General features: G+C 38.2%; 4 protein-coding genes across 4 annotated transcripts; 1 reads left to right on the forward strand and 3 right to left on the reverse strand.

Annotated features, from left to right (window-relative positions):
* The first annotated feature begins 13,355 nt into the window (after nucleotides 1–13,355).
* Nucleotides 13,356–18,513, forward strand: LOC104212113 (UPF0481 protein At3g47200-like). The gene is made up of 4 exons (XM_009761299.2): nucleotides 13,356–13,418; nucleotides 13,894–14,018; nucleotides 16,760–18,191; nucleotides 18,380–18,513. Exons 2-4 carry the CDS (start codon nucleotides 13,932–13,934, stop codon nucleotides 18,511–18,513), a joined length of 1,653 nt encoding a protein of 550 aa, XP_009759601.2. The 5' UTR covers nucleotides 13,356–13,418; nucleotides 13,894–13,931.
* Nucleotides 18,514–18,588: 75 nt separating this feature from the next.
* On the reverse strand, nucleotides 18,589–22,433 carry LOC104212114 (uncharacterized protein At4g14342). The gene is made up of 4 exons (XM_009761301.2): nucleotides 22,306–22,433; nucleotides 21,986–22,071; nucleotides 21,683–21,806; nucleotides 18,589–18,872 (listed from the first exon to the last, which is right to left on the reverse strand). Exons 1-4 carry the CDS (start codon nucleotides 22,309–22,311, stop codon nucleotides 18,825–18,827), a joined length of 264 nt encoding a protein of 87 aa, XP_009759603.1. The 5' UTR covers nucleotides 22,312–22,433; the 3' UTR covers nucleotides 18,589–18,824.
* Nucleotides 22,434–23,265: 832 nt separating this feature from the next.
* Nucleotides 23,266–28,109, reverse strand: LOC104212115 (uncharacterized). The gene is made up of 3 exons (XM_009761302.2): nucleotides 27,119–28,109; nucleotides 26,065–26,168; nucleotides 23,266–25,061 (listed from the first exon to the last, which is right to left on the reverse strand). Exons 1-3 carry the CDS (start codon nucleotides 27,965–27,967, stop codon nucleotides 24,452–24,454), a joined length of 1,563 nt encoding a protein of 520 aa, XP_009759604.1. The 5' UTR covers nucleotides 27,968–28,109; the 3' UTR covers nucleotides 23,266–24,451.
* Nucleotides 28,110–40,005: 11,896 nt separating this feature from the next.
* On the reverse strand, nucleotides 40,006–43,370 carry LOC104212116 (uncharacterized). The gene is made up of 2 exons (XM_070172621.1): nucleotides 43,187–43,370; nucleotides 40,006–40,523 (listed from the first exon to the last, which is right to left on the reverse strand). The coding sequence occupies exons 1-2, from the start codon at nucleotides 43,368–43,370 to the stop codon at nucleotides 40,006–40,008; spliced, it is 702 nt and encodes a 233-aa protein (XP_070028722.1).
* Between the last annotated feature and the right edge of the window lie 28,719 nt (nucleotides 43,371–72,089).

Raw genomic sequence — 72,089 nt, forward strand, 5'->3', positions numbered from 1 at the left:
CGGTGAGGTAAAGAGCTCTGTTGTGCTCAGTACCTTCCACAGGTAATTCATCATCAGCAAATGTAATTCTGTTTGTCTCAAAGATTCTGTTGGATATTTTTCCCAAATGATTTACAGAGATCTTTTCAGGAACATGAGCCTCATTCAGGATTTTCATTAAAGCCAGACGGTGCTCCTCTGAATGGATCAGTAATGACAATAATGAAATTTGAGCGGGGGTCTTCTTTAATTGATCCACAACAGAATAATCATGGAGTTTCATTTTTCTTAAAAAATCTTCCGCCTCTTCTTCCGTCACAGCTCTCTTTGTTGGCGTTGGATTGTTTTTAGTTTTTCTTAACTCTTCGGGAGTAAAACATCTTCCCGAACGTGTCAAGCCTTGCACCTCACACACTTCTTCCTTGATTTCTTTGCCCTTGTACATTACAGTCACCCGTTCATAGTTCCATGGGATGGCTTTGTTGTTGATGACCGGCAGCTGGATTACAGGTGCAATAATAACCCGATCTGTACGGGCTCCTTCCACGAATACAATGGGTTTGTTAGCAACCCCTGGTACTATCACTTTCGGCCTTTCTTGTTTTGCAGCAACTTTGCTCGATGATCCCTCATCGACTATCATAGATGGTTTATCACCATTTTTGTTATGCTTAGACACCAGCTTCTCCTCTATTAACTGCTTATCTGGCTTGGTTTCATGAGACTTGATCATCATGACAGTTTGTGACGGCTTCTTTGTCTCCCCATCAGCTTGTATGATTTCTATCATATTAGCCTCTTGATGGGCTGGCATTGGATTTCTATTGATATTTGGGGCTTCGGGGGTTTGAACCTCGATTTTATTAGTATCAATCAGCTCTTGTATTGCATTTTTCAAATGCCAGCATTTCTCCGTATCATGGCCTGGTGCACCGGAGCAATATTCACAGCTAATGGTGTAATCCAGATTCTTTGGAGGAGGATTGGGTAGTTTGGATTGTATTGGTCTCAGCATGTCTAGCTGTCTCAGCCTGTGGAACAGACTAGTGTAAGACTCTCCCAATGGAGTGTAAGTTTTCTTTTTCTGTTCCCTTTCTCCCCTGAATGCTGGCCTAGGCCTGAAACCTGGTCCGGGATAGGCTCGTGGGTAAGTATTTGGTGTGACAGGAGCACGCCAATTGGTGTGAACAGGTGGCTGATTGTATGCTTGAGCATGGTTAATGGAAAAATGAGGCTCTGAAGGGTGATAGTAGTGTTGGGATGAATCATGGTGGTAAGCTGATTGGCGAGGTCGTTGTTGATTATAGTAAAGCGGTGAACCTCTGGGTCCCGGCCAAATTCCTGAATCAACTACTGTTGCTTCCTCCCTCTTCTTTCTTCCGATTCCTCCTACCCCGCCTTGAATAGCTTGAGTAGTTGCCTTAATTGCTGAATAGCTCATGATTTTATTTGTCTTGAGGCCTTCTTCCACCATACCTCCCATCTTCACTACTTCGTTGAATGATTTCCCAACCGCTGAAACCAAATGGGCATAGTAAGTCGGTTCCAAGGCTTGGAGGAAGTAGTCTACCATTTCGCTCTCCTTCATAGGAGGATCCACTCTTGCTGCCTGTTCTCTCCACCGAAAACCATACTCTCTGAAACTTTCATTGTGTTTCTTCTCAAATTTTGTCAAAGATAATCGATCTGGGATGATTTCCAGATTGTATTGGAAATGGTATGCGAATGCCTGTGCCAGGTCATCCCAGGTGTACCATCTCCCATGGTCCTGGCGTGTATACCACTCCAAAGCTGATCCGCTTAAACTTTGACTGAAGTAAGCCATCAATAATTCATCCTTTCCCCCAGCTCCTCGCATCTTGCTACAGAAACCCCTTAAGTGGGCTACTGGGTCGCCGTGCCCGCTGTATAGGTCAAATTTGGGCATCTTGAAACCAACTGGCAATTGTACATTGGGGAATAAGCATAAATCTTTGTATGCTACACTGACTTGCCCGCCTAATCCTCGCATGTCTCTGAACGATTGTTCTAGACTCTTGACCTTCCTGAACATCTCTTCTTGTTCAACATTTTTAATTGGCTTGTCAATTTCGGTTGGGAGATCAAAACGAGGAGTAGTTGAATGAATTTCGGAAGCTTTGAGGGTGGGCTCCGGGAGGCAATATTGGTTGTCCTGGGCCTGGAATGTAGGCTCACTAGGAGATTTGTGGAATGTGGCAAGGGGAGGTGCTACGAAAACAGGAGTCATAGGTGGAGGAAAATATGGAACGGGTTTCGGAGGTGGAGACTGCGGTGTCTGAGAGGTGGTGCCTCGATAGTGCTGGTAAATGGGGAAGTTTGGGGATAATTCAGTGGTAATATTATCTTGAGTTTGGGTCATTGATGGAGCGGGGTTATTTGGGTAAGATGGGGGTAACTGTCCTGTAGACCAGGCTTGGTACATCTCAGCCATTTGCTGCTTGAGCTTAAACATCTCTTCTTTCATTTTCCCGACATCCATCTCCTCTATCTCCATACCTGTGTCAACATCTGGGATAGACATACTTTCGGGTATTGGTCCTTTTGATCTTGTGTGATAGTGATAATATGCCAGTATACTCTTTAGAGAAACTAACTGCTTGAATTCTGGAAATGAACAAACTTGTTAGTTTTGAGAGTTTAACACATATATAATCACACGTTGAGATGCAATGCTCCTAGACAAATAATCCCTTTCTATTATGCATTTGCTCGGCTGCTTGTGTCGTCCCAGCTTTCTTGAAATTTTTATTGTCATTCACTTTTATTTATTATATATATCTTTTATCGTGGTGGTCGAATCTTAGAGATTGCCTACGTATCATGCCTTACATGAATCAGACCTTGCGTAGTTCGGACTAAAGGCAATCACTTTTATTCATTACACAAAGATGGAATTACATTTGAAAACTTTAAGAAAATGGCTTGAAACACACACACTTAAATCAAAATAAAAGATACAATTCTTAACATCTCACAACATGCCCCACTTTCCACTTTTGTTGTCAAATATTGGATTATCTGCTCAATGTGGGGCTTGACCTGGATGGCCTCCCAGCGTACGATACATCCTTTCCAACTCCATTGCTAGATGACGAGCAAAAGTGGGCGCATGCTCTGTAAACCTTTCATAATCCATTCCTTGGCAGTTTACATAACTTTGAGATGTGAAGACTGCCAGGTCGTGGATTTGTGCCCTGAAACCTTGGAGACGTTGGTCTTGGTCTTGCAATTGCTGCTGACGAGTGGTGGCTATATCTCTGACATGGTTTTCACGATCTAGAGCTGATTCTAACAGAGCTCGGAGTCTGGCCTGCTCTAATCTTGCTTGTGATCTTTCCCTGTCGAGGTCTGCTTGTTGATGTTCTCTGTTGCATCTTCTTGCCTCTTCTAGTTGTGCACGAAGCTGGTCTTCTGATCGCATCCAATAGTCTTTTTCCTTCTTGAATTGTGCCTTGTCTTTTTCGGATTGCCTATCTTGGCGTTCCTTGTTAGATCTGGCTTCTTCGTTTAATTGTTGGATCCTTTCTTTTGCTTTGCTCAATGCCCTTTCGTTTTCCGCAAGAATGGAATCATAATCTTGCATTCTTTCAAAGAGATTGGCGATGGTTTTTTGATCCTTCCAGCTCCTCTTTGGCGTTTCAGAAACTCTTTTCATTTTTTGGAATCGAGCATGAAGATTTTCATTCTCACAAGCTAGACTCTTTTTCTCGCCTTCGGCTTCTTGTGCTTGCAAATCTTTCTCCAAACTGAGGCTTCTTAGATTTTCTTTTAGGGCATGGATAGTTGCTTTGTACCCTTTTTCCTTTTCTCCCCAGATCAACCGTTCTTGGATTTTATCATTGAAGTTTTGAACATGGGGTCTTTTTGTTGGCCTTCTTAGCTCAGGCTCTGGTACATCATCCACGCGAGACCGTTTTTCAAACCACCTTGCATATCCAGGATTTATCTCACCCTTTGTAGCGTCTGGGACTTGAGTATCACTTTTCAAGTATCGGCACCCATTCCACATCTGCTGAAGTAGAGCCTCGGGAATAGTGGCTTCTGGGTGTAATTCGATTACTTGCACACTCAAATCTTCATCATCAGGAACTATTTGATATCTCCCTAATTGCCTTAGGACTCTCAGTGGTGCATACGGCTGAATGCTTCTCAATCCCAATAGTAGTAGATAACTATTTGAGGTTGACATGTGTATTACTTCCCTCATCGGGAGCCATCCCAGAGTCCATTCAATTTGATTTGCCGTTAAAGCCTTTAGATGAGATACCCATGCTTCTATCCCTTCTGGAGCCTGATAATTTTTTGTTCTTTCCTCATAGCTCTCGATGCAATTATCATTGTTTGACCCATACTGTATGATCTTGGGCTGTTGTTGGAGATGCTCCATCACCCACATTTGCAACAAAATTTTGCATCCTTCGAAGACCTTTGCTCCTGATTTACATAAAGTCAAAGCCCGATAAATGTCTGATAGAATGATGGGGACAAAGGTGTGATTTTCTTTGGTGGTGAGGATTTGCACAATTTTTGCGGTGCGAATATCAATTGTTCGCTCTTTGTTTGGAAAGACCATGACTCCTAGAAAAGCCACCATGAAAGCAAAGCGACGGTGAATCTGCCAAGTGTCTTTGTTTTGCTTATTGGTAAGGCCTTTCTCATGAATTTCGAACCCATCTGACTTTCCGAACCTTGAATACAAAAAGTTGAAGGAACAACATCCATTGATGACATTGCTTTTCCTGATTTGACTGCTGATGTTCAGAAGACCGAAGAATCGATGTACCGAAGGAGCCTTTGTGAATATCAAGCTTTGATTTCTTAGACTTCCGTCAAAACCAGCATATCCAGCTATCTCCTCTAATGTAGGAGTAAGCTCGAAGTCAGAGAAACGAAAGACATTGTGAGCAGGGTCCCAAAAAGTTACTAACGCTGCAATCAGATCATCACGGGGTTTAACTTTCATAATGTCCGTGAGATTTCCCAAATGCTTGACGACCCATTTTTGACCATCTTCGCCTAAATCATACCACCACATTTGAAGTTGAAATAGAAATTCTTCTGTACTCGTGGACGAGGGGCTTTGTGTGGTGCTCATTTTGTATCTGAAATTTAATTTTAATAAAGTCAAAATTCATTTTGAAAATTTATACTAAAAAATCATTTTCGAAAATTTTTTATTTATTAAATACCTTTATTTCAAGATTTAAAACTATTTTTCTTTTTTTGAATTTTTTTTTTTTTTTAAAAAAAAACAACCCATTTTATTCTTCTCTTCTCACCATGATTTCATTTAAGCTGGTCAACAAGCATGTTCGGGGCAAAATGAATGCACAAGTAGCAAGTAGGATGCATCATGATGGTCTTTTTATTTCGGGTTCACCTGTCCTAGACAGACCCAACCCCTGTGTTGATTCTCCAAGGCCAAATGTACATGATGCAAATATATGTTCCTATTAGGGATCTGGTACATGACTGAGTTATTCTAAGTGAAAAACCTGAGGTTGATTGTTCTAAACCTGGCTTACCCAAACGGACAGTTTGAGCCGAAGTGGGGGCAACGTACCGGGAGCACGAAAGTCTGCCCGGCCTAGTTACTTGTCCCAACTCCGTCTTATTTGGTATGACTTTAACAGAAAGGTGGGTCACGCGCACGTGTACACCATAAATTTAGAAGACTCAGAAAGAAGGGGGTTTCGTAGCAGTTGTATATATTCACAATTCAAATAATATTAAAGCGATAAAAAGCAACATTTAGCATATTAGCATATAAACAGTTGAAAATCATATAGTAAATAAAGCCAATTAACACAGATATTTTAAGCTCGAATTCTTTAAACCCTGAACCAATGGTTCTAGGTTACAGTAACACTTTGGTCCCCAGCAGAGTCGCCAGAGCTGTCACACCTCCTTTTTACCGCGCTCGCGGGGCGCGTGGGGAGTTTTCTCCAATTGAAGGACAGTCGAAACGGGATTTATTTAATTATTTCAGAGTCGCCACCTGGGAATTTTAAGGCGTCCCAAGTCACCAATTTTAATCCCTGAATCGAGGAGAATATGACTCTGTTTATTATTCTGCGAACCAGAAATCCTGAGTAAGGAATTCTGTTAATCCGGAAGAAGGTGTTAGGCATTTCTGAATTCCGTGGTTCTAGCACGGTCGCTTAACTGTTTTTATTATTGGCTTAATTATCTTGATTTTATTAAATACATTTTGTTACGTGATTTTTCTACCGCTTTTACTTATTGTGATTAAGGACCCTTCTTTGAATCGAATTACGCGTACGTATATTCGTGTTATAAATTTAAAAAATGCGGAATTGTGTCACGCGTACGTGTACACCATAACTTTTGATAATATATTTATTAAGCAAACATTTTTTCGAAATTGTGTCGAATCAAGAATATTTGTTTTTCTTAAATAGTGACCCGCACATCTCGGGTTTTTATGAAATTAATTTAACGTCCTCGAAGAAATCCCTTATATTAAATATTCATTCGAAATTGTGCGTACGCATAATTCGAATTGCTTTTTATTGGTATAATCAGATTACGCGAACGTATCTCTAATCACACCAAATATTTTTAATGGTATTATGAATTTTTCCACAAATTGTTTGTTGTATCTACACATTTTATATAAAATACTGAGAAATTCATGTTCAAGGGATGTCTTTAAATTCTTTTAAAAGAATTCACAATTTATTAAATATTGCCCGTTGACTATAATTTCCGAGTATTAATTATGTTCATCCCAAGACTATTCAAATTCAAAGTAAAATAAGAACATGATTAATATTATCCTTCACAAATACAACATATACATATACCAAAGGATGAATGCCATATGAAACTCACAAAAATAATTTATGAAGGGAAGAAGTATTTTTGAACAATTTTTATTTATTTTAATTAATTAATGCAAATTCTACTTTTATTTACCATTGATATAAAGTGTTGTGATTTGTTCTTATACATATCACCTCATTCTGGCACGCTTATTTTTGATCCAGAATTATAATTACTCCGCTTATTTATAACGATAAATGATCAAATTGATGAGAATAGAGTTATTATGCAAATTGATTCAATTCGAATTGTATTACATACGACATAATTGTACGCTTAAACATTCATAATATTCTTAACATCATAATGAGATACATCAATTCATCATCCCTTAATGGTTATATATATACCTGTTATCTTATACATGAAAATAATACCAACACCATTTTTACCTTATTTAACAATAGATATCACTACTGTAGTTTTCTTGGTACTTCTACATCACTTCTTACTTAGCTAACAACAAAAATTAAATAATGACCAACATTCATGCCATATTTCCTACTTTGACAATTTAATTATATCTTCCGCTAATGAAAATTTAGAAATTAACCTTATTACAACATTTCAAGCAACTTTAAGAAATGACATTTAATTTACAGTCGTTACGTCAAAATATACTACTATTAAACCAACGCGAAACAAAGCTGAAATTTAAATTAATGAACTTGAGCGAGTAGAAGACAGAATTACAATTCGAGCTTCATCTTTGTTATACTCAAGGCTCTTCACAACATAAGTTTTAAGAATATGTACCTGGAGACGAGGGAATAAGAAATGAATTTCAGCAGTAATGGCAGCAACAAAAATAGGCAGAAAATGCCAAATAACGCAGCTGATTTTGAGCACAATCAACGAGTCCCGTGAAACCAGACCAATAGTAACAGAGATTTGAGAAAAAATTTCAGATTTAAACCACACAGTATTAATAAACAAACACGGACAGATTCCAGAAAAAATATGTTTCGGGTTTTTCTTTCCTTTTTCTATATCTGTTTCAGATTCACTGTGTTGTGTGTGTGTGCGAATACTCTCTTTTGGTTTCTTTTCTGTTTCTTCTTCTTCTTCAGATTCCAAGAGGAATCTGATTTTTCTGCTTGATTTTCTCTTTTATCTCACTCTAGGTGTATTTTTCTTAAATTCTCTTTCAAAATCTGTTCTAAAAATCTGATTTTTCCTCTTTCAAAATCTGTCTCCCCAAGTCAGTCCCCATTCCCCCTTTTATACAGGTCTGCCCCCTCTTTTTTTAAGTGTTGCCTGGACCCCTTTTATCTTTTAAAAACAGAAAAATTCCATTAAAATCTGCTTTTACTACTTTAAATCCCATTAAGTTAACTTTTTCCTGATTTCCAGCAGCCCATTATCCCTTGTTCCCCATTAGTATCATTAACTAATAGCCATTAACACTCCATTATCAGCACACTATCACATTATTTCAATCCCAATAGTACCCCCTGAAATCCTGATGTTATTACTGAAAAATCAGAACCTACTGCAAAACAGATTCTATAATCTGTATAAACTTAATTATCCTTCTGATTTACAGCTATAACCAATCCTATTAACCTCCTAACACAATTGTATTTGACCAACTTTTGTAAACTTGAATTCAAACTTGACATTACAACAATATTACACTGAGTTCAGCATGATAATTCAAACTGAACTTCAAATTTGAACCAAAATCAAACAAACACAGGAGCATTGTCAATATACTGACAATGCCCTGAAACTCACTGATTTCAGAAATCAACATATACACAGCATTCATTTTGCTTCACTGATTTGCAAACAAACATGATTTAATTGACGAGTATTAATCAGTTGACTATTTACAACATTTGTCCATAATCAGTCTAAAACAATAGAAGCAGACTGTTTCAGTCAGCATTTTCAGAAATGAAAATTCGTAATATAACTAATCGACGAACTTAATCGAGTCGATTACACACATTGTAAACAATCACAACCAACAGAAATAATTCATGTTTGGATTAAGTAGACGGGTAGGAGACAAAGATGACAGAATTAATCAAAATAAAAACATGAAAAATTAACAGGTTATTAAACAAACAAGAATACATGTAGAATACTCATAAGAAACAGAAAAAATACCTTTGAATCCTTCAATTTTATTCCGACTTGGACTCAACTTGGATTCGGACTTTGTTTGAAATCAAACAGACCTTAGTCGAAGTATTTTCCACTGAAAATACTTCGACTAAGGTCGATTAAACCTCAATCTTTTAATCAATTTGGACAAAATCCAGATGTTTGATATTTCTAGGGTTCCTGAAGGTTCGATTTGGGATTTACTCATTTCTGGTTAGATTCGAGGGAAACCAAAGATGTTCTAGGCACGAGGGAGGTCAGGGGGGTAACTGGTGTGAGTTTGAAGTAGGTTGGGATAAGGTCAGGTTGTACTCGAATCTTCAAATGAAGATTCGAGTAGTTCCAGTATGATTCGAACCATGCAACTAACAGATCCTTGGTGAGGGAATTTAGGAGAAGCTGTGGTGTTAATTTGAGAGCCATTGGAAAGGTTTAAGTTTTCAGACCCACCTTCGATTTAATATTCGAAGAGTTGGGGTCTGATTTGAAGGAAACTAAGGTCAGATCGGTGTAGAGGATGTTCAGGGGATTCTAGGGTGTTATTTTGGTGACCGGCGGCGTTGATGCCGCCGGGTTTCAGGCGGTGGGATTCTAGGGCGGCTAGGGTTAGGAGTGGGGGTTTGGGGACGATGATGAACAGTGAGATGAGGGGGGGTGTTTAGTTTGGGGCCGGGGTAGGGGCTTGGGACTTATATAGGGGTGGGGTGGATTGATATTGTCCGTTGGATTTGGCAGGATGGAAGGCTGAGATCTATTCACTTAACCAAACGATGTCGTTTGGTTTAAGTTAGGGGGACGGGTTGAACCGGGTATTAGATCGGGTAAGGGTCTCGGGTTAGGGTGATGAAATCTTGGCCGTTGGATGGACTTAATCCAACGGCCCTTGATGAAGGATGATGAAACGTCGTCGTTTGACGTAGCCGAATTGGATCGGACAGGCTTGTTTGGATTGGGATGTGGGGGGGAGTTAATTCGATTTGGGCCTGGATTTTAATCCAGGTCCGATTTTGTATATATATATATATATATTTTTTCATTTTTTCTAATTTAAATTTCTAATTTTAATTATAAAACAATTTTAACTTCACAAAAATATATTAATTATTCTATAACAATTATTTAACACATAGACAAAACATCAATCACACAGTGGAATATTTAAAATAGAACTATTGCATATTTTTTGTGATTTTGTTTAAATTATCTTTTAAATACATAATTAAATCCTATATGCATGCAACATGTATTTTATTTTAATTTTCAATTTATTATGACAAAGTAAATATTTACGGACATAACACAAATATTTAACTCCACGCAAATTCAAGAATTACACAGTAAAAGAAATTTATTTTATTTTTTGATTTATTTTGGAGTAGTTTTCGTAAGGCAAAAATCACGTGCTCACAAGTATAACATGACCAAGGTCACTTAAGTAATCAAATGTACCTCTGCTGATAAGTAGATTGTGACCGCAAACTGAAAGCATACAAGGCAGTGCTAGTGGATTATCAAACATGACAAGGTCGTGGAAATAACACTTAACTGGGGAAGTTATTTGAAACATTTCGTCGAACACTTGGGTTTCAGGCTTTACTGAATAAGTCTTCAATGAATCTTCGACTTTTACGTCAATTTTCTTGTTGGGTATTTCAGTGAATACCTTGTAGTCATAGCCTTTTGAATTTTCCCCATCATCACTTTCAGTTTCCACCATCTCAATAAGAAATTCAAAATTATCCGCAGGGCTGGACCGTCCTTTATCCAAATCAGAATCAATCTCTGCTCCTGAGAACTCCTCTGATTCGCTCTTATCATCCAAACACACAGCCATATCTATATGCTCGGGAGCTTTAGGGATCGTCTTGGAAGAGGCAGACAACTTGTTCTCTATGTTGTCGAGCAGGTTGAGCATACGAGTGTTATTATCCATCATCGCCATCATCAGTCCCTGGATGGCGTCGAGATGATAATTGATAATAGTAGAAGAGTAGAGAGCCATAGAGGATTGGAGTCCTCTCAATGAAAGCACCAATGTTATGAACTCAACAAAACGATACCTTTATTAAACTTCCAAATAAACTGATTACAATAGAAATGCAAAGGATATAGTCATAGAACTAAGGAAATAGCAATAGAAAGAAAGGAGATGAGGAGACAGAGCCACAGAGAGAAATAGAGGAGGAAGAGAGACCATGAGAGTGGAGTTTTCCAGATAACAATTCCCATAACCCTTTCTTGCTAGCACCTAGTCCTTTTTAACAGCTCATAATTATACTTTGTGGGCTTGGATTCCAAATTAACCTTTTTGAAGGCCTTCTGGCCCTTTGGCTTTTTCTCAGCCCAATAGCTCTTCTCAGCCCAATATTGGATTGGGGTTGATTCATAACACTTTGCTCATACTATGGACATCAAGATAGCTTAAAACTCTCTTTCGGAGCTGGTGGCCGGAATCAACACAACAATTCTATGCAGGCTATGTACCGTATGCGATGTTATTACCTGGGAACTATGGAAGAGAAGGTGTGCTATCAGGTATGGCCAAACTCAACAACAATAACAACAACAACAACAACCCAGTATAATCCCACTTAGTGGGGTCTGGGGAGGGTAGTATGTACGCACACCTTACCCCTACCCTGGGATAGAGAGGCTATTTCCAAATAGACCTCCGACATCCTTTCCTCCAAGAACTTCCCACCTTGCTCTTGGGGAGACTCGAACTCACAGTCTATTGGTTGGAAGTAGAGGTTGCTTACCATCAGAGCAACCCCTCTTATCAGGTATGGCCAAACTCAAACTCCTATATTTAGAGTTATTCCTCTGATTATTTTCAATACTATGAAAGCAGGGAACCATTCAGGGCCAAACCAGATTTTTTTTATGATTTCCAGTGCCTCCCCACACCCTAAGTTGCTCAGACACGGATGCGGATCTAGAGGTCGGATCATTCGAGATATAAATTCTAAGATTCGGGCATAAGGATACGGGTGGGGATCCGGCTAATTCAAAAATATAAAAATATCTCTAAATTATGAGAATTTTGAGGAATACTTATGTATAGCTTGTAAAGTATGGATTTCTTTTTATTCTCAACCTGTAGATAAGTAAAGGATAGATTTCCTAGATAAGATATGTTATTTTCTTCCCTAGTTTTGGTTCTGATTTCGGAAATCAAATTGTATCCCGTCTCGAATTTTTCGTCTGTCATGGTCAAAGTATCCAAAATTATTTGACCATATCCGGTATGGATTCCATACCACATTCATACTAATGTCGTGTCAACATGGATGTGACACATAAACTGCCGTGTCGGAGCAACTTAGCCACAACTGCCAAGGGAGCTAGCTTTCAGACATGACAAAAGAGGGATGGCTAATTTCAGAATTAGAAGGAAGAAAAAAGGAATTGATTCATCGTTTGTTTAACGTCCTTTTTGAGAGCTTACATTGTCAATGAGGAAGCCCCTTAGCCTCCAAATACTCTGGGCAAAAAAATAGAAATAAGCAAATACAGGTGGAAAGCTCCAAACATGTCTACATCCTCAGGCATGTGAGCTCCAAGTACTCCTATGGCTGGCTAGAATGTGAAGAATCCTTTTCTTCTCTCCATATCTGTCAAGAAAATAGGTAAGCAAATTTCTCACTTTTGCCAGTTCAAATTATTTCCAACCAGAGAGCCATAAATATGAACGAGCGAGGGGTATCCAGGATTTAAGATTAATTGGTTTCAATTTTTAAGATTCTCAGCATTGAATTCATTATACTGTTAAAATTTTTAGATTCAGATCTAATATTTGTTAAAATTTAGTAGATTTTTACGTATAAATTTATATTTCGTATCGAAAGTTATAGATTCAGTTCAACCCATAACATAAAAGCTACATCGGTGATGGAATCATGTCACGTGCTTTGCAGTTACTTCACGACCAACGCACCCGCGTTGTTGGAAAAAGAAAAATATTATCAAATATTAGAGTATGTTTTGCACAGCATCACAAAATTTCGCAAACCACACGTTTCAATTCCTTTTCCAATTGCCAGGTATTTTATACTATAAACTTTGTACCTATGCTTTACTCTATGATAATACATTCAAAGTTTAAAATTCTTCCTTAATTTATGAACTATTACTCAAAAGTGACAGTCACTGACTCATACACATGAATATTATAGCTGGCTAGCTAAAGTGGAAGGTTTTTGGTAGTATCAGAATAAAAATAAAAAGAATTAATATGCTCTTCACCATCTTTTCATTGATTAATTTTGATTCTACTCTTATGAGGAATAATAAATTACTAGTAAGACTTTTGATTGTCTTTTCCAAAAAAAAAAGAAACTTTCGATTGTGTTAATATAGTTGTGTCATTCTTCTTATATATATATATGCTACCACCCTCTCAATCTCTCATCTTTCAAAACAAGAGGAACAAAGAAAGGAGAATCATCCAAATTAAAGTGGTAACTCTCTGCATTTCCCATTCTATATGCTTAATACAAGAAACTAATTATATTCTTAATTAATTTGTTACATCAAGTTACAGTATATATGTACGTATGTATGTATATACGTACATATATATATATATATATATATATATATATATATATATGCATATGTATTGTATGTGCATCCGCGGGCATATATATGTTCGTATATGTATGTGTGCACGCAAAATATCATTCTTATTACGATGAAATTTTTGCATAAAAAGAAGTCTTTCAATATGTATATTAACTGCTGAAAAAAAAATAGGTATATTAATTGTTGTGTTTCATTGAAGTGTTGTGCCATTACGATTTTAAATACTCCATTTTATACGGTCTATAATTTTTAGATATGCATGGGTTTTTTTCTTTTTTTGTTAGCTTCCAGACCAACACTAAGAAAATTAATATAATACTGTTTACTAACCATCTCTATCTCTCTTTTTAGTAGAATTATAGTGTCAAGAAAGTTATCCAAAATCAGGGATGGCAAACAATACTGAGATTGTTCCACTAGATCATCAAATTGCACTACCTGATCAAAATTCTCTAAGAGAAGCTACAAAAGATGAGGTATATCTCTTTCTATACATATATTTGTCACTCACAAAACAAATACTTAAAGTGATGACAAAAGATTAGTTTCATGTGGATATATATCTTTAATAACTGTGATTATTTTGTTCTTTATTATGTCGGGATAAATGATAAAGAAGTAAAGAACTTTAAAAAGTAAGAAAAGGTATGACAGGTTTTTGTTCCGGCATCTTTTTCTTTCAGTGTCTCTTTATCCATTAGGAGTAATTATTTATTTTAAAGTTACTTTTTTTTAAACTTTCTACTTCTTTAAGAATTACATTAATTGATGGGACCAAAATAGTTATCATGAGTAGTTTGAAAAAATGTACTCCCTCTGTCCCAAAAAATATACACTTCGGATTTCAATAATCAAAACTTGTTAACTTTGTCCATAAATTCGGACATAAAGTTTTTAAGTTTATTAAATAAAATATATATATTTCAAAACTACATATAACAAGTACTATTAAGTGTCAGTAATTAACAATTAAAAATATTTTAAAAGGTATATGAAAGAGTTATTGTGATTAAAAAATAACTCATTTGACTGTTGCAATCCAAAAAAGTATCATCTTTTTTGGACGGAGGGAGTAATGACTGGTTCTCATAGTACTTGCAATCAACATTTAAATTATTTACATGGTTATTGCATAGTCTTGTTAGAGGTGTACAAACCGAACAGGAAATCGCACAAAACGAAAAGTCAAATCAAACCAATTAAAAACTCCGATTAAATTTGGTATTGAGTAAAAAAATCTGAACCAAACTGACATATAAATATATCATTTTTATATATACTTTTAAGACTTTTCATAAAAAATTTCTTTAAAAAATATCTAGAAATATTTGCGGTTCTCTTATGGAATGTAATATTTAGTTAAATATGAAATGCTTTATTTTTATTAACTTTAAATAATGGGTTATATGATCACTTTCTTATCAAGTGCTAGTGAAATGCGTCAATTTAATTTATGCGTCAATAAATAATGGGTTCTCTTTGTTCTTCCATATTCTTATGTCAAGATCTATTAAATTCTCATATTCTTTTCGAATTTGAAGTGGTGTTTTGATAATTTAAAATTAAATTGAACATATCATGATGTAGGTATCATATTATTTTTTATTTTTAATTATTCAATTCAGAACCTTGAAAGTGTACATCAACACAAACATTATTGTCAGACGTCTAAAAAAATAACTATCATATATTACTAAGAAAATTCTCCCATAAAAATATGTTAATAGATCATATATTTGTCATTTTCTTTATTTTTAATAAACATGTATTTACTTGTAAAATATTCAACAAAGTAAGATTGAAATAATATTTATGTAGCAGAAAAACCCGAAAAATCCAACAAAATCGAACCAATCCAAACCGATATAGTCAGGGGCGGCCCGACGAATTTTGTGTCCTAAAGCCAAATTTTACAAGGGGTCTTAATTTTTTTTTAATTATTACTTTTTTAATTTGAAATCCATTTTTCTAATTTTTTTTAGATGCAAAGTTGTTAATAACTTTTTTATAATCATTTTTTTCTAATAATTCTTTCTCAATTGACATTATGTTTAATCCATTTAACCTCTCTTCAAATATTATTGAGCTTAATTAAGATTTTATCAATTTTAACGGTAACATGAGTTATTAACATTATTCTATAAGCAATATAAGCATTTGGAAAAGAATCAAATCTTTTTATTTGATTGAGTGTATCAATTAAACTGTTATCTTCTAGTTGTACTATTTTCTATAACACTTTTAATTTAGAAAATAAATCTAAACCATCATCAATATCAGATTGATTATTATGCTTCAAGGAACACTCAAGACTAAGGCAATATTTTTTTAAATTTCCATCATTTATTGATCTCAGTTTTTTACGCTAAATAGAAAACAAAAAAAAAAATTTCATATGCTTCGAATTGTTCAAATTTATTTTGAAGTGAAAAAAAATTGTCTTGTCTACTATGTATAAAAAATAATTTAACTCAAAAGGACTCTTCGAGAGATTTTGAGATTTCAATATCAATATTCTCGTCAAATTATTATTTTTCTTTATCACACGTTTCTTACGATGTTCGAATTTGATTTTCATTTCAAATGCAATTTTCTTGGTAGAAATCATACTAGTTGCAAATCTTTTTACCCCTTAAGCTTTTAAAACCACAAGTTTTAAAAGTTTTTTTTTCTTAAACTCTGTTGCGAGGCAAACAAACTCGTCTAAATTGAAATATATAGAGTATATAATATATTAGGTGTAACAAAAAATGGGGCCCCCCACAAATGTGGGGCCTAAAGCAGTTGCTTTACCTACTTTAGGGTAGGGCCGCTCCTGGATATAATTGGTTTGGTTTGGTTTTGATAAAAAACGGATCAATCCGATCCATGTATAACCCTAGTACTCGAAATCAACCTTTTTCTTACAGTGACTTCCCTCGTATACTTCTTTTCTAAGCAGTTTTTACACTCGAACTTGTGGAATTTACCTCGGAAGTTCCTTCTGTTCGTTCTCAAATGAAACTAATCAAAAGAAAAAGAAACAAACAGACGATCAATCAAAACTAAAAGATACCAGTCGCTTCTTTTCTTTAGTCTTTGTTGTTCGTCTTTCTCCGTGTCACTCTTCTTTAGACAAACTTTTTTCCGATTCTTTTGATAAATTGACTAACTATTTTCTCTACTCATGAAAATGTGAAAATGAGAATTATTATGACCTTTTTACAACTAATTACAGATACAAGAAGGAAGGAAAGTGGACCATTTAATCGAGATAAAGGAAACAAGTGGTCAAGATCAACTGGCGTTACAAACTAAAAAATCTGCAAATCAAATCTTTGATGAAAGATTTAAGGATTTGGACAATACATCTATCAAATCCACTACAATATTCAAAGTAAATATGGGGCTACGAAAATCAAATCCAGATGCTTATACACCAATGTTGATCTGCATTGGTCCTTACCATAAAAAGAATCCTGAACTCGACACCATGGAAAAGTACAAACTGTTGTACCTACAACGGTTTCTCCAACGGAAAGAAGGGATTGATGTGGAAAGTTGCATTAGTGAAATTGAGAAACTAAAAGATGAAGCACTAAAGTGTTATGATGATAACCTTGACAGTGATAGTGTTGTCAAATTTTCACAAATGATGTTGCTTGATGGTTGTTTTGTGGTTGAGTTTATTCGAGAGCGTTGTGAAGTTGAGCCAAGAGAAGAATCAAACCAAATTATCAACTTGGAATGGATGATAAATCAAGTATGTCGAGACATGGTGTTACTAGAAAACCAACTGCCTTTCTTTGTTCTCACCATGCTATATGACACGACAAAGCAACCTACAGAACAAAGCTTCTTGAATATGGCGAGAAGGGCATTACTTGATATTTTCCCAAAAGTGACATTTAAACCCACATCAGAAATCGACGATTTTAATGCAGAAGGAATCGACCATTTACTAGATGCAGTACACATGTTTTGTCGCCCATCACATGATCAGAAAACTAGAGAAAGCAAGAATGCTAGCAGCAGGGGAAACGAATGTTGCAAGATAAGTTTCTGCGGGAACATTTTGCAATTAACCAGGTCAAAAGAAATACCCAATGTCCTTGATTTATGGGATTGCTATCATATTCCAAGTGTAACAGAGCTTTATGATGCTGGAGTTAGCTTCAAAAAAATAGGAACAGTGGATGAAGATTATAAGGATAAAACAACCTTATTCGATATCAAGTTCAAAAAGGGGATAATGAAAATCCCCTGTTTCACAATCGAGGATACTATGGAAACCTTCATGCGAAATTTAATAGCTTATGAGCAACACTGTTCTGATGTATATCCTTATTTTTCGAATTATGCTCATATAATGACTCAACTTATTGGCTCACATAGAGATGTTAATCTCCTTCGCCAAAATAAAATCATCCTTAAAGATCAAGGAGATGACAAAGAAGTGGCCAGCATATTCAAAAAACTTTCAAGTGGGGTGAAAGTCTATTACATAGAAGAATGCAGCAAATTGATCCAACATTGTGAAAAGCCATGGAGTCAAATGATGGCAAGTTTGAGGCACAATTATTTTCAGAGTCCTTGGGCTGGAGCTTCAACTGTGGCAGCCGTTATACTTCTCATACTCACAGTTATACAGACAGTTCTAGCTTTCACAGGTGAGGTTAAGTAGTCGTCGTAGTAAATACATACAAAGGTTGACTGAATGTCTCCAGTCTACTGTATTCTCACTATTCCATGGATGCAATTTGTGTGTTGACCATGAGCTTAATATTGTGCCAATGATTGTGAATTAATTGATTATAGGTTAAGAGAAGCATGCATAATGAAAGTTCTCTCTTTTCAGGTAGTGTCTTCATAGAAGAAGCAGATTTTGAATTATCAACCCCCACACCGCTCTCCTTCTCTATAAAAATTACAATCAATTACCATTACCATCTATTCCAGTTTAACCCGTTAATGCATGCCAAATCCTGCTAAACTTATCCATTGATCGATTAGTATATGTGATTTTGATACACGATCAAGAGAAGAAAAATAACTGATGAAGTGGAATTGATACATCAAAGAGATATTGTGGATATATAGAAAGATCAAATGTAAAAGCTTTTTGTTTCCAAGGGTTGAACAGCATCCACAAATGGCCTACCAAACCGACCATTTACACTTCCAAATTGAGATCAATGTAAAGCTTGACAAAACATACAAACGAATGCAAGGAAGATGGTAATCAAGAAAAGCTATGGTATATGGTCGTTACATCTTGCAGCTTGCCTCTATTTATTGCATTCTTAATCATCTTCTCTTTCAGGTGGAAGACCACAAGGCAAAAGCATTTTCTGCACAAGCAAAAGCAACTATGCATTGTCAGTAATAGTATAAGACCAAAATCAAGTATGCATATTCTTAGTCTGTCATATCTACATCAAACTCTATGGAAATGCAATACTTTTGCTCGTCCTATGTTACAAAATGGCAAGAATATTAGCAAGTTGTAATCATTCCGTGGGCGGGTGACAAACAAACTTGAACATTCTGTCTTCTACGTGAAACAGCCAACACTTTCATCAACACTGATTTCACTCAGGAATTGGTTGGCTCTCCAGATTAGCCTAAAATTTACTGCATTGAACAGGTGTTCCTACAAACATTCACAAGTAGGGTCATGTTGAGATGACAACTAACTGATATCTAATATAGCCTTTCCAAAAGGCGTACACATTGGACATAAGTCTCCTTTCTTTATGTTATCTGACTAACCTCTAGCCAATAAAACAATTTTAAGTGGCAACATAGCAATGGATATTGGGCTTAACAAGGTTTAACCACTAAGAATAACAACAGGAGACACAGTTAGTCTAACCGGAGCTCTACATCACAGACTTTAAGACTTCTAAGTTCACAAAAATAGTTACTCCTTCCGATCAATTAGTGTGGAGTACTTTCCTTTTTAGCATGTCCCAAAAAGAATGTCATACTTCCATTTTTAGAAATAGTTTAACTTTAAACTTATAATTTTACCATTAATGAGATGATTTAAAGCCACACAAATTTCTATGGCTAGTTTTGAACCACAAGTCTCGAAAGTCTTTCTTTCTCAAATTCCGTGCTCAATCAAACACCGCTAAATAATATGAGACAGAGGGAGCATTGTTTTGGAACTTTCTATTCGAGGAAGCCACAAAAAGTCCATTGTTTAATGTTTCAGTCAAAAGAACTACATGTTATCCTCCCTTTTCAAAAATGTTTGCTTCCGTATACTTGCCCTCTGTGGTAAGGAAGTCCTATTAAGGTTGGGATGTCCTTGGTATGTTGGAAAGAAGTTATGATTACGTGCAGTCCCTACAGGAAGGTTCAAGAAACACATCTTCCCTTTTAATCTTTTCAGTAGAGCTTGACCTGAAATGATTTGAACCAGCAAGAGCCTCCAATAGGAAAATGTTGGAATCCTCAAAGACTAGTCTCTCCAGAATCCAGATAGAATCATTCTAATACAGGTGCAACTTTATATAAAGGGCCAAATGGAGCTCAACAGTGAACTAGCACCCAAACAGCTCCTCTAGCTCTATGCAATTCAAAATTTAATGGCATACACTCAAAAACTTTAGCACTAAAAAACAGAGGGCATTCTGCAATGGAATAAGATGCCATATGCATCTTCTTCTAGCAGATGAAGTTGAATGCTTTCAAGTTGCAGCGTTTACTCAGCAAAAAGACACTAGCTTTAGGTAGAGCCAATTTACTCAAGTCTAGCAAGCACATCTTCTAGCGAATGAAACTGAATGGCTTCAAGTGGCAGGATTAATCAGCAAAAGGACAAACTAGTTTAATTAGAGCCAATTCACTCGGGTCTAGCAAGCATATAGCAAAGGATAAAGAATACTTCCAAAAGGTGGCAAACCTCATGAGCGACACTAATTCCTCGACATACCCTCAAACTATAGGTACACATTTTGACATACTCTCCCTAATGATTACAAACATCTTGAAATATTTTCTCTACATTATCTAAATCCAGCATATTAGCATAACCCCCCAGATTTACCACCAAAAGCTCCCCCAAAACCCACGTCGATTCCAACTTTATGGGTCTAGCATCTACTTCCAAGTCTCCAATTTTGTGGTAGATCAGATCCTTGATACTTTTTTTTGGAGCTTTAAATAAACATGATAATAGTTCGAATTTGATCCAACAGCACGAAATCCAAGTTTCTAACCCTCCCCCACCCCAATGAAAAGAATAATGAATAGGAAAAACACACACATTACACATGCAAAGACACAAAGATTGACAATTCTCCCTCCCACCTTCTTACAAGCTACTCCCTGGCATCCCAGTTTATGAACTGGGCATGGAGTTAAAAAATAAAACTTCCAAAACTTGTGGTATGAAACAAGTCTATAAATCATCTAATTAAGGGTAAAATGTAAAGTATAAAGTTAAATTGTTTCTAAATATAGAAAAGTATCTTTTTTATTTCACAGACTAAAAAGGAAACACCCGCCCATAAATTAGGACAGACGAAGTAATTTACCAAAAATCTTAGCATTATATATGGAAAGCACTAATCAGATTTATGCCAAAGAATGCATTCATCATATTGAAATTGAGTTTGGAAATAGTACAACTTTTTTTGATAACCGAGATACCCCGAGCGCCAGTGGCACACGGTTCAAAACTCGATGGGTAATGGCTGCTCCTCTACCCTTCTCCACTTAACTACCATGCTCTTTTTGTGGCAGGATTCAAACTCGTGATGTGCAACTATCATGCAGAAGAGCCCTACACTCTTACCATTAGACCAAGAAAGTGCTACAACTTATTCTGTAAATAAATTGCTATCTAACCACACACCTCATTCGAAAAAAAAGGGGGGGGGGGGGCGGGGGGCACCAAGAAGGTGCTACAACTTATTCTGCAACTAAATCGTCTTTTCAACAAAAGATTGCTCTTGCGCAACCTATAATCTTAACAACAAAGCAGCGAGTCCTATTAACTAGTTGGTAAAAGAACATACAACAGTATGCTAAAAGCACTTAATTCACTCATTATGCAAGTCAACAATAAAACTAAGGAAACAATTCATTGTGCAAGCAGGCTAATTAAGAACTGAAGAAAACAAGATAAGAATTTTTAACAAGCACAAACCTGCATAAAATTGTAGCGTTCTCTTCCAATTGATTCATTTTCTGCAATGGCAAAATACGCCAACATTGGGTAGTGTCCAACATAAGAGGCATAGCTGTCACGCTGAATGTTTACTGCCCATTCACTAAACCGAACAAAGAATATCCAAAACATCAGATCCTCCACAGCTATTAGAATGAAAATAATAAACTCTAAACACAGTCAATTAATGTCAAACAAAGATGATAAATAATACACCTAGGGAACCATATTCGACAAAACCAGATATAAATATCTATTTCAAAAAATGCATAGGGAACTTACAATCTAGTCAAGTCGGCATGTCCAGTTCCAACGTATTTAGCTTGTAAATGCTCAAGCTGGGAGTTGATATTGAACCTGTCACTAGCCTGTACTATGAAAAAAGGGATTAATTCGTTAATTAACTGTAAAATCAACGAACTCGCGAACAGAAGAAAATTCCAAAGTCGTATACTGAACAGAAAACTAAACTAGGGTTTTGTAAGACAATTTCGGGGCTTAATCGTGGTACTAATTAATGAAATTTGAAGCAAAAAAGATGATAATCGAAATTGAATATATGGAGTAGGATTTACGCATTCTACTAATTTTATGAAACTTACCTGCATTTTTGTACACCGCGAAGATCAAAAGAGAAGAGGTTAAAAAACAGAGATGTGTAGTGTAGGGGACCGAAAGGGGAAGAGACGCTCTCCGGTATATAACCCTTTTCTTTGTTAGGCTTTTAACACATTTGGCAACTTGGTCGAAAATAATTACATTCCCTAGCCAAATATATTAAATATATTATTTTATACATTATTATACAAAAATATATATTTATCAGCTATTATTTTGGTAGGCGGTAGTACTTTTTTTAATATCAAATCATTTAAAAACTAATTACAGATAATTGTGTATAATAATTCAAATTTAAACGATTTGAAAGATAAAATAACAATATGCTATAACAGGTTAAATAAAATAGTAGTCACCGATGCACTAGTTAATAAACAAGGATATGTTTAAGACTTTGTGGGCAGAGTTATTGGGCATCATACTGGTAGGTAATAACAGGTACTCAATGGAATAGTCCAGGTATGCACAAGCTGATTTAAACAAATAAATAAACAAAGATATGAACGTGACAAATATCGGTCAATCAATTTAGTTTACTTTTATTACACAAATAAATCTAGTATAATCCCACAAGTGGGGAATTATCACATGTTATATCTCGAAATTACCACGTCAGCTGTTAGAGTCAATTTATTTTACTTTTATTAGTAGCAATACTATTACTACTCAAATTTAAAGAATATTTTATGCTACTAGTGGATAAAAGTATGTTTCACGTTGGAACTAACATAGAACAATAAAAGTATGTTAGTTCACGTACTAACATAAAAGTATGTTTCACGTGTAAATTTGAGAAAATGCCTTCAAGAGAGTTGAGAACTTTCAGAATTTACATCTTATAATTACTGGTGTTTTATTTATCAAAGTATTGAAGTTTATATTATTATATTTTGAGCAAGCGTGTAAGGAAAATGACTTAAAACTAATACTCCCAAGTAATAAACTAATGAGTCTTCAAGTACAATATGATTCTTAGAAAGGAAATCATAATACAATAACAACAACAACAACAAACCCAGTTATCCCATACAAGGAAATGATAATACGATCCTATAAAATAAAATGTAATGTATATGATCATGAGCCATATACATAGCCTAACTGTAATTTTTTCTTCTTTTTTTCCCCTTAATCAAGTCACGATTTTATTGCCACGTTGAAATGAGTACAATGAAGAAGGGGGATATAACCAAAAACCTTCTTTACAAGATGTGAGCGAGATAAATCCAGTTAGAGGCATTAGCTCAACTTTCCTTCAAAAAACAAAAAAGTGATGGCTTCTCCTCTTGACTCGAAATGATGGAAGTTGCCATCTATCGGCATTCAATGAGCCTTTGACTCGAAATGATGGAAGTTGCCATCTATCGGCATTCAATGAGCCTCTAATCTGGCGTCGCAGAATATCAAAAGCTGTGGTATATGTACACTTCATCAGTTGAATGTCTCAGAGTAGCCAATTTATCGGCTACCTTGTTTGCCTCTCTGAAACCATGCCTCGTGATGATGCCATGGTTAATCACCACGATCCTTAGCTCCTTAAACTATTTGAGTTTAACAAAAATAATTGGTGGTCTGATCCATTTGACAATGATGATGGATACCTCATAGAGTGTGTGATCGAAAAGCTTGCAATCACCAAAAACCAAATTTCCAAAATGAGGTTTAACCTTGTTGATGATGTTGAATAAGATTAATGAGGTAGATCTTGCAATGGATGGCCTTTCAAGTTCATAGTTTGAACTGCAACTTGATCTCCGTCGTTCTATTTCGCTTCTTACTCAGTTACTCGTTTATTTTCGTTGGGATTTCAATCAACGTGCTTCTGATAATCGTAATGGTAAATTTGTCATTTGCTTCACAGGTTCACAGACATAAATCTTATGTCTCCTCTTGGAACATTTTCCCGAGTCTCCTAAGGAAGTCAAAGTGAGTAAAGTACTCACGGAGTGTATTTTCAAAAGCCTCATTACCTTAAGTGACTTCTTGAACAATAAGCTGATTTCTGGTGTGTCATTCCTGGAGTAAGTATGGTTTTATTGACACCCTCTGGCGCTAACGTTGCAGAAAGTATCCACAAAGAGGCAGTTCATCTGGACCACCTGTAAGCTTTGCAATCTTTAGATTCATTCGTCACAACACTAAACTGAAGAAAGCATCTTCAGCCGGCCCACGTGGGACACCAAAGTGGATAGACTTGAGTGCATCTACAATCACTTCCATTCCTATGTGACAACTGCCTTTGACAAGGATGACATCACCACTATTTAAAAAATTGATAATTTTAGGAGCCATCTGGCGAGCATCAGTGGTGCATACCACTTTTATCTCCCGAGCACAGTCAAAACTCTCAGCTGCACGTATAAACCTTGTTCCAACAAGTGCAATTACATCAAAGTGCGCATCACAGCAACTCTGTAGCATCAACTCATGGAAGTTGATTTCCATTGGACCAAGTTCAAGCATGTCTCCAAGTATAGCAACTCGTTTACCTTTGCAGTCCATGTTTCTTAACAAGTCAATGGCAGCTTGAGTACTAGCTGGATTTGCATTGTAAACATCATTTATTATTGTAATCCCATTTTCAGCTACTTCAAGTTCTGATCTCCTGTGAACAGGTGTAAATCTGGATAAGGATTTTCCTGCTAGAGCAAGAGGAACACCAAGTGCAGTAGCCACAGCAGCAGCTGCACATGCATTTATGGCCAGATGCAGGCCAGGACAGGAGATTACGAATTTAACCCTGAATATTCACCGCCGTGTCAAATAGATAGAACTGTAAATACTAAATAACAATGACACTTTTACAAGAATATAAAGGTAGTTAGTTGCAGTTGAAGGAACATACAGATGAACTCCAAATAACCTAAAATAATGCAGAGAAATTTTAGAAATATACATAGTTTTGCACTTCAATGATGGCCTTGGCTTTTGAAGGGTTTCTCATCATTTATTCACAGAATATCAACTTAAAGTTCATAACTTTTTCCTGAATAAATTACTATCTTCTCTTTGAATTACCAGAATGTAACATGCCGGTATAGTTACATTTAAAAACACTATGCCCCCCCCCCCCCCCCCCACACACACACCAAAGAAATGAAATCCTAGAAAAACTAAAACCAAAAGGAGAAAAGAGAGGCTATCTTGTAAGAAATGAGAGAGAGAGAAGAGAGAGCCTTCAAGTGGATCAATTGTTTCAATAAAAAAGTCAAGTTATATTATGTTTCAGATTAAGATAACCTAAAAGAAGAAAGGCATTTCCTTGATAAGACAATTTCTCACCATATTTCATATTTTCATCAGCCTATGTTCTTTAAATTATGGTAGTACTGAACTTGCACATTAAATTACAGAACACATTTTTTAAAGAAAGTCAAGTTGATTTTGTTCAAGAATAGTGTCAAGAGTGCAGCATTAACAACAGATGTGAAAAATACAAAAGTATCTTCTCTATTAGCTATGAATGGAGGGGATAATGATATCTGTCATGCTTTCCATGTAACTAACAACATCTAAGTTACACCAAAGAAGCCCTTCTGGATAAGGAACACCAAATGTATTCGATCAACATCAATAGCAGAAAACCATATTTTACCACAATTTAGAAAAGAGAAAAATATAAGGGGAAAATGCTTAAAAGTTTAGTACTCTGTCAAACCTAGATCTGTAATAATTCCAGTTTCATGCCAACGCCAAATAGCAAGCTCTACAGAATGCTCAGAGAAAAGTGCTGATGAACTTACATCTCGTTGAACGCCTCTAAAACAACTTGTATACTGCGACCTCCATGTTTGATTTCTGAAGAAACTAAACGAATATCACAACCTAACTTTCGACCAAATACCACCTTCAGCAAGAAAAGAGAAAAAGCAATCAAGAAATATAACAAAAAATAGACTTCAAGCCACAATAATTTCACAATACGTAAAGATTAGAAGCAACAGATCCTTGTTTCTTTGGCTCTTATCTACTAATCTAGAACTGTATCTAGCAAATAACAGGGATGTGATGAGTGAGGTGGATATGTGTGCTTGAGATGACGGAAGAGTTGGACAGATACAATAGGGTCCATTTGCCCTTTATAACATTATTAGAATGGTCTCCTTGAGGTGTCAAGCAGGTAGAAAATGGTGGCATTTCATGTTTACATTTGACAACTACCAAGTCAAATGTCCTAATGTAATTGTGTAAAAACATGCTATTCGAATTCAAGTGCTTTATTACTATTCCGATAAGAGCTGTTAATATGCATTTAGAATTAAAAACACTTATTTAGGGTCCTGTGGGATGCTAAGTTGAAGAACTACAACAGGTCTTCATTTCCAGATGAGCAATATGACAAATAGCACCTTACAACTTGTTTGGATATTTGTTACATATCGTTTCATAATGTATCGTATTGTATTGTATCGTACTATATTATTTCAACATTTGGATAGATTATATTGTCGCTAGCAATATGAAGAATAAACTTACAATATTACATAGAAAAAGAAGAATACGAGGTAGAATTAATACATAAAAAGGTACGATAAATAATAAAAAAGGATTATTAATAATAAGGAAGAACTAGATGAGAGAAAAAAATAAAGTTACGACACGACCACACCAGATCCGTCTTTACATAAAGTGGCACTTTTCCTCGTTATGTAACGATATATTTAACAATACAATACAGTAAAATTTAAGTTATAATCAAAACAAATATCATATTTAAAGTATCAATACGATACATTAAGGAAGAATCAATATAAAGAACAAGATATAAAATAAAAAGATAAAAAGAACTACACTCACCTTCTTAACTCCAGCCGAAACTGGGAGGCTCATGACAAGAGGATCATCACCATTCAATACACACACATCCCCCGGCATTGCTTCTCTTAAAATCTCCCCTTTCGCCATGGAAACCTCCTCCAAGTTGGCGAAATTCTCTAAATGTGCAGCACTCACATTCAGAATCACCCTTACATTTGGCCTACACATCCTAGACAGTTCCAAGATCTCACCTTTCTTGCTCATCCCCATCTCCAAAACGCCAAACCCCACATCCCTCGGCATCCCAATAAGCGATAACGCGACCCCAATCTCATTGTTCCAGTTCCCTGGGCTGTAATAAACATTTCCAACACTCTTCAGAGCCAATGCTATCATAGTCTTTGTAGTGGTCTTTCCCACACTTCCTGTTAACCCAATTAAACAACCAGTAAACCTGTTTCTTGCATAAAAACCCAAACTTTTTAAAGAACTTACAGTATCATCCTCCACTTTTACAAACCCATTGTTCCAGTCCTCACAAACCCAGTTCCCAATCACTCCAACACAGCCTTTAGTGGCTAATTCAGGGGTAATGAAATTGTGGGCATCAAAGTTTTGGCCAACAAGTGGGAGGAACCATTGTCCTGGTTCAAGTGTTCTGGTGTCCGTACAGATTGTTCCAGGTGGACCCCACCTAATGATTCTGCCATTAACAGCCTTGACTATCTCTGAAATCGTCCAAAGAGGAGAATTTGGTGAAGTCGAAAATGAAGCTTGAGGAATCAAGATTCTTGGTCTGTTGTGTAAAGTGAAAATGGTGGTTTTTGAGTTTGATGGATTGGTAAATAAGAATGGAGAAGGATGAAGTAAAATGGTCAGAGAACTCATTGGAGCAATGGAAATGAGCAAGTAGAGAAAAATGTTTTCTTGACAAATTGACTTTCTTTGTCAGAAAAGTATAAGTTTCCAGAATATTGTACCGTGTGTTAGTATTGTTGTACTTTGAACTGATAAAAATTCTAGTGAATGCTTTGCTTTTGGCTTTTGGGACAAAATCAGACTTCGGTCTTTCACATTTGGTCCAACAAACCGATGGCACCAGCTGTGGCGGAGGAAGGATCTTAGAAGGGGTTAAAAAAAAGAAAATTTATAGCTAGTGGGAATTAAACCGATGACATTATAAAAGTTTTGAACCTCCTTGACTTTAAACTTCACTTTTGAGTTGTGTTAAGGAGATTCAAAATTTAATATATAAAGTTAAAAACAAATCTTGCCTTATATATACTGTGTAATTTTTCGGCGAAGGGGGTTCGGGTGAACCCTCTTCCGCCCCCTGAATCCGCCACTGGGCACCAGGAGCAGATCCAGCGTAACCATGCTAGGTTCATTTGAACCCATTACTTTCGATGGAGCATAAATTTATATGTAAAAACTATCTAAAATAAGAACAAATAGCATATATGAACTCTTAGCCTTAACAATATAATAAGTTCGAACCCATGGCACTCTTTGCAACTTTATATCATACAGGAGCTCTCAAATAGTTTCAATGCCTGTTAAACTTGTAATCTCATGAGAAAATGGCTAGCTGTGTAAAAGGAATAAGAAAGTGATCCTAAACTAAGTGTTGCAGCGCTGCTGCATTACAAACTGCTTTCTTGTACTGACAAGTCTCTCCCAATGATCTATTCTGACTTTATAAATAAACAGAAATGAAAGCCACAAAAGAGTACTTATGTGACATTAAAAAAAATTATTCAAGCACACCCGGAGAAGATTGCAAGTTTGCAACTAAGCATGAATAAGCGCAATCCTCTACAGTCGTCTTTGTACTCTCAGGGGTCGTTTGGTTGGAATACGGCTTATGCCGGTATAAGTTATGTTGAGATAAGTTATGCTGAGATTATTGTTTATTCATTGTTTGGTATATTGTATTAAAAATGACAATTGCATAATTTCTAAGAAGAAGGTATAAGTTATACCGGTGCTAATTACCCATCCTCTATAAGTGGTTTGCTAACCAAATAGGGTATTAAGGTAATATTAAATTTTTATATCACCCCTATACCTTCTTATACACATACCAAACGACCCCTTACATTTCTAAACGACGTGTCACCTATTCGCAGATGTGTGTTGCATGATATTTTATGACATGTACGTTGGTGCAGAAATATTCACTGGTCTGACAATGGCAGAAAAAGTGGTCCTGTTACAGGTTGTTCAATGGTTGTCGCTCCATATAAGCCAACTCCAAAGCCAGCACCAATTGTTTGGCCAGGGATTGGAGATTCGGGTACTGAAACTTCTCCTGTTGTGAATGAAAATAGAGATGACGTGGAAGCCACGCAAGCAGAGCACATGGGAATGCCACGCAAGACTTCTAAAATGATCATTCCACCTAAACGACTTGAGGACTATGTCTGGAAAGAGGGAAATGCACGTGACAAGGTGTAAAATTGATTGGGCAGCCGTATAAGGCACCAGGAAATCGGCATTGCGAGGAGTAAATTTAGTTGTTATGAATGATTCTATTTCTCTTCCCAGTTCTTCTGTATTCCTCACCTCCTTCTACTTCCTTTATCATAGTTACTGCTAGTTCCAGTATTCATTGTAATTTCTACTTTAGAGACTTCACCCGGCTTTGTCTTTGTAAACGACTTTCAGTTTAATCAGTTGTGGTACTACTTTCTGCTTCTTTGAGTTGCACCCTTCTGCTCTTTTGAATTTGTAGCATTGGTGCTTTCATCCAGAGGTCTAAAATGGATGACCAAAAACTCAAGTCTCTCGTAGAAGAATCAGTTCAGGGAGTGAAGGATTCAATCCTTACTGATATTTGTTCATTGTTACTGGAAGTGGTGGGAAATCAACATCGAGACCCAACAATGGAAGTCACTCGCCATCGCCATGGGAGAGACCCACACGATGACCAACCTCCGGCAGCATCGATTCTTCGCCATAGAGGTCCGGTGGAGATAGGGCAGTTTTGTGGTGAAAATCCGGAGGCCTGGATTTTTCAAGCAGATCGCTACTTCGATTTTTACCACATAGCAGAGGATCAAAGGGTCTCAATTGCCTCCTTCTACTTGGACGGAGCAGCTCTCGAATGGTATCGTTGGCTTTTTCAGAATAAACAACTGGTGGATTAGGATCATTTTGCAGCAAAGGTGCAGATTCGTTTCCATCAGAAAGGGTTAGAACCAGCTGAGGGACGCTTGGCAAAACTCAGACAGTCCATCACCGTATCAGATTTTCAGAGTCAGTTTGAGAATATTGCCAACATAATAGACGACATGACGGATGGTCGTATGGTACGTCTCTTTATTTCTGGTCTCACAAAAGATATTAAGAAAGAATGGAATTTTTACTTTCCTATACCACATAGGAAACCTTATTACCCTCAATGTTTAAGGTTTGATTTAATTACAAACCCGTATACCAAATTACCAATCATATACCATACTTAATTAAGGATCTAATTAATGGACAGTTTTTACTCCTTAATTAAAGGTATCCATATATCCCACGTTTCTGTCTCCCCTTAATTCCTAAGATCTAACCAGCAATCGTTTTCCCCCTCCCATTTCTTTCTCTTCTCCACTCCTTCTTCTTCTCAAAAAATATAGAGATGAGACCCATTGATTTTTGAATTTTAACAACACTCAATCCAAACAAATAATGATTTTTGAAAACTCAAATTTGAATTCAAAGCTTTCAAGCTTTTTAATGGCTATCAATGGTGAAAACTATCTGGAAGAACAGATGAAGATGAAGAACAGAAATCTCCTTTCCAACAGCTACTAAGGCAAAATTGAGGCAGGGGGAATCTCAAAATTGTGAACAATCTTTCGGTTCAGTGTCACGCCTTGTTTGATGAAAAATGTTGTAGCTTGTGCTACACATATACCAAATGGTATAGTGGTTAGCCAAATGGGAATCGTGTTGATAACTAGCTTCAATTCTTCTACATTGGTCACGGTTGTAAGTTTCCAAGGATTCTGCTGCTGCTGTTGTGATTATACCTGCTGACCACATTAATCTACAATTCATCTACAGAAAATAATGCATCTACAATCAGAATACAAATAATCTACAATTCATCTACAAAATATCTACAAACTAGATATATTGAATTTTAATATCCCAATTCCCATTCGATTGTAGTTTAATTGGGATTTTCGACATAATTATGTTTTTTGCAGAAGATTTGTAGAAGTTTTAGTCGTTTTTATGTGTGAAAATAGAAAACAAAGCACCTATAATTAGAATACAAATAATCTACAATTTATCTACAAAATATCTACAAACTGGGTACATTAAATTTTTATATCCCAATTTCCATCCAATTGTAGCATAATTGTGATTTTTGACATAATTGGATTTTTTAGAAGATTTGTAGAAGTTTTAGCAGTTTTTTATTTGTGAAAACAGAAAATAAAGCATCTACAATCAGAATACAAATAATCTACAATTTAACTACAATTTAATTACAATTTATCTACAATTTCTGCAATATGTCTTCTTCTTCTTCTTCTTCTTCTTCGAGTTTCAATCTGAAATTCAGTCAAAACCAAGTCTAATCTTCACCAAAACCCATCAAAATTGAGATATAAACTCCAAACCATATTCCCGATTATTTTCAACAACACCCAATCCAAACAAATAATGATTTTTGAAAACTCAAATTTGAATTCAAAGCTTTCAAGCTTTTTAATGACTATCAATGGTGGAAAATATCTGGAAGAACAGATGAAGATGAAGATGAAGAACAGAAATCTCCTTTCCATTTCAAAACTTGAATTTAATGTAGACTCAATCAATCGCAAGATTTTTTCCTGATTTTTAGCACGTTAATTATGGAAGATTCTACCCAATTAATCGTGTATTAAACAAATGGTACAAAAATTGTAGGAAAACTGTGGACTAGACGGGTAATTTACATAGTATGCACATAATTGGTAATAAGGTTTCATATATGGTATAGTTAGGAAAAAATCCCATTAAGAATTCAGTGCTTGTCCCTAGGCCAAAAACTTATGAGGAGACGTTAGATTTGGCCCATATTCACTAAAAATAGATCCAGGCTGAAAAAGGGCCCATCCGACCTGCCTTTACCAAAACTCCACCACTGTTACCCACACCTAATTTTGCACCGTCACCCCACACCATAAAATCCTCGAGTCCTCTCATTCCAGCCGCATCTAGCTCTTACCCACCAAATCGTCCACCCCTCAAACGCCTATCTCATGCCGAATTACAGAGTCGTCATGAACGTGGATTGTGCTACTATTGTAAAGAGAAATATACTGCTTGTCATATATGTAAGATGCCTCCTCAACTTTTATTGCTTACGGATGGGTCCGATGTAGACCCTGGCCTGCCGGAATCCTTTGTTACTAATGATTTCATAACTGAGAAGTTGCAACGTTTGGAATTACAGGAGCAATCAGCTATTTTTTACCATGTTTTAATTGATGGAATATCACCATCAACTTTGTGATTCACTAGGAAAGTGAGTAGATCGCCGGTCTAAGTATTGGTAGATGGCGGAAGTATTCACAACTTTGTTCAACCACGAGTAGCTAAACACTCTAAATTGAGGTCATTCCCACTTTTGTCGTAATTGTGAGCAGTGACCAAGACTTCGTTGTGAAGGAGTAGTGCGCCAAGTCGCCTTGTTGATTCAAGGAACTATGCTGGTTGAGGACCTGAATATCCTACCTTTCACTACGCTAATGTAGTACTCGGGGTAGCATGGTTGGAAACTTTGGGATGCACTGTCACTGATTATGCAATACGGGAGTTTGAATTTACTTTGAAGGGGTCCAAAGTGCTATGGCATTGAGATTCTCCCACCGACGCTCACCAAATTCAGTTGCATAGTTTGAGGCACAGGGCAACAACTGATGTTATTTCCTCTTTCTTTTGCCTAGAGATGATCATTGACGAGAGAGAAATGGCAAGCAAGATGGCCCTTGACTTGTGCAGCCTATTGGAGTCTTATGACGATATTTCAGAAGCCAGCCGGTTTGCCTCCTTCTCGTGCCCAGGATCACTCGATACACCTCACCCCGGGGGCACCACCTGTAAATGTAAAACCATATAGGTACCCCTATTTCTAGAAACAAGCTATGGAGCAACTTGTGACAGGTATGCTCAAGGAGGGAGTAATACGGCCCGACGCCAGCCCATTTTCGTCCCCGGTATTGTTAGTGCGCAAGACGGATGGTACATAGAGGTTTTACGTTAATTATAAGGCACTAAATGCTATCGCAGTTCGTGATCGATTTCCAATTCCCACCATCGATGAATTGTTTGATAAATTGCACGGAGCTTATTATTTTCCAAGCTGGACTTGTTATCCGGATATCATCAGATCAAGGTCAGGCCTGAAGATTTGGCCAAGACTGCTTTTTGTACACATGATGGGCAGTACAAATTCTTGGTAATGTCGTTTAGCTTGACGAATACCCCTTCCACCTTTCAAGCAACTATGAATGAGGTTTTTCGGCCCTATTTACGTCATTTCGTCTTGGTATTCTTTGACGGTATATTGGTCTATAGTTCATCTTGGAGTGAACACATGGAACATTTACATGTGGTCCTGCAGTTGTTACGCGACCATCAGTTAGTCGCCAAGCGATCCAAATGTTTATTTGGCCAACCATCTGTGTACTATTTAGGCCATATCATCTCTGCCCAAGGACTGTCCGTAGACCCTGAAAAGATCATGGCTATCCAACAATGTCCATCCCTCATTCTTTAAAGGACGTTCGTAGTTTTCTTGGCCTTATAGGTTATAACTGTAGGTTTATCCATCATTATGCTGCTATAGCTGGTCCTTTGACTGATCTTTTGCGCAAGGACTCTTTCAAGTGGGTAGATATCTGAACAAAGTGCCTTTGACGCTTTGAAGGCCAAGTTGGGATCCACCCCTGTTTTGGCTCTACCAGATTTTAGTCAGGAATTTCAGGTAAAAACTGATGCGTCTGGGCAAGGTATCAGGGTTATTTTATCACAATGAGGCCACCCCATTTCTTACTTTGGCCAGAAGTTAAGCTCTCGTATGGAGAAGGCCTCCACCTATCACAGAAAGATGTTTGCCATTACTCAGGCTGTGAGTAAATGACGACAGTACCTTTTGGGATGTTAGTTCACAATCTTTATTGATCAGCAATCGTTGAGGAACTTGACTACGCAGACCATACAAACACCTAAGTAATAGAAGTGACTCACTAAACTTGTGGGATATGACTTTCACATTTTGTATCGGCCTGGTAAACAAAACTCTGTCGCAGATGCTCTTTCTCGAACTTGAGAAGCGACCTTTATGATTCTATCAGTCAATTCTTTTGCTATTGAGGTTGAGTTGAAGCAATTGAACTACTCCAATCCGGAGTTGGTAGAAAGAGTCGTGGGGATGTCGGCTATGAAGACTATCTATTCAAAGATGGGTAACTCTTTTATAAAGGAAGGATAGCTATTCCTTCAGATTCTTCCTTACACCTGAAACTAATTTTTGAGTTCCATGCCACTCCTACTGGAGAACATGTTGGGGTTGCTCACACCTTCCATTTTTTGGCATCAAATTTCTTTTGGAGGCATATGCATGGCGACATACAAATTTTTGTGGCAGCCGGTCACATATGCCAACAGATGAAGGACTCTCACCTTCACCTTGCGGGCTTATTGCCGCCATTGCCCATCCCTGATCAAGTATTTGAGGACATTGCGATGGACTTTATCACATGTCTTCCAAGTTCGAAAGGGAAGACTACAATCATGACTGTAGTAGATCATCTCACGAAATATGGGCATTTCATACCACTGACTTCTACTTTTTCTACTCAAACTATGGTAGAGGCTTTCGTGGTAGGTATAATCAGGCTCCATGGCCCTCCCCGAACTATTGTGACTGATCGTGACCCCAGGTTCCTACACTTGTTTTGGCAAGAAATTCATCGTTTACAAGGGTATACTCTTGACATGAGTATTGCATATCATCCTCAGACGGATGGGCAATCAGAGGCACTTAACAAGTGTGCGGAATAGTATTTGTGATGCTTCATTGCTGAGGTTCCTTTCCACTGGGTTGCCATGATACCATGGAAGAATATTGGTATAACACCTCTTATCAAGCTGCAGCTGGCATGACTCCTTTTCAAGCACTCTATGGTCGTGAACCTCCAACCATCGCTCACTATATTTTGGGTAGCACTGCGAGCGAATTAGTTTAGTCCTACCTGTTGCAACATGATGAAGTTCTGCAAATTCTCAAGCACAATTTGTTAAAGTCTCAGAACCGTATGAAGCTACTGGCAGATAAGTCCCGCACTGATACGACCTTTGATATTGGTGATTGGGTGTACGTCAAGTTAAACCATTTAGGCAGACTTCTCTGCGCTTGCAGCGAGATCACAAGATTGACAGACGATAGTTTGGTCCTTACTAGGTGTTGAAACGCGTTGGCAATGTTGCCTACCGCCTAGCGCTGCCCGAGTCTGCTAAGATCCACTTGGTCTTTCATGTTTCCATGTTGAAACGATGTGTTGGAACATCCTAATCATCAGGTCAATCCTTTGCTTTTTGGAGATGCCACTGACATGGTGGATCCAGTTGATCTAAACCTTGAGGACAAGGTTGCTTTTCAGGAGGGGAGTATTGTTGTGAATGAAAATAGAGATGACGTGGAAGCCACGCAAGCAGAGCACGTGGGAATGCCATGGAAGACTTCTAAAATGATCATTCCGCCTAAACGACTTGAGGACTATGTCTGGAAAGGGGGAAATGCACGTGACAAGGGGTAAAATTGATTGGGCAGCAGTATAAGGCACCATGAAATCGGCATTGCGAGGAGTCAATTTAGTTGTTATGAATGATTCTATTTCTCTTCCCAGTTCTTATGTATTCATCACCTCCTTCTACTTCTTTTATCATTAGTTACTGCTAGTTCCAGTATTTCATTGTAATTTCTGCTTTAGAGATTTCATCCGACTTTGTCTTTGTAAATGAGTTTCAGTTTAATCAATCAACAGTTGTGGTACTATTTTCTGCTTCTTTGATTTACACCCTTCTGCTCTTTTGAATTTATAACATGTCATGTATACTTGATCGTCTTCCATCCTTTTTCGTAGAGTTCAAACGTATGAAATATTTTTGTGCATGGCTGGCCACTTGTGTAGGAGTTCTTGTCATAACAAAGTTCCGAGAAATACTTCTCCAATCAGCTTTTCCATGTCTTTCCAAACCAAGAAGGAACAATCTGTATACCAACAAGTATAAAGCAAAGACAAGTGAGACTTGCTCAGTTGGTAAAAGCACACTCACCCACAACCATTAGGTTCTAGGTTCGAGTCACACTGGAGGGGAAGAGTGAGAACACTATAGATTCTTCTAATTTGGGAGGGGTTTAGAAAAAAAACAAAGATAAAGCAAATGAAGAAATAATTTCTATCAATACAAAATTGAAAGGATGTTAAACTATCTGAAATGCAGAAGATGTCGGTAAGAATATGCATCATCAATTATTTTCTCCATACATAACACTATGAGTTCTCACCAAATATAATAAATGTAGCTTGTATTCCATAACCAAAAAGTGTTACCATTTACTGACGTGTGCTCATCCTCCGTCCAAGCATTTCCTTTGCGACGCTCCTGCTCCAACCTTGTAGATTTACCCCCATCATTTGGTTCACCGTTTAACCTCCCTGAAATCAGCCATCTTGCTTGTTCTTTCACCACCACCATGGCTCAGAAAAAGAGTTGTAGCAAGGCAAAAGGCACACAACCAGACTCTATTCAGCTAACATTATCGAGTAAAAGGCCATAATGATTTGTAACCTCTTATAAGGTTTTCCCTGGAACATAAGCTGCAATTTTCCCCCACCTATCTGCAAAATCCTCAGAATAAGTTGCCAAGGCATTCTTAAATACTATATCTTGCTCTCTATTCCTTATTGAGCTACTTGATTTAGATATTGTCATCTATGCCTTCTTCAATTCACTTTCAAAGCTTTTACACACTAAAATGAAACAGAAAATGAATCAAACGATTGCTCAGCAGTCCCACGGAAAAGCTTGAAAATTCATCAACATAGAAGTTAGAATTTTGCAGGATAGCTAGAGCAACTACATCTGAGGTACTACCTTAGAAATCTAGACCACCCCCCACACACATATATATATACACAGAGTTAATTTTATCCATGGTCATTGAACTTTTGTGTTGTTACCCAAAAGTCACTTTTCTTTTTTTGGTTTCGTAAAAATCATTCAACTTCGTGTTCATTACATAAAAGTCACTTTTCTTTCTTTTGTTACACAAAAATCATTTTAGTTTGCTCTAGTTATCACAAAAGTCATATTTTTACTTGAAAAGTCTATTATGCCCTTGTTATTATATAAACCTTCATGTTTAGAACTTTTAGAAACCATCTATTGGAACAACATCCAATGATGGGATATTAGAAAAGAACTCTACGCCTGATTTGGGAACCATAACCCTATTTATAGATGCACACAGTTTACGTAATTCTAATTTAGCCCATTATTAAATTAGAAATAATATTCGGGTATCTACACATTAGACCCCATACATTAGGAGGTGCTTTATAGACCCATTTAACTTTAAACCTTAGTAGATCACTTTTAATTTGGGTCAACCTTTTATCGATAACAACCAACATGTAATTATTCTTAATACAAAATATATGTGGAAGTCCATAAACTCTTAGAATCTCTCGCTTGGACGACACATATGTATGTACATATAACTTTATAATTGTTTGCCTCCTTATGAGCTCAAACATATTTGCTATCATAAACCAAAGTACCTCCAAACAATCTCGTCCATCAATCATGCCAATATTGGACCAAAGCGGCTTTTGTTATATTTATCATAACTAAACCTTCCTTAATCACAAATACCAATATAATCAAATGACATAGATCAAGTATGGATGTATAGCATGAAAATTACATGCAATGTGATCTAAGCATGCATATTTTTAACTGGTCCAACTGAAAAATAAGTCAGAGTGAAAAATAAACTTGATACTTTATTTCTGTAGAAATAACCTCAAATATCCTTAAATTGAAATTCATTACTTGAAACCTTAAACTGAAACTAAATTGTGTCCATAAAGAACATTTAAGAGGTTACAAACTCCCACTAAAACTGAATATCCTTAAATGCCATGATACCTATATGAGCAATATGCTCATAAAAACCTTGGGTGGTAGTCACTTTGTAAGTGGATCCACTATAACAATATGTTCTATAATCACCTAATCAATCTGAACTCTTTCTTTAATAACCTGGAACTTTATGTCAACGTGCTTTGACTTTCACCGAACTTCTATTGTTACTGGAATACAAGACTACTAACTTATTGTCACAAAGTAACTCAAGTGTGCTTTCCAACTTTATCCATAAACTTGCAGCCAGTGACAAAATTCTGCAGTCATGTTCCATAATCAGATGCTACATAATAGGTTATAAATTAACTATCATGGAGAAAAGAGCTATGAGTGTTTGTTTAACACCCTTCCTTATATAGCTCATCAACCAAGTATGTCATATTATATCAACATCTAATGAAGTCGATATCTGAATACCTAATTATCTTTAACTTTTTCGACTTCCTTTATGGGAGCATAAAATATTTGTTCTCTGTAATTATCTTTTGAATCTTTAAGTTGCTTTCAAAAGATAAGTTTATAAATTATTTAAATATTTTCCCAACATCCCTAAATTAAATGAAATATTCATATGTATACAAAGTTGACCATACATCACACAATTAAAAAATTATACTTACCCCCGCTAAAATTGTAGTATACACAATAATTAACAAGATTTATCTCGAAATCAAATGGGATAATAACTTGAAGAAATTAGTAATACTATTAATGAGACACTTTTTCAAGTCCATAGATGATTTTTTTAATATATAAATTTATTCTTGAGGTTGTAGAGTTTGTTCTTTGGGAACTACTTCTTGAAGGACGGGTTGAATGATTTGCTTCTTGAATAATGTCAGGTATAGAAACCTGTTCCTCAGCATTGACAATAGCAATTAGAGGAATATAATTATGTTCCTCTTCAAAGACAAAGTCCTTAACCCCCTCCCCCTCCCCCTCCCCCCGCAAACTCAACATCCTCAAAGAATCTCATATTGTTGGAAAAATTAGCCTTAGTAGTGGGATAAAAATTCTGAAAAATTGAGGAGATAGAAAATATTATTGGACAGAAGTATCTTAATTCTCCTTTAGAGATATGATCTAATCTCTCGTGCCATAAAGAAGCTATCTATTGGATGGTTAATTTACTCTTATTACCAATTATATTAACATGCAAGGTTCATTGAACGAAACAATCATATCAAGTAAGTATAGATTATTGTAACCTGATAAAGAATCGGGACCAACCAACTTTGAATTATGAAAGAGACTAATTTTTTTTTAATTTCCAAATAAATAAAAATAACCAAACTTACAGAAACAAAAATGAAATCCCATCAAAGAAATGGTGCACTATAAGTCTCGTTCAAATTCAAATAAAATCAGTCTTTAATAATAATCTAAAAATTTCAATTGCTTCAAATTCCACCGACTTGCCGTCAACATCGTAGATGTATCTTTCACCATCATCAGGCTTTCAATAGTTTAGGCAATCCTGCATAGACATAGTAATGTGAATTGTTATACCGGAATCTATCCACCATCCGTATCATGGTACCGAAGTCAAATTAACCTTACAACAAACAAAATTAAGAGGTGTTCCTTTCTTTTGTCCTTAGGCACAGAGGCTAAGTGAGCACTTTCTATCTTTTCATGCTTCAGTGTATCCCTTGCTGAACATAGTGTAAGATGAGCTCATCTAGAGACCAACTCTCTTTTTGACAATTATAGCTCACCTTAAACTAGATAAACTGTGGTGGAAGGGATATCAAAACAAAATGCTCTAGAAAGTCCTCAGAGATGTCCAACTTAAGTTCTTTCAACTTAGAAGCAAGATGAGACATTTGCATGATGTACTCCCTGATGTTACCTTTGCCTTGATACCTCATTGAAACCAGACTTGTCAAGAGTATACCAATCTTAGACTTTTCACTCTTGACAAATACTTTGTCAATTTCAGCCATAAATTCTTTAGCCGTCTTAACTTTGTCAGACATATTGCCCCTAGATATTTCTGGAATGGCCTTTTTCATGATCATCATACACATGCAATCTGATCTCTTCCACCTTTTAATTTCCCTCTTTTCATTAGAGGTACTCTTATCTGTAAGAGGTGGTGGAGAATCAACCCTTAACGCAAGGTCGAGATCCACGACTCCGAGAACTATGTTGAGATTCTCTTGCCATGACTTGAAGTTAGTGCCATTCAACATAGGGATTGAATTGATGTTGGCAATAATATTAGAAGGAGTAATTTCTGCTGAATCAGAGAACAATAAATAACAAAATAAGCTCACATATACTTGAAACCAAAATGAATATAAATTTGAATAAAGGTAGACCTCATCTAAGGTATCAGATACTCCATTAATATTTCATCTTTGGATAAAATATTAATTTGTAAGTGGTATCTTGGTGTAGTAACCAAACACTGATAATAAAGAACATGTCGAATATTAAATCTTCCTTTAGGCCAATTTATTATTCACACGTAAAACTAAATAATTATCATGCATTTATTACCACAATATGCACATATAATTCTAATAAACAATGACTTTCCTTTGTCCCGATCAATATTCACATAAGTTACACACACAAACCTTTTATATTTCAAAACAAATAAATCTCTACATGAGTGGTTACTTTGGCAACATCAAGCTTCGACTTTATTTATCTCAAAATATATACAACTATGCTAATATTCAACCTTAAATTCTGTCATGACCCTAAACTCAAACATGTCGTGATGGCGCCTATCCATAGTACTAGGCCAGCCGACTTCCACAATACTACGATAATTCATTAAAACCTATGACAAAAGACATCATATTTGGTAGAATTTCATAAAAGAAAACAAGAGTTGAACTCAAAATAGAACTGCGGAAAATAAGTCCCAAACATTGGGGTGTCACTGAGTCATGAGCAATTATTACAAACTGTTCTGATAATGACAAGACTAACATAGTTGGTGAAAAATCCAAAAAACAACTATGAGGAAGATACAGAAGAAGACAACAGGGCTGCAATCGCCAGGCAGCTACATTACTAACTCCAATGATCAGCAACAGAAAACATCACCAACCGCTACCATGCCCAGAGATACCTGGATCTACACACAAGGTGCAGGGGATAACGTGAGTATACCAACTCAGTAAGTAACGATCCCAAACTATGGACTGAATGGTAGTGACAAACTCAACCTCGATAGATATAATAGAAACGACGTACAGAAAACATAGCCATGCTTTCAGTTAAATAGATAGCTCAAAGTAATAAGGCAAATGCAATTCTGAACAGTTTAAAATATATAACTCAACTGCCTCTACATGCCAATGCACTGATTACATGAAATGCGCAGTGTACACCCACTCTCAAGTGCTCCACCACTCCGTACTGAATATAGCCATCTGGCCCAGGGAAATCCATACCGGAATATATCCAACATTGATTGTAAGTCCTCAGTACTGAGGGAAAAGGGCAATCCAACCCTAAGGAGAAATCCATCTCCAAGTATATATATAAAATCTCAACCACTCAGTACCGTATATGGCCATCCATCCCAGGGAAATCTATACCGGAACATACTCATCACTGACTATAAGTCACCCGATACAAAGGAACAAGGGTAATCCAACCCTGAGGAGAAATCCATCTCCAGATATCAATACTTCGGACAAGTCCATGTCCAGGGAAATCCATCCCTCAATAATAACATCCGCGCCCACTGTGGGTGTGCAGACTCCGGAGAGGCTCCTATCTCCCAAGCGCTATAACAAGCCAATCATGGCATAAATTAATAAATCTGCTGCGACGTGCAGCCTGACCCATAACTGTCACTTATAATTAGGCTCTCGGCCTCAGTCAATCATCACTCTCCAATCTCATCCACGGGCTCACAATGTCATGAAAACTAGCCCGGAAACAATGATATGCTATGTCAATAATAACAACAGAGACTGAGATACAATATGAAATGCATTAATATGATTGTAAGCAAGTGATTTTTGCCCTATGAAAGAATTACTCCAAAAAAAATTCAAAATAAAATGATTTTCCTTGGTGTGCAATTTTGAGAATTTTGTGACATTTTTTGGATAATTATTTGTATTTGTCTATGCACGTTTATTTGTTAAATTAACAAAAAATACAAAAATATGTCGCATTTTGCATGTAGGATTTAATTCTACAATTGTTAGTAATTAAGTTTGTTTTACAAAAATTGAAAATTACAAAAATAGACATCTTTTACATTTTTAGCATTTAATGTCCAATTGTACAATTTTATGCTTAATTATTACTTAATTGTGCGTTAATTGTTATTGGGAGTTAATTTGCACTTTTATAACTTAATTTAGTTCTTAATAATAATTTAAGGATTTTTAGAATTTAGTTTTAGAAAAATAAAAGAAGAAAAGAGAGCAAAAATACAAAAAATCGGAATTGTGCTCTTCTTCTAATTCCAGCTACAAGCCCAAGAATACCCAACCTTCCCCATGACCCGGTCCATCTCCACACGGGTCGACCCGGTCCGCCCCATAACCCCAATACCTAACCCCTCTTCATTTTTCATTTTTTCCAAAACAAAACAAAAAAAAAAAACAAACCCTAAACTAAACTATCCGCCCCTCACCCTCTCTTCTTCTTCTCCAACTCCCCGAGCTCCCCAACCATGGTAGCTACCCTTTCCCCCTCTGCCTCACCTTCGCACACACGCACAGCCCCTCCGGCGACCAACCACAGCACCCATCGACGACCTCACATCCAAAATAACCAACGTCCATGGCTGCCATGGCTAGCGCTGCCACTGCTGCGTCATCGTCTTCTCCATGGCGAGCTCAAGCTCATCCATGGACTGCCCTCCAGTGCCATCTCCGAGCTTCTGCTAAGTTGTCGCTGCCTTAGCCCCGTCCAAACGACAACCAGTCCAAGCACCACCATCTTTTGCTTCGTCTTCAACATACCAACTGACCACATTCTCGTCGAAACCAAACGACCACGTCGCACAGCCTCGCCATGAACGACCCTTCTGCTTCATCTTCTCCATAGCTGCTGCGTTTTCACTGTCCGCCATGGATGTTGTCGTTGCTGCATCGTCCAGCTTCATCGATGCTGTCGCTGCTACTCCCAAAGCCAAGCCCGTTCAGCATCTGCTTGGGCTGCGATGCTGCTGCTTTGTCAAGCAGCTGAACTTAAAACTAAATCGCGCGGCTTCACTTTTTCCGGCGCCTCCAGTCCAAAAACGAGACTCACCATTTCGCTTATTCAAGCTTTGGTCGAGGTTTGTCGAAATAGTCCATACATAGTTCGAGTTCGTCGTTGGTCAGTCGTTGTTCGTCGTTTCGATCCGGTTAGTGGATTTTGAGTTTCACTTTTGTCCGTATTTTGTTTTTGATATTCTCAAATCTAAAATCGGTAAATGTTTGATTTTTGTTTTGTTCGTGTTCATTGTTTTGTTAATTTTTCAGTTTGTTCATGTGAAATTGTTAGTTTAATGTTTGTTAGATTCAAATTGAAATTTAATTAATTATTTCTTCAGTTTGTTTCAGGTGTTTTATGTATTTTTCAGGAATTGTTAATGTTGTTAGATTCAAGTTTAAATTCATAATTGTTTCTTCTTCGGTTTTGTTTTTTTATTTGTCTAAAAGAATTTAGTTGTAATAGGGAAATATGTTGGGTTAATCATTTGAATCCGTCATGTTTGTTATTTAATATGGATTTAATGCATGTTTATTTTTTGTTTGAAGTTCAACCAGTAATTTAATTTGAGTTGGTTTTGGTTTTTGATTTGTTGATTTAGTTTGAATCATGTATTTTGTTGTTGGTATTGTTGTCTCTTTGCTCATTCATTTTTGGTCTAAGTTAACCAGGATTGGTTCCCAATATGGTTAACTTATTTCCATTAATTTGAAGTTGTATGATTCATCTGTGTTCATATGATTTGTTGTTGAATCTGTTTAGAAATTGGTCATATTGGCTATATTTTGGTTGAGATTGATTAGGTGAATTGGTTATAGCTGATGGGGTAGTTTGGTAAATTGCAGTACGTTCAGGGGTAAAATGGTAATTGCAATAAGGTCGTAGAGGTAGTTTTGGAATTGAACATTTTGAATAATTATTTATGTTAAGCATGGGGGACAAGATGTAATGGAGTGGGGTTGATATAATTATTTAATATAATGAGGGACAAGACATAATGTAGTGGGGGGGGGAATATTGTAATTGTTTATGTTAGGCATGGGGGACAAGATGTAATGAGTTGGGGTTGATATATTTATTTAATGTAGTGGGGGATAAAAGCATATAGGCATGGGGGACAAGGTTTAAAATAAAGAAAACATTAATTAGTGGGGACAAAGCATACCATTGGGGAATATTTAGGGTTGGGGATTCAAGACTAGAGTCTTGTTATAAATAGAGTCATTTTGACACATTCTTGAAAGGACTTGAATATTCAAAAAGACTAAGACTTCAGAGAAAAAACTTAGACTGAACTTGAAAGATTTTTGAGTATTAATTTGAGAGAGGAAGACATTCCGAAAATCCCAAGAGTGTTAGAGAGTTAAAAAAAAACAAAGGGAGAAGCGAGTTTAGTCTCGAGTTTAATACAAGCGTGGTTTGTTGCTGTTTAGTTTGCTTACAAACTTTTGGGTTTATTCTATTGAGTTGTTCGGTTTTTCCTCAAAGTTTTCTGGGCCTTGAATCTGATTCGAATTTATTGTTGTTGGGTTGCTGTTGTTGCTGTGTATTTACACTACCTACTGCTGCTTCTACTGATCTTCATCTTCTTTCCTTGCTTTCCCAAATACCAGGTACACAAACTGATACACTGGTTCATCTTGTAAGCCACTCGAGGCATGAATGCAAACAAATGAGAAAGATTTGAAGTTGTAATTTAATGTAGTCCTTTTCCTTCTTTTACTGTCTGTATGTAGAATGTTCTATGCGTTGCCATGCAAACTCCTTAAACAACTCACTTTTGAAACTTAACCATAATAACTCGAAAGTATGTAAATAAAGTAGGACCTTATCTTCATTTATTTTAGAAAACAAAAAAATAGAAAATGTAGTCGTGCTAAGATTATCCTTTTAAAAAAAATAATGAGACGAGCCTCGCCAAATAAAAATGCAAATTGCGGGGCCCTCAATAATTGATCATAATAAATACTTAGAATTTGGGATGGACTGTTTAGTGAATTTCACTGCCTTCCCCAAAGATAATAACGCGTTAGACTCTTTAGGCGCGACTTAATTAAATTACATTCTTAAATTCGGGTGCGCATTTATGTGACCCAAATTCAAATCTCAACGGAGTCGAAATGTGTTAACAACTACGGGTGCATTGATTGTGACGTGGTTCGAGATGCATTTTCACGACGTTGCAATTCTATAAAAATAAATGATAATAATAAAAGCGGTTTAAACTTAATAAAAGCACATAAGTCACAACATGTATTTAAATCAGATATTTAGCCATTATAACAATTTAAGCGACCGTGCTAGAACCACGGGATTCGAGGGTGCCTAACACCTTCCCTCGGGTCAACAGAATTCCTTACTTAGAATTTCTGGTTCGCAGACTTCATTTGGAAAGTCGAAAATTTCCTCGATTTGGGATTCAAGATAAACCGGTGACTTGGGACACCAAAAGCCAAACCTTTCCCAAGTGGCGACTCTGAATTAAATAAATAATCCCATTTCGAATATTGTCACTTAAATTGGAAAAACTCCCTCGCGCATTTATCCTTCGGGGTAGGCGCACAAAAAGGAGGTGTGACAGCTCTGGCGACTCTGCTGGGGAATTAACCCAGAACCTTTGGTTCAGGGTTCAAGAATTTGAGCTTAGAATAATTGTTATATTTGGATTTATTATCTGATCTTTATAACATGTTTTGGCGTAACGTGCTAAATGTTGTCTTTTACCGCTTTGATATTATCTGAACTGTATATAAATTGTGCCGAAACCCTTCTCTTCTTACCTACGAGGAAAAGCTCGCTGGTCGAGACTCCCTATTCTGTTAGTGTCAATACCTGAAATAAGAAAGAGGCCGGACAAGTTACAAAGCCGGACGATCTCGCGGGTCCCCGGTACGTAGCCCCCTCCTCGACTCGAGTTGTCCGCTCGGGTACACAGTCTAGAACATATACCCAGGTTATAAACCTAGTATAACAAAACCTCATGCCGGATCCCTAATAGGAACGCTTATTTGCATCATGTTGCATTTGACATAGGGGACTCAACACAGGGGTTGAGTCCGTCTAGGACAGGTAACCTGAAATGAAAAGACCATCCTGCTGCATCCCATTTGTTTGGCGCATTTATTTGCTTCAGATCTGCATGCTGACCGGTTTCTAAAAAAAAATTCAAAAAAAAAGGAAAGAAAAATAGCAGCGTAGGGAGATAATTACTTATTTTTGGAAAAAATAAAACCAATGTCCAAGTAGTGTCAAAACCTCACCGGAATTTTCTAAAAAAAAAAAGAGAAAAAAAAAATGAAAACAAAATTTATCTTTTAGTTTGATTTATTAAAAAAAAACATATATAATACAATTTTCCCCTTTTTAATCACTTTCAAAAAAAAAAAAAGTATTTGTTTAAAAAAAAATTTAAAAAAAAGGAAAATTAAAAATTCAAAAAAAATATTTTTTCTTTTATAGTATCTCTTTCATAAATTTTGATTAATAGTCCAAATACTTCCTTAGAAGATTTTTCGAAATTTCAAAAAAAAAAGTGTGAAAAGAAGTTAAAATTCAAAGACAAAATGTTTCTTTAGTCACCGTCTCTTTTCAAAAGATAATAATAATAAAAAACAAATAAAAAAAAATCGAAATCCAAAAATATTTTCTCCTTTTCTTTGTAAGTATTTTATTCAGAAAAAAGGGTTAGTTTATTTCCTCTACGTCTGATCGGACCGAACTACGCGGGTCTGATTCTCACCGGATGTGAGATACGTAGGCAAACCTCATCGGTTCCGACCCCAATTTTCAAAAAATCCAAAAAAATATTTTTCATTAGTTCCTTCTTTAGAAATCTTTTCTTAGAAAATTCAAAAAAAAAAAAAAAAGTTTTTAAAACTCAAAAAAAGGGGTAGTTTCCTTTTTTCTGAAGTATTTCATATGGAAAAAGAAATAAAAGAAAAAAAATAATAATAAAAGAAATAAAAAAATCAAATTCCAAAATACGGGTTTCCTTTATTTTGAAGTATTTTTCCAAAAAATCAAAAAAAAAATCAGAAAAAAGAGAATATATATATATATATATTCGTTCTTTTAAAGACTTTCCTTCTTTAAAAGTCTTTCTTTCGTAAATGTCATAAAATTAAAAAATTAAAGTCCAAAAATATTTTCATTTTTCTTTAGAAGTACTTTTGTAAATTTAAAAAAAATAAAAACTCGAAAATCCAAAATATTTTCCTAAAAGTGCCTCTTTCAAAAATTAAGAGACAACAACCAAAGTCCAAAGAAAATATTTTCTTTATTATTTAGAAAAAGAGAGAACAAATGAAAATTCAAACAAAAATATTTTCTTTTTTTTACTTTTAAAATGCTCAAAGTTCCAATCAAAAGAAAAGGAATTGTTTTTTAGAAGTCTCTCTTTCAAATAAAAAATAGAGTCAAATTCAAAAATTCCAAAAAAAATATATATCCTTTTCTTCTTTTAAAGCATTGTTTTTAGTAAAATCCAAAAGAAACAAAAACAAAAAAAAACTTCTATTCTTTTAAAGCATGTTTTTTTAAAAAACAAAATCCAAAAAAAAAGAGTTAGTTTACTACTCTATTCACGATCGCCCGAACTACGCCGGTTTGATTCTCATAGGGTGTGAGATACATAGGCAACCCTCATCGGGTCCAACCTCCCCTTTTTCATAAATAGCCAAAATGTTAGAATTTTAATTTCGTCATGAATGAGTCGGGTGATGCCGTTTTGTCAAGGATAGCCGAATGTTCCCAAAAGGGACGCCGGAAGGTTGACTTTGCACAAACGGCTATTATTGGTCATTTTCATTTTTCCGACCAAATTGCCCAATGGCCTTAGGATCCTCGTCCCCGAGGCTCTATGAGTCCGTGTTCCCCATGTTGGTTCATTACTAAAAAAAAAGAGTCATAAATAAATCAAGTGATTGTTTTTGTAAAAAATAGCCAAATGTTCCCGAAAGGGACGGCAGAAGGCTGGTTTTGCATAAACGGCCACTTTCGATCATCTTTTAGAGTTTTGATCGGTTGACCCTCACAGCCTTAAAATCTTCATCCCCGAAGTGCTGAAAGGCCGTGTTCGAAAATCGGATCTTTCTTTCTAAAATATAGTCAAATCATTTTTGAGTCAAATCATTTTTGCTTAAATCACCTTAATAAATGTGCAGGATGAGCACAATGCAAAATGAACACTTGTTTCTTTATTTTTGCACTTGTTAGTCCCGAACTACGCAAGATCTGATTCATGCGGGGTCATGATACGTAGGCAATCTCCATCGGATTCGATCATAGCTATAAAATAAATTAAGTGAAAAAATAAAGAAAAGGAGAAAGAAAATTGAGTGAAAAAGAGAAAAGAAAAAATAGTGAAAAAAAAGGAAAAGAGTGACAAAAAACAAAAAAAGAGGGTGCAAAAAATAAAAGAACGGCAAAAACAAGATCAAGAGTGGTTAAAGAGAGGCAAGAATAAAAGAAAAGAGGTACATAATGAAGAGGGCTAGTGTAAGGCCGGGATGAAACATGCAACCCGTTCAAACACATGGTAAAAGCGTTTAACTGTTTAGGTGCATTGCATCCTAACGTGCAATTTCCCATATGTTAAATGCCTCAAAACTAACAAGGTTGTGTGTGTGAGTTAATTAGCCAGGTTCTGTTCAGGTGATTGGTTTTGTTGGTATGCGGTGATGAACATGCAGCCCTGCACGCGGCCACAACATTATACACAAAACTAAGCTCCACCTCCCAGAAATGCCCATCCTTACCAAGCTCCATATAGTCCCCAATCAAATGTTCCTCAGTACAATCCTCACCCAAAAGAGTCTTTCAAAAGGAATCAGTTCACCCCTATTGGTGAATCATACTCAGGCTTGTTCCAAAAGCTAGTCAGGTGAAGTTTGCTGCAGCCGGTGGACCCAAATAGGCCAAACACCGAGTCCCCCCCGCATAGAGCTGATACTAGATGTAAATACCACTCTAGAGCAGTGGGACACGGTACGAAGGACTGTTGGTCATTTGGACCCTCAAAATGGCAGTTGAAGACTTGATTGAAGCTGAAAGAATCGTTCTCCGGGACGAAAAGGTTCCTAATATGATGAACATTCCCCTGCCAACTCTCACAAACGGGCCAATAGACGGAATGATCTGTGAAGCTGAGGAATTTGATCCGGCACTGAAGGCTATTGCAGCCATTGCCGAGACAGAAGAAAAACCAAAAAATGATTGCCAAGCCTGAAAGTTCCCCATCAGACGGGAGTCTCAGTAGCCAGTCTTGCTATCTTTTCTGCATCTGATTTGTCTCAGGGTGTGATCCAGATGTTTTACTTTATTGTCTTACTTTCCGATGTAAACCCTTCTATCTTCAAAAATTAAAAAAAAAAACAAAAAAAATCAAAAAATCAAATGAAATTGATATTTCATTTTCCCGGAATGTCTCTTTTCTTAAATCTTGTCAATTTTCTCATTCTCTTTTAGTTCTATTAAATGCAGATTTCAATAATATGACATGCTTGCGGACTTCATGCCCGGATCTTAAAACTCTAAATAATGAATCAAGAATTGGGTCGCAATGAAGAATAACTTAAGGAAACAAGACAATGATTTGGAAAAGCTGAAAGAAAATAGGGTCCAGATTGGAAAGGTACATACATTGCAACAAGAGTACTGCCAAAAGAGTGCGTTGTACTTGGGACACATCGAAGGAAATGCCCTTGAAATAACTGTCAATGCAAATGCAGTCAAAAGGTACTATGTTGGATCCTACATATAGTTCTAATATTTTCCGGTTGAGATGACGAAGGCTTTCATTCTCGCTACCCAAACACTATCAACCCTTTGGAAACCCATTTGAGTTGGTTACTCTTCTTTGATTACTCTCTTTGGAACCTGAAAGTATTATTGAAAATAAAATATAAAAAAAAAGAAAGAAATTGAAATGAAAAAGAAAGAAAAAAGAAGAAGAAAGAATTGGAAAAATGAGAAAATATATATACAAAAAAGGAAAAGACAATGAAAATGAAAAAAAGGGAAGGGAAGTGAAAAACAAAGCAAATCAGAAAAACAAAAAATCCAAAAAAAAAAACAAAAATCCAAGAAGTCCCCCAAAAGTGAAACTGGGGCAGAAGTTATAATGGTTCGGCAATGATCCCACCCAAAAGGTTCCAAAGTTGTAGTTCAATCCAAATTCTTTTCACCCCAAACCTTGTTCAAGTCCTTCTGATCAATCGGCAAAGCGGTTCAAAATGGGAGGATGGAGTTATTTGGGTCTGATACAACAAAATGAGAGGAATAAAATGAGAGAGCCTTATTGCTGAAAATCCACACGGGCACCGTAAGGCGACGGTAAGCAGAGGAAATCAAATGAGAGTCTTTTTAGTGAAAACCCACACGGACACTATAAGGAGATGGTAAGAAATAAGATGAAAAATGCCCGCTCGTGAAAACCCACAAAGGGCGCCCATGATTGAAAATAAGATCCTCACAGCCATTAGCATCAATAAAGTCCTAGCAAGGTTCCTCGGTATTCAAGGCAAAGTGGTGATGAATTTTTGAGAGTCGGACGGTTTACACAGATCAGGCATCCAGTCCAAAAGGTATGTCATGTTCATTGAAGTCCGCATGTACTCCACATAAGTCCTTCTCTACTTTCCCCGAAAGGGACACTTCTAGTTTTAAACTCATTCTCCATTCAATTATTTGTTTCTCTTTTGGATCCTTTTAGTCTAACACTCTTCCAAAACCAAGACAAAGAAAGGATGGCAAGACTGATTTACAGGGCTTTCATTTGATACACGCTAATGTGCAAAAGGCACCCAGCCTCAGTAGGTGCATCAAGTCGACCTTGACTGGCCATGGCGGCCGATGCTCAGGAATCAACACTCTTGGAAGGAAAAGATAAAATTAAAGCACCTATAAAGGCAATTGAAGTTGAAAGGGTTGAGTTTCACATGGCTAATCACCTCAGCAAAGTCGAAGAAACCAAGGTACCCCCAAATGTTCTAAAATTGAAGTTGGAAGAAAGAAGACAGAAAAGAAAGGCCTACAAAGAAAAAAAATAATAATAAAAAAAAAATAAAGTTGGAAAGGTTAAGTCCCACGCGATTAGCCATTGCATTTAGGTTTGAGGATCAAAAATCCCTGATGCTCCGAAAAAAAAAGAAAAAAAAAGTAAAAAACCAACATTGATTGAGCCTGAACTACGTCTGACTTGATTCCGAAAGGATACGTAGGCAGTCTCTCTCTGGGGTTCAGTCACACCAAAAATAAAATCCAATTTACCCTGAAATTGAAACCGAGGCACACCAAACGGCTTAGAAGTTGTAGTTTCATCTACCATTCTTTTACCAAGTACAAGTCCTTCGGATCAATTGCCAAAGGCAGGGGAAGCCAAGAGATATCATGATTGGAGGCCGGTACATTCAGAATTGAGAGAAATAAAACGAGAGAGTCTTATCGGTGAAAACCTTCGGGCACCGTGAGGCGAGTAGAGAAATCAAAAATGAGAGAGCTTGTTTAGTAAAAACTCGCAAAGAGTGCTATCAAGCGACAACCAGAAGAGAAACGAGAGAGGTCGACTAGCGAAAACCCGCAAAGGGCGCTGTCGGCCGAAAGGATGATTCCACCTCAGGAAGTCTTGGCAAAGTTCCACTGGTTTGGAAACATAGATCCGTTTTGGTTCATAAAGGAAATGCAAGTTCGTTGAAGGTCAGGCATCCAGTCCAAAAAGCATGTCATGTCAATTTAAAGTCAGCATGTTTTCCTCAGATAAGTCTTTCTTGTCCCGAAAGGGACACTTCTCTTTTAAATTTGTTTTCTCCGTTCTTTGTTTTACTTTTTGAATCCCTCTCATTTTTAACCCCAAGTTCCAAATATACTGGAAAGAATAGGTGGCAAGACCGGTTTCACGGAGCTCCGTTTAGTAAGAAGTAAATACCCCGCTTCAGTGGTACGTCTGTCCAGTCCCGATTGATCACGATGTTGTTTGCCTTCGAAGTAAAGCCACACACACCCACCCACAAAAAAAACCCCCACAGGGTTTCCCTTTGTACAAATCCCAACAGGGTCTCCCTTTGTAAAATCCCCACAGAGCCTCCCTTTGTAAAAATTCCCCAAAGAGTCTGCCCCAGCAAATCCCCACAGAGTCTGCCTTGTACCAAATCCCCACAGAGTCTCCCCAATAAAAATCCCCACTGAGTCTGCCTCGGTAAAAATCCCCAAGCAGAATGGGATGGAAGAACCAAAGCCTTACACGGGCAAATCATCACAAAATCCGGGAATGCGAGTTTGAGCAGTTTTAAAAGGGTTTCGCCTGTTGAATCCAACCAATGGCAGAGTTTCTCAACAGGAATAAGGACGGGACAAAGCAATTGGAACAATCAAGCCCATCGAACCAACCACCATTTCCAAACTGACAATTGTTCTTTGTTTGGAAAATTGAAATAGGTGTGATCCAAAGCAACCGTGCAAGAAGCAGGTGTCGCCCAAAAAGAAAAGAAAATACATGAGTGCAAGAAACAACTTGGCAATAAGGAATCTACCCAAAAGGGAAGTTTTCCCAAAATTCTCTCTTACATTTTACTAAACAAAAATAATAATAATAAAAAAAAGAAGTAAGAAGAAAACTCAAAAAAATGGTCAGTTAGAATCCCCGGCATTTTCCATTTAGCCAGCATTAGGGCTCCAATCCCTGAACTGAGCATTTTTCTGTTAGCCGACATTAGGGCTCCAATCCCTGAGTTGAGCATTTTTTGTAGCCAACATTAGGGCTCCAATCCCTGAACTGAGCGTTTTTCTGTTAGCCAGCATTAGGGCTCCAACCCCTGAACTGAGCAATTTTTCTGTTTGCCTATACTAGGGCTCCAATCCCTGAGTTGAGCATTTTTTGTAGCCAACATTAGGGATCCAATCCCTGAACTAAGCGTTTTTCTGTTAGCCAACATTAGGGCTCCAACCCCTGAACTGAGCACTTTTTCTGTTAGCCGACATTAGGACTCCAATCCCTGAGTTTGAGCACTTTTCCATTTAGCCAGCATTAGGGCTCCAATCCCTGAACTGAGCGTTTTTTCTGTTAGCCAGCATTAGGGCTCCAATCCCTGAACTGAGCGTTTTTCCTTTAGCCGACATTAGGGCTCCAATCCCTGAGTTGAGCACTTTTTCATTTAGCCAGCATTAGGTCTCCAATCCCTGAACTGAGCATTTTTTCTGTTAGCCAGCATTAGGGCTCCAATTCCTGAACTGAGCATTTTTTCTGTTAGACAGCATTAGGGATCCAATCCCTGAACTGAGTGTTTTTCCTTTAGCCAACATTAGGGCTCCAATCCCTGAGTTGAGCACTTTTTCATTTAGCCAGCATTAGGGTTCCAATCCCTGAACTGAGCGTTTTTTCTGTTAGCCAACATTAGGGCTCCAATCCCTGAACTGAGCATTTTTTCTGTTAGCCGACATTAGGGCTCTAATCCCTGAGTTGAGCACTTTTCCATTTAGCCAGCATTAGGGCTCCAATCCCTGAACTAAGCGTTTTTCTGTTAGCCGACATTAGGGCTCCAATCCCTAAGTTGAGCACTTTTCCATTTAGCCAGCATTAGGGCTCCAATCCCTGAACTGAGCATTTTTCTGTTAGCTGACATTAGGGCTCCAATCCCTGAGTTGAGCACTTTTCCATTTAGCCGACATTAGGGCTCCAATCCCTGAGTTGAGCACTTTTCCATTTAGCTAGTATTAGGGTTCTAATCCCTGAACTGAGCGTTTTTTCTGTTAGCCAGCATTAGGGCTCCAATCCCTGAACTGAGCATTTTTCCTTTAGTCGACATTAGGGCTCCAATCCCTGAGTTGAGCACTTTTCCATTTAGCCAGCATTAGGGCTCCAATCCCTGAACTGAGCGTTTTTTCTGTTAGCCGACATTAGGTCTCCAATCCCTGAGTTGAGCACTTTTCCATTTAGCCAGCATTAGGGCTCTAATCCCTGAACTGAGCGTTTTTCCTTTAGCCGACATTAGGGCTCCAATCCCTAAGTTGAAGACTTTTTTATTTAGCCAACATTAGGGCTCCAATTCCTGAACTGAGCATTTTTTCTGTTAGCCGACATTAGGGCTCCAATCCCTGAGTTGAGCACTTTTCCATTTAGCCAGCATTAGGGCTCCAATCCCTGAACTGAGCATTTTTCTGTTAGCCGACATTAGGGCTCCAATCCCTGAGTTGAGCACTTTTCCATTTAGCCGACATTAGGGCTCCAATCCCTGAGTTGAGCACTTTTCCATTTAGCTAGTATTAGGGTTCTAATCCCTGAACTGAGCGTTTTTTCTGTTAGCCAGCATTAGGGCTCCAATCCCTGAACTGAGCATTTTTCCTTTAGTCGACATTAGGGCTCCAATCCCTGAGTTGAGCACTTTTCCATTTAGCCAGCATTAGGGCTCCAATCCCTGAACTGAGCGTTTTTTCTGTTAGCCGACATTAGGTCTCCAATCCCTGAGTTGAGCACTTTTCCATTTAGCCAGCATTAGGGCTCTAATCCCTGAACTGAGCGTTTTTCCTTTAGCCGACATTAGGGCTCCAATCCCTAAGTTGAGGACTTTTTTATTTAGCCAGCATTAGGGCTCCAATCCCTGAATTGAGCATTTTTTCTGTTAGCCGATATTAGGGCTCCAATCCCTGAGTTGAGCACTTTTCCATTTAGCCAGCATTAGGGCTCCAATCCCTGAACTGAGCGTTTTTCTGTTAGCCAGCATTAGGGCTCTAATCCCTGAACTGAGCGTTTTTCCTTTAGCAGACATTAGGGCTCTAATCCCAGAGTTGAGCACTTTTCCATTTAGCCAGCATTAGGGCTTCAATCCCTGAACTGAACGTTTTTTCTGTTAGCCAGCATTAGGGCTCCAATCCCTGAATTGAGCATTTTTTCTGTTAGCCGATATTAGGGCTCCAATCCCTGAGTTGAGCACTTTTCCATTTAGCCAGCATTAGGGCTCCAATCCCTGAACTGAGCGTTTTTCTGTTAGCCAGCATTAGGGCTCCAATCCCTGAACTGAGCGTTTTTTTCTGTTAGCCGACATTAGGGCTCCAATCCCTGAGTTGAGCACTTTTTCATTTAGCCAGCATTAGGGCTCCAATCCCTGAACTGAGCGTTTTTCCTTTTAGCCGACATTAGGTCTCCAATCCCTGAGTTGAGCGTTTTTTGTTTTAGCCAGCATTAGGGCTCCAATCCCTGAACTGAGCATTTTTCTGTTAGCCGACATTAGGGCTCCAATCCCTGAGTTGAGCACTTTTCCATTTAGCCAGCATTAGGGCTCCAATCCCTGAGTTGAGCGCTTTTCCATTTAGCCAGCATTAGGGCTCCAATCCCTGAACTGAGCGTTTTTTTTCTGTTAGCCGGCATTAGGGCTCCAATCCCTAATTTGAGAAACCTTCCTTTAGCCGACATTAGGGCTCCAATCCCTAAGTTGTGCATTTTTACCTTTTGCGATATTAGGGCTCCAATCCCTGAGTTGCGCTTTGTAGACTAGGGTTTTTCCAATCCCCTCATCAGTTCTGTAAATTTTCATGACAATTAACTCACGAAATTTTCCTAGTGAAACTGGGGCAGAAAATTTCGTTCGTTTGTTTTGTTGTCTCAGCAGGTCTGACCCTGAGGTGCATGGATCGAGACGACCTTCGGGATGAGTCTCAATCCAGAATAAAGAAAAGAAGAAAAGAACAATAAAAGAAGAAGATGTTCCCATATATTGGAACAAACAAAGGGCAGGTCGCTCAAAAATTGGATCAAATTCCCGAGCTCCGCCAATCCCGTTTCACTCAATACTGCAGAAATAAACAAGCGCCTACAACTTGCGAGCATCAAGATTCGGATCGAAGTCTACAAGCAGAATCAGCTAAGACCCAAGATCAAGTTGCAAAAGAATTATAGATAGGAATCTTGTAACTAGCGGTTGACAGGCATAAGTAGTTAGTTCAGTTTCAATTTCCTTTGGTTGTAATAAGGAGGTCAGTAAAGCGGTAGTGGCAACAACAACAGCAGTAACATCAAGCATTGCAATCCTATGGTAGTCCCAGCTACCAAAATTTCCCGAACTACATTGACCTGATTCCTGTTTAGCCCAGGATATGTAGGAAACCTCTGAAGCAAAGGTTCGGTCAAATCTTTTTCAAAAAATGCTTCATACGGAGTACTCGGATGGGCAAAAATCGCTCACTTTATCTTTGCACGAAAATCCTTCGTGTCTTCGGGCAAAGAGGGGCATCTGTAAGCACGTGATTTTTTCCCTATGAAAGAATTACTCCCAAAAAATTCAAAATAAAATGATTTTCCTTGGTGTGCAATTTTGAGAATTTTTGTGACATTTTTGGATAATTATTTGTATTTGTCTGTGCATGTTTATTTGTTAAATTAATAAAAAATACAAAAATATGTCGCATTTTGCATGTAGGATTTAATTCTACAATTGTTAGTAATTAAGTTTGTTTTACAAAAATTGAAAATTACAAAAATAGGCATCTTTTGCATTTTTAGCATTTAATGTCCAATTGTACAATTTTATGCTTAATTATTACTTAATTGTGCGTTAATTATTATTGGGAGTTAATTTGCGCTTTTATAACTTAATTTAGTTCTTAATAATAATTTAAGGATTTTTAGAATTTAGTTTTAGAAAAATAAAAGAAGATAAGAGAGCAAAAATACAAAAAATCGGAATTGGGCTCTTCTTCTAATTCCAGCTACAAGCCCAAGAATACCCAACCTTCCCCATGACCCGGTCCATCTCCACACGGGTCGACCCGGTCCACCCCATAACCCCAATACCTAACCCCTCTTCATTTTTCATTTTTTCCAAAACAAAACAAAACAAAAAAAAAACAAAACCAAACCCTAAACTAAACTATCCGCCCCCACCCTCTCTTCTTCTTCTCCAACTCCCCGAGCTCCCCAACCATGGAAGCTACCCTTTCCCCATCTTCCTCACCTTCGCACACACGCACAGCCCCTCCGGCGACCAACCACAACACCCATCGATGACCTCACATCCAAAATAACCAACGTCCATGGCTGCCATGGCTAGCGCTGCCACTGCTGCGTCTTAGTCTTCTCCATGGCGAGCTCAGGCTCGTCCATGGACTGCCCTCCACTGTCATCTCCGAGCTTCTGCTAAGTTGTCGCTGCCTTAGCCCCGTCCAAACGACAACCAGTCCAAGCACCACCATCTTTTGCTTCGTCTTCAACATACCAACTGACCACATTCTCGTCTAAACCAAACGACCACGTCGCACAGCCTCGCCATGAACGACCCTTCTGCTTCATCTTCTCCATATCTGCTATGTTTTCACTGTCCGCCATGGATGTTGTCGCTGCTGCATCGTCCAGCTTCATCGATGCTGTCGCTGCTACTCCCAAAGCCAAGCCCGTTCAGCATCTGCTTGGGCTGCGATGCTGCTGCTTTGTCAAGCAGTTGAACTTAAAACCAAATCGCGCGGCTTCACTTTTTCCGGCGCCTCCAGTCCAAAAACGGGACTCACCATTTTGCTTATTCAAGCTTTGGTCGAGGTTTGTCGAAACATTCCATACATAGTTCGAGTTCGTCGTTGGTCAGTCGTTGTTCGTCGTTTCGATCCGGTTAGTGGATTTTGAGTTTCACTTTTGTCCGTATTTTGTTTTTGATATTCTCAAATCTAAAATCGGTAAATGTTTGATTTTTGTTTTGTTCGTGTTCATTGTTTTGTTAATTTTTCAGTTTGTTCATGTGAAATTGTTAGTTTAATGTTTGTTAGATTCAAATTGAAATTTAATTAATTATTTCTTCAGTTTGTTTCATGTGTTTTATGTATTTTTCAGGAATTGTTAATGTTGTTAGATTCAAGTTTAAATTCATAATTGTTTCTTCTTCGGTTTTGTTTTTTTATTTGTCTAAAAGAATTTAGTTGTAATAGGGAAATATGTTGGTTTAATCATTTGAATCCGTCATGTTTGTTATTTAATATGGATTTAATGCATGTTTACTTTTTGTTTGAAGTTCATCCAGTAATTTAATTTGAGTTGGTTTTGGTTTTTGATTTGTTGATTTAGTTTGAATCATGTATTTTGTTGTTGGTATTGTTGTCTCTTTGCTCATTCATTTTTTGTCTAAGTTAACCAGGATTGGTTCCCAATATGGTTAACTTATTTCCATTAATTTGAAGTTGTATGATTCATCTGTGTTCATATGATTTGTTGTTGAATCTGTTTAGAAATTGGTCATATTGGCTATATTTTGGTTGAGATTGATTAGGTGAATTGGTTATAGCTGATGGGGTAGTTTGGTAAATTGCAGTACGTTCAGGGGTAAAATGGTAATTGCAATAAGGTCGGAGGGGTAGTTTTGGAATTGAACATTTTGAATAATTCTTTATGTTAAGCATGGGGGACAAGATGTAATGGGGTGGGGTTGATATAATTATTTAATATAATGAGGGACAAGACATAATGTAGTGGGGGGGGGAATATTGTAATTGTTTATGTTAGGCATGAGCGACAAGATGTAATGGGTTGAGGTTGATATATTTATTTAATGTAGTGGGGGATAAAAGCATATAGGCATGGGGGACAAGGTTTAAAATAAAGAAAACATTAATTAGTGGGGACAAAGCATACCATTGGGGAATATTTAGGGTTGAGGATTCAAGACTAGAGTCTTGTTATAAATAGAGTCATTTTGACACATTCTTGAAAGGACTTGAACATTCAAAAAGACTAAGACTTCAGAGAAAAAACTTAGACTGAACTTGAAAGATTTTTGAGTATTAATTTGAGAGAGGAAGACATTTCGAAAATCCCAAGAGTGTTAGAGAGTTAAAAAAAACAAAGGGAGAAGCGAGTTTAGTCTCGGGTTTAATACAAGCGTGGTTTGTTGCTGTTTAGTTTGCTTACAAACTTTTGGGTTTATTCTATTGAGTTGTTCGGTTTTTCCTCAAAGTTTTCTGGGCCTTGAATCTGATTCAAATTTGTTGTTGTTGGGTTGCTGTTGTTGCTGTGTATTTACACTACCTACTGCTGCTTCTACTGATCTTCATCTTCTTTCCTTGCTTTCCCAAATACCAGGTACACAAACTGATACACTGGTTCATCTTGTAAGGCACTCGAGGCATGAATGCAAACAAATGAGAAAGATTTGAAGTTGTAATTTAATGTAGTCCTTTCCTTCTTTTACTATCTGTATGCAGAATGTTCTATGCGTTGCCATGCAAACTCCTTAAACAACTCACTTTTGAAACTTAATCATAATAACTCGAAAGTATGTAAATAAAGTAGGACCTTATCTTCATTTATTTTAGAAAACAAAAAAAATAGAAAATGTAGTCGTGCTAAGATTATCCTTTTAAAAAAAAAAAATGAGACGAGCCTTGCCAAATAAAAATGCAAATTGCGGGGCCCTCAATAATTGATCATAATAAATACTTAGAATTTGGGATGAACTGTTTAGTGAATTTCACTGCCTTCCCCAAAGATAATAACGCGTTAGACTCTTTAGGTGCGACTTAATTAAATTACATTCTTAAATTCGGGTGCGCATTTATGTGACCCAAATTCAAATCTCAACGGAGTCGAAATGTGTTAACAACTACGGGTGCATTGATTGTGACGTGGTTCGAGATGCATTTTCACGACGTTGCAATTCTATAAAAATAAATGATAATAATAAAAGCGGTTTAAACTTAATAAAAGCACATAAGTCACAACATGTATTTAAATCAGATATTTAGCCATTATAACAATTTAAGCGACCGTGCTAGAACCACGGGATTCGAGGGTGCCTAACACCTTCCCTCGGGTCAACAGAATTCCTTACTTAGAATTTCTGGTTCGCAGACTTCATTTGGAAAGTCGAAAATTTCCTCGATTTGGGATTCAAGATAAACCGGTGACTTGGGACACCAAAAGCCAAACCTTTCCCAAGTGGCGACTCTGAATTAAATAAATAATCCCATTTCGAATATTGTCACTTAAATTGGAAAAACTCCCTCGCGCATTTATCCTTCGGGGTAGGCGCACAAAAAGGAGGTGTGACAATGATTGAGTACAAAATAACAATGAAATCAGTGAATGACAGCAAGAAACGACTACGAGGGTCCCAACAGTATCGGCGTGAAGCCCTAACATGATATTTAGCATGCTTTACAGATCAATTACTTTATCACATAATGGAAACACGGTTATCAACCAAGAAAGAGTCATTAAACGGTGCCATGGAATGAATCAGGTCACGATTCTCACGGTGTACGCCCACATGCCCGTCAATTGGCATGTGCGTCACCTCAATACTAACCACCTAATACGTAGTTCGGGGTTCCGAACACTTAGAACCAAGTTTGAAAGCGTTACTTACCTCAAACCAAGCCAAAATCCTACTCCGCGATGCCTTTTCCCCTTGGATCGGCCTCTAAATGTCCCAAATCTAGCTAAAAGTAATACAACACAATCAGTATATTCCAAGGAACCAATTCCACAAGGAAAACTACTAAATTGGACTCAAATCCTGAAATCGGCTCAAACCCGGCCCCCGGGCCCATGTCTCAAAATCCAACAAAAATCACAAAACTAAAAATCTCATTCAGTCACGAGTCTACTTATACCAATTTCATCAAAATCTGACGTCATTTGGTCCCTCAAATCCCTAAATTGCTCTCTCCAAAATCCCAAGCCCTAACCCCTTATTTCTCTTCAAGAATCTTACTAATTAGGTGGGAAATCAACGGGAAAACACCATAGCTAGGAGTAGTAGAGCTCAAGCAACTTACCTCACTAAAAAACCCTTGAATCCCCTTCAAAATCACTCCAAAAGCTCTAAGGTCCGACTTGAAAATGGTGGAAATGAACAAAAATTCGCGAAGTCCCCTTTTTATACTTTCTGCCCAGGCTTTTCGCACCTGTGGCCCAAAATGCGCACCTGCAGTGCCACTTCTGTGCAAAAATCCCGCATCTGGAAAAAATCAATTAAATCCCTGGGATCGCATATGTGCCTCTAGACTGCATTTGCGGTCATCGTAGGTGCGGGACTTACATCGCACCTGCGGACCAACACACGTGCCTACGCGCTCTCTTCCTTTTCTACGACCATCGCAGGTGAGGCAAACCCCTCACACCTGCGGACTCTGCCAATCCCTCTTCCTTCCGCTCCTGCATTAAAATTCCCATTTCTGCTGCTCGCACTCTACAGGTGCGGTTAGGACAGCTGACTGCAACTTCATCAATTCATCAAATTCCAAACTTGTTCCGTCAATCACCCAAAATCAACCCGAGGCCCTCGGGACCTCAACCCAACATACCAACAAGTCATATAACCCCATATGAACTTGGTCGAACCTTCGAATCACTCAAAACAACATCAAAACGCCAAATTACACTCAGATTCAAGCCTAAGAACTTCTAAACTTCCAAATTCCACAAACGATGGTAAAACCCGCTAAACACGTTCGAATGACCTCAAATTTTGCACACAAGTCAAAAATGACACCATGAACCTATTCCAACTTCCGGAATTCCATTCCGATCCCAATTTCAAAATTTCCACTACCGACCAAAATTCCAACTTTCGTCAATTCAAGCCTAAACCTACTACGGACTTCCAAATCACATTCCGGACGTGCTCCTAAGTCCAAAATCAACTAACGGAGCTAACTGAACCATCAAAATTCAAATATGAGGTCATTCACACATAAGTCAACATCCGGTCAACTTTCCCAACTTGAGTTTTCAATTAGGAGACTAAATATCCTAATTCACTCCAAAACCACTCTGAACCCAAACCAACTGACCCAGTAAGACATAATACAGCTGAAGAACACAAATGAAGCAGAAAAATGGGATAATGGGGCTACAAATATCAAAACGACCGGCTGGGTCATTACATCCCCCCTCTTAAACAAACATTCGTCCTCGAATGGGTCAAGAAACAAACCTGGAGCCATGAATAGGTGTGGATATCTGCTTTGCATCTCCCGCTCGGTCTATCAAGTAACCCCGTTCACGGGCTGACCTCTCCACTGCATTTTCACTGAAGCTATATCCTTTGATCTCAACTTGCGAACCTGTCGCTCTAAAATAGCCACCGACTCCATATCATAAGTCAAATCACCGTCTAACTAAACGTTGCTGAAATCCAAAACATGAGACAAATTGTCGATGTACTTCCGGAGCATAGAAACATGAAATACTAGATGCACACTCGATAATCTAGGTGGCAAAGGAAGCTCATAAGCCACCTTCCCAATCCTCCGAAGTACCTCTAAAGGCCTAATGAACCGAGGGCTTAGCTTGCCTTTCTTCCCTAATGTCATAACACCCTTCATGAGTGAAACCTTCAGTAGAACCTTCTCCCAACCATATAAGACACATTACAGACCTTCCTGTCAGCATAACTCTTTTGCCTTGACTGCGCTATGCGAAGCCGCTCCTGAATCACTTTCACCTTTTTCAAAGCGTCTTGTACTAAGCCTGTACCCAAAATCCTAGCCTCGCCCGGCTCAAACCAACCCACTGGAGATCTACATCGCCTCCCATACAAAGCCTCATAAGGGGCTATTTGAATACTCGACTGATAACTGTTGTTGTAAGCAAACTCTGCGAGCGGTAGAAACTGGTCCCATAAACCACTAAAATCAATAACACATGCACACAACATATCCTCCAAAATCTGAATAGTGTGCTCGGACTGTCTGTCCATCTGAGGATGAAATGTTGTGCTCTACTCCACCTGAGTTCCCAATTCTTGCTGTATGACTCTCCAAAATTATGATGTAAACTGCATGAATCTATCTGAAATGATGGAAACTGGCACCCCATGAAGGCGAACAATCTCTCTGATATAAATATCTGCCAACCGGTCTGAAGAATAGGTAGTACACACAGGAATAAAGTGCGGGGACTTGGTCAGCCGATCCATAATCACCCAAATAGCATCGAACTTCCTCAAAGTCCGTGGGATCCCAACTACGAAATCCATGGTGATCCCCTCCCACTTCCACTTTGGAATCTCTATCTGCTGAAGCAAACCACCCGGTCTTTGATGCTCATATTTCACCTGCTGACAGTTGAGACACCGAGCTACAAACTCAACTATATCTTTCTTCATTATCCTCGACCAGTAGTGCTGCCTCAAATCTCGATACATCTTCGCGGCACCCAGATGGATGGAATACTGCGAGCTGTGGGCCTCCTCCAGAATCAACTCCCGAAGCCCATCTACATTGGGCACACATAACCGGCCCTGCATCCTCAACACCCCATTATCTCCAATAGTCACATCTCTGGCATCATCATGTTGCACCTTGCCCTTGAGGGCAAGCAAATGAGGGTCATCATACTGGCACTCTCTGATACGATCAAGCAAGGACGACCGAGAAACCACACAAGCTAGGACCCGACTATGCTCCGAAATATCCAATCTCACTAGCTAGTTGGCCAAAGCATGAACATCAACCGCAAGATGTCTCTCCGCAACAAGAATAAATGCAAGACTACCTACACTCACCGCATTCCTACTCAAGGCATCAGCCACTATATTGGCCTTTCCCGGATAATACAAAATGGTAATATCATAGTCCTTAAGCAGCTCCAACTATCTCTGCTGCCTAAAATTGAGATCCTTCTGTTTGAACAAGTGTTGGAGGCTACGCTGATTAATAAACACCTCACAAGACACACAATAGAGATAATGCCTCCAAATATTCAATGCGTGAATAATGGCAGCCAACTTCAAATCATGAATAGAGTAGTTTTTCTCATGGGACTTCAACTGACGAGAAGCGTATGCAATTACTCTACCCTTCTGCATCAAAACACATCCAATGCTGATCCGAGAAGCATCACAATATACCAAATATGAACCAAAAACTGATGGCAGAACTAATACTGGGGTTGTGGTTAAGGCAGTCTTGAGCTTCTAAAAGCTTGCCTTACACTCGTCCGGCCACCTGAAAGGAGTACCCTTTTGGGTCAATTTGGTCATAGGTGATGCAATAGAAGAGAAACCCTGCACGAACCGATGGTAATAACCCGCCAAACCAAGAAAGCTATGAATCTATGTGGTTGAGGACGGTCTGGGCCAATTCTGGACCGCCTTTATCTTCTTTGGATCAACTTGAATACCCTCATTGGGTACCACGTGCCCAAAGAATGCCATTGAACTGAGCCAGAACTCACACTTGGAGAACTTAACATAAAGCCTCTCCTTTCTCAACCAATGTAACATAATCCGCAAATGCTGGGCATGCCCCCTTGCTACGAGAGTACATCAGGATATCATCAATGAATATAATAACAAACGAGTCGAGATAAGGCTGGAACACACTGTTCATCAGATGCATGAATGTTGCTGGGGCAATGGTCAGCCCAAAAGACATAACAAGGAACTCATAATGACCATATCGGATCCTGAAAGTTGTCTTAAGAATGTCTGAGTCCCTAATCTTCAACTGGTGATACCCTGACCTGAGATCAATCTTAGAGAACACCCTTTCTCCTGGAAGCTGGTCAAATAAATCATCAATGCGCGGCAAAGGATACTTATTTTTGATTGTGACTTTGTTCAACTGCCTGTAATTAATGCACATCCTCATAATGCCATCCTTCTTTTTCACAAACAGAACTGGTGCACCCCAAGGTGATACACTAGGCCTAATAAACCCCTTTTCAAGGAGTTCTTGAAGCTGCTCTTTTAACTCTTTCAACTCAGCCAGTGTCATACGGTATGGAGGAAGAAATGGGCAGAGTACCCGGCACCAAGTCAATACTAAAGTCATTGTCCCTGTCGGGCGGCATGCCCGACAAGTCTGTAGAAAACACATCCGAAAAATCTCGCACCACTGGGATAGAATCAATAGTAGGGGTCTCTGTACTGACATCCCTCACAAAGGCCAAATAAGCAAGACAAACCTTCCCAACCATCCATTGAGTCTTCAAGTATGAAATCACTCTACTAGGTATATAGTCTAAAGAACCTCGCCACTCGATCCGTGGCAACCCTGGCATCGCCAGCATTACGTTCTTTGCATGACAATCTAGAATAGCATGGCATGGAGACAACTAGTCCATACCTAATATCACATCAAAGTCAACCATACTAAGTAGCAACAGATCAACCCTAGTCTCCAATCCGCCAACAATCACCACACACGACCGATATACTCGGTCCATAACAATAGTATCGCCCACCGGTGTAGATACATGAATAGATGAAATAAGAGACTCGCGGGGCGTATCCAAATAATGGGCAAAATACGATGACACATATGAAAAAGTGGAACCAGGATTAAATAATACAAAGGTATCCCTACAGCAAACTGAGACAATACCTGTGATCACAACATCTGAAGCAATAGCATTAGGTATGTCAGAAAGTGCATAAAAATGGGCCTAACCACCACCTGATCGGCCTCCCCCTCTAAGGTAACCCCTAGCTAACTGAGCTCCGCCTCGAGCTGGCTGGGCAGGCTCTGAAGTAGCTGGTGCTGAAGTCGAAGGCTGACTCCTTTACTAATATGAACCTCCCATAAGGTAGGGACAGAACCTCTTGATATGACCCAAGTCTCCACACTCAAAGCAATCTCTACTGGCTACTGGTAGTGGGGACTGAAGGGAGCCCCGATCATTGGGGTAACCGCTAGCAGACCCAGACATAGATGAGCCCTGAACTGATGGTGCATGAGTCAAACTCTGAGCTGGAAGGGCACTAAGAGATGAGTGACCCTGCTAAGAACTGTGAAAACCATGGCCAGATGATGCACCACGGTGAGCTGGACGAGCCGTCTGAGCATGGCTGAAATGACGATCCCTGCCATGGTGAGACTGACCTCCAGAATGAACACCACCAAAACTATCGGATCCACAAGGCCTCTTGGCCTCCCTCTCTACTCGCTTCTGGCACTAACCAACTCTATATCCCGAGAAATGTCGACAACCTCCTCAAAAGAAGCACCAGACACCCTCTCCCTCGCCAGAAAAATTCGCAGCTGATAAGTGAGGCCATCAATGAACCTCCTGATCCTCTCCCTATCTGTGGGAACCAGCCAAATAGCATGACGGGCCAACTCAGAGAATCTCATCTCATACTGGGTCACAGTCATATCATCCTGACGAAACTGCTCGAACTACCTGCGCAACTCCTCTCTACTGGACTGGGTACATACTTCTCCAGGAAGAGGATGGAGAACTGATGCCATGTAAGGGGCACTGCACCAACCGGCCTACGCCTCTCATAATCCTCCCAACAAGTGAAGGTAGTTCTAGAGAACTAAAAAGCAGTAAATGAGACCCTACTGGTCTCCAGAATATATGATGTACGGAGAATCCTCTAACACTTATCTAAGAAACCCTAGGCATTCTCGCCCTCTGCACCACTGAAAGTTGGAGGCTGAAGTCTACCAAACCTCTCCAATCTACATTTCTCATCATCAAGCATGGCAGGAACCACATAGTTTTGAGCAGCTGCAACCAGCTGGGCTGGTAGTGCCCCGGGTGTCTGAAGTCCCTAAACAACCTGCTCGGGTTTGTGGGCGGCGGGAGTCTGAGTGCCTTCCCAGGCCTGGGAAGTGGCTGCTGTAGTAAAAAAAGCGACCTCCTGAGCAAGACTGGTTCACACGGTCAAAATTTGAGCTAAGATCTCTAGAAGACTTGGAATAACAATAGGCACGGTTGGTGCCTGAGCTGGTCTCGCTGGTGCATCTACAACCGGAACTTGATCCTGAACTAGGGCAGCTGGTAGATATGCTGGTGCTTCCCTAGCTGCGGTGCGAGTTGCACCTCTACCTCTGCCACGACCTCTACCGCGACCTCAGCCTCTCATGGCCCCAACTGGTCATACTAGTGGTTGTCTGCCATAACCGGTAGCACGTGTCCTTACCATCTGTGAGAGAATAGAATAATAGAAGTTTAGTTACCTGAATCAACAGATTCGTACGACAAGAATTCAAGAATGTAAAGTTTCCTAAGGGTTCTGCAGCCTCTCGAAGATAAGTATAGACGTCTTTGTACCGATCCGAAGGACTCTACTAAACCTGCTCATGACTCGTAAGACCTATGTAACCTAGGCTCTAATACCAACTTGTCACGACCATAAACTCAAACCTGTCGTGATAGTGCCTATACATAGTACTAGGCCAGCCGACTTCCATAATACTACGATAATTCATTAAAAGCTATGCCAAAAGACATAATATTTAGCAGAATTTCCTAAAAGAAAACAAGAGTTGAACTCAAACTAGAAATGCGGAAAATAAAGCCCCAAATATCGGGGTGTCACTGAGTCATGAGCAACTACTACAAACTGTTCTGATAATGACAAGACTAGTATAGTCTGGGGAAAATCCAAAATATAACTACAAGGAAGATAGAGAAGAAGACAGTGGGTCTACGATCGCTAGGCAGCTACCTTACTAACTCCAATGATCAGCAACAGAAAATATCAACAGTCGCTACCATGACTAGAGATACTTGGATCTGCATACAAGGTACAGGGGGTAACGTGAGTACACCAACTCAGTAAGTAACGAGTCCAAACTATGGACTGAATGGTAGTGTCGAACTCAACCTCAACAGATATAATAGAAACGACGTACAAAAAACGTAGTCATGCTTTCAGTAAAATAGACAACTCAATGTAATAAGGCAAATGCAGTTCTGAACAGTTTAAATGTATAACTCAACTGCCTCTACATGCCAATGCACCGATTGCATGAAATGCATAGTGTACTCCCACTTTCAAGTCCTCCACCACTCAGTACTGAATATGGCCATCCGGCCCAGGGAAATCCATCCCGAAATATATCCAACACTGATTGTAAGTCACTCAGTACCGAGGAAAAATGGCAATTCAACCCTAAGGAGAAAACCATCTCCAGGTATATATATAAACTCTCAACCACTCGGTACCGTATATGGCCATCCGACCTAGGGAAATCCATCCCAGAACATACTCATCACTGACTATAAATCACCCGGTACCAAGGAACAAGGGTAATCCAACCCTGAGGAGAAATCCATCTCCAGATATCAATACTTTGGACAACTCCATGTCCAGGGAAATCCATCCCTCAATAATATCATCCGCGCATACTGGAGGGACTCCTACTTCCCAAGTGCTATAAAAGGCCAATCATGGCATAAATCAATAAATCTGTTGCGGCGTGCAGCCCGACCCATAATTGTCACTCATAATCAGGCTCTCGGCCTCACTCAGTCATCACTCTCCAATCTCACCCATGGGCTCACAATGTCATGGAAACTAGCCCGGAAAAAACCATAGCTATGTCAATAATAACAACTGAGACTGAGATATAATATGAAATGCATGAATATGACTGAGTACAAAATAACAGTGAAATCAGTGAATGACAGCAAGAAATGACCACTAGGGTCCCAACAGTATTGGCGTGAAGCCCTAACATGATATCTAGCATGCTTTGCAGCTCAATTACTTTATCATATAATGGAAAAACGGTTATCAACCAAGAAAGAGTCATTAAACGGTGCCATGGAATCAACCAGGTCACGGTTCTCACGGTGTACGCCCACACGCCCGTCACCTAAGTACTAACCACATAACACATAGTTCGGCGTTTCGAACCCTCAAAACCAAGTTTGAAAGCGTTACTTACCTCAAACCAAGCCAAAATCCTACTTCGCAATGCCTTTGACCCTCGAATCGGCCTCCAAATGTCCCGAATCTAGCCAAAATTAATACAACACAATCAATATATGCCAAGGAACCAATTCCACAAGGAAAACTACTAAATTGGACTCAAATCCCGAAATCGGCTCAAACCCGGCCCTCGGGCCCACGTCTTGAAATCAAACAAAAATGATAAAACTAGAAAGTCCATTCACTAAAGAGTCTACCCATACCAATTTCATCAAAATACGACATCATTTGGTCCCTCAAATCCCCAAATTACTCTCTCCAAAATCCCAAGCCCTAACTCCTTATTTCACTTCAAGAATCTTACTAATTAGGTGGGAAATCAACGAGAAAATACCATAGCTAGGAGTATTAGAGCTCAAGCAACTTACATTACTGAAAAACCCTTGAATCCCCTTCAAAATCACTCCAAAAGCTCCAAGGTTTGACTTGAAAATGGTGGAAATGAACAAAAATTCGCGAAGTCCCCTTTTTATACTTTCTGCCCAGGCTTTTCGCACCAGTTGCCCAAAATGCGCATCCGCGGTGCCGCTTCTGCCAAAAATCCCGCATCTGCGGAAAATCACTTAAATCCGTGGGACCGCATCTGCGCCTCTAAACCATATCTGCGGTCATCGCAGGTGCGAGACTTATATCGCACCTGCAGACCAACACACGCGCCTACGCCCTCTCTTCCACTTCTGCGACCATCGCAGGTGCGGAAAACTCCTCACACCTGCGGACTCTGCCAACCCCTCTTTCTTCCGCTCCTGTGGTCAAATTCCCTTTTATGCGGCTCGTACTCCGCCGGTATGGTTATGACAGCTGAGTGCAGCTTCATCAATTCCTCAAATTCCAAACTTGTTCCGTCAATCACCCGAAATCAACTCGAGGCCCTCGGACCTCAACCCAACATACCAACAAGTCATATAACCCCATACGAACTTGGTCAAACCTTCGAATTACTCAAAACAACATCAAAACGCCAAATTACACTCAGATTCAAGCCTAAAAACTTCTAAACTTCCAAATTCCACAAACGATGGTAAAACCCGCTAAAACACGTCCGAATGACCTCAAATTTTGTACACATGTCAAAAATAACACCATGAACCTATTAGAACTTTCGGAATTCCATTCCGACCCCGATTTCAAAATTTCCACTACCGATCAAAATTCCAACTTTTGTCAATTCAAGCCTAAACCTACTATGGACCTCCAAATCATATTCCGGATGTGCTCCTAAGTCCAAAATCACCTAACGGAGCTAACGGAACCATAAAAATTCAAATCTTAGGTCGTTTACACATAAGTCAACATCCGATCAACTTTTCCAGCTTGAGTTTTCAATTAGGAGACTAAATGTCTCAATTCACTCCAAAACCACTCTGGACCGGAACCAACTGACCTGGTAAGACATAATACAGCTGAAGAACACAAATGAAGCAGAAAAATGGGGGAACGGGGCTACAACTCTCTAAACGACCGACCGGGTAGTTACAAATTCCCTGAATTCTAAACTTATACCGCCAGTATATATGCATGTGTATATATATTCATTGTGAAAATTGTTGTGATATTTCCAAAAAAGTGGACAAATGTCCATCCATGTGGCAAGATGCATGCAAGTAAAGTGGACAAATGTCCATCCATGTGGCAAGATGCATGCAAGTCTTGACAATCATACTTGACAAATGGCAAGAGACTTGACAAATGTCAAGAAAAGCCTTAAGCTTTTTTACCTATAAAAGGGTCTTCCCTTAAGCCAGTTGGTGTATTTTCGCTCACAAATAATATTATTGCAGTATTATTATTATCGTTCCTTGTCGCTGTTATTTTCCTACAATCTAAGAAACTATGGCAAATAACACTGATGCTGAAAATACTACTGATACTGCCAATATTGGTGTTACATCCGCTGCTCCAGCCCCAGTTGCACTGCCATATGGCAGGCCATTTCCAAATGTGTCAAATATTGAAATTTTCGCTAATGAAAATTTTAAACGTTGGCAAGAATGTATTTTCTCACAGCTTGATGTCCATGGTATTGTACATGCACTGCTGCATCCACAACCTAGTGTAGACGCTGATAATAAAATAGTGGAATCATGGCAATATGCCAAGAAGGTATGCCGTCATACAACATTGCAAACTATTTCTAACGAACTGTTTGACGTGTATTGCAGTTATAAAGAAGCAAAAACTATATGAGAAGCTTTAATTAAAAAATTCACTGCTGAAGATGCTATAAAATAAAAATTTGTAGTAGGAAAATTTTATCAGTGGCAGATGAGAGATGATAAAGAGATGAACATACAAATCAATGAATTTCAAAAATTGTTAGAAGACTTGAAGGCCGGGGGGATGTCTTTACCAGAGAAGTTTGCTGCTGGAGTGCTAATTGAGAAGCTTCCTGACTCATGGAGTGACTACAAAAACAACTTAAAGCACAAACAGAAAAATTTCACCATTGAGGAAATTGTGACCCACATCCTAATTGAAGATTCCAACCTAAAAGAATCTGCCAAAGCTAGGATGACAGCTCTTAAAGCAAACTTAGTGCAAAGCAGCAACAACAACCGCAAAATCTAGGAAAATAAGTCTCAAGGTTGCAAGCGTAAAAATCCTAACCTTAAAAGAAAAAAAGTCTCTTGTTTTTTTTTGTGGAAAATCGGGCCATCATGCCTCACAGTGCAAGTACAGAACATGAAATGACAAAGGAAAAACTAATACTCCTAAGGCTAACTTAGCCGAAGGAGGTGATATTATTATAGCTGTCATTTCTCAATTAAACATTGTAGCACGTGCAAAAGAATGGGTGATAGACTCTGGGGCTACTCGGTACATTTGTGCAAATCGAGAAGCATTTTCCTCTCATACTCCTATAGAGGATGATAGAGAAGAAGTCTACCTTAGAGACTCAAGTACTACTAAAGTCTTGGGTAAGGGTAAAGTTCTCCTAAAACTCACTTCGGGAAAAACTTTAGCCCTTGTTGATGTACTGTATA

The sequence above is a fragment of the Nicotiana sylvestris genome, chromosome 4 (genome assembly GCF_000393655.2).
Source record: "Nicotiana sylvestris chromosome 4, ASM39365v2, whole genome shotgun sequence".
Classification (NCBI taxonomy): domain Eukaryota; kingdom Viridiplantae; phylum Streptophyta; class Magnoliopsida; order Solanales; family Solanaceae; genus Nicotiana; species Nicotiana sylvestris.

What these genes read in the sequence shown, in the direction of transcription:
- LOC104212115 (XM_009761302.2), bottom strand. Translation starts at nt 27,967, where the DNA reads ATGAGTTCTCTGACCATTTTACTTCATCCTTCTCCATTCTTATTTACC. An exon ending in TTTCGGCTGGAGTTAAGAAG is followed by an intron (nt 26,169 to 27,118) that starts GTGAGTGTAGTT and finishes TTCTTGCTGAAG; the next exon opens with GTGGTATTTGGTCGAAAGTT. An exon ending in TTAGAGGCGTTCAACGAGAT is followed by an intron (nt 25,062 to 26,064) that starts GTAAGTTCATCA and finishes GTGAATATTCAG; the next exon opens with GGTTAAATTCGTAATCTCCT.
- LOC104212113 (XM_009761299.2), top strand. Translation starts at nt 13,932, where the DNA reads ATGGCAAACAATACTGAGATTGTTCCACTAGATCATCAAATTGCACTA. An exon ending in GAGAAGCTACAAAAGATGAG is followed by an intron (nt 14,019 to 16,759) that starts GTATATCTCTTT and finishes AACTAATTACAG; the next exon opens with ATACAAGAAGGAAGGAAAGT. An exon ending in GACAGTTCTAGCTTTCACAG is followed by an intron (nt 18,192 to 18,379) that starts GTGAGGTTAAGT and finishes CTCTCTTTTCAG; the next exon opens with GTAGTGTCTTCATAGAAGAA.
- LOC104212114 (XM_009761301.2), bottom strand. An exon ending in CATGCCGACTTGACTAGATT is followed by an intron (nt 21,807 to 21,985) that starts GTAAGTTCCCTA and finishes TGTTCGGTTTAG; the next exon opens with TGAATGGGCAGTAAACATTC. An exon ending in AACGCTACAATTTTATGCAG is followed by an intron (nt 18,873 to 21,682) that starts GTTTGTGCTTGT and finishes TTGCTTGTGCAG; the next exon opens with AAAATGCTTTTGCCTTGTGG.
- LOC104212116 (XM_070172621.1), bottom strand. Translation starts at nt 43,370, where the DNA reads ATGAAGCTGGACGATGCAGCAACGACAACATCCATGGCGGACAGTGAA. An exon ending in AGATGGTGGTGCTTGGACTG is followed by an intron (nt 40,524 to 43,186) that starts GTTGTCGTTTGG and finishes TCTCTGATTCAG; the next exon opens with CAGAAATTACTCCTTCTAAT.